The sequence below is a fragment of the Bos grunniens genome, chromosome 11, assembly GCF_055505025.1.
Source record: "Bos grunniens cultivar Pamir isolate PY7600 chromosome 11, Bosgru_T2T1.0, whole genome shotgun sequence".
NCBI classification, from domain to species: domain Eukaryota; kingdom Metazoa; phylum Chordata; class Mammalia; order Artiodactyla; family Bovidae; genus Bos; species Bos grunniens.
The window spans coordinates 2151354-2220365 of record NC_141175.1 but is presented as its reverse complement, the minus strand read 5'-3'; the positions used below and the strand labels follow the sequence as shown (position 1 = coordinate 2220365).

At 59.4% G+C, this 69012-nt stretch overlaps 1 protein-coding gene and 1 long non-coding RNA gene across 3 annotated transcripts; one reads left to right on the top strand and one right to left on the bottom strand.

Annotated features, from left to right (window-relative positions):
- Nucleotides 1-9166: 9166 nt before the first annotated feature.
- Nucleotides 9167-47784, top strand: OLFM1 (olfactomedin 1). 2 transcript variants are annotated; one of them, XM_086324145.1, is made up of 6 exons: nucleotides 9167-9610; nucleotides 23486-23635; nucleotides 28280-28435; nucleotides 30680-30899; nucleotides 38195-38301; nucleotides 46093-47784. In XM_086324145.1, the coding sequence occupies exons 1-6, from the start codon at nucleotides 9545-9547 to the stop codon at nucleotides 46765-46767; spliced, it is 1374 nt and encodes a 457-aa protein (XP_086180271.1). In that variant the 5' UTR covers nucleotides 9167-9544; the 3' UTR covers nucleotides 46768-47784. The 2 variants fall into 2 exon arrangements, with proteins under 2 accessions (XP_086180271.1, XP_086180270.1); XM_086324144.1 differs by lacking the exon at nucleotides 9167-9610 and adding an exon at nucleotides 21266-21551.
- LOC147362265 (uncharacterized) lies at nucleotides 25200-27368 on the bottom strand. Its single transcript, XR_015136062.1, has 2 exons — nucleotides 27197-27368; nucleotides 25200-26950 (listed from the first exon to the last, which is right to left on the bottom strand). It is a non-coding gene; the product is annotated as an uncharacterized LOC147362265 (long non-coding RNA).
- Nucleotides 47785-69012: the final 21228 nt, after the last annotated feature.

The following is a 69012-nucleotide window of genomic DNA, read 5'->3' as shown; positions in this document are numbered from 1 at the left end:
GTAGTCCATGCTCAGGGAAGAAATCACAGTGAGAAGTGGCAAATGCTTCATTCACACTGAACCATGTGGGAAATAGTTCTCACTGAACGATGATGAAGAGGCAGCTTACGACAGTTTATGGGCTGCAGGTAAAGCCGTGCTTTGAGGAAAACGTATGCCTTTAAAGGGCTGTAACAGAGGTGAGTTAAGACTACAGTCCGTGCCCTAGGGGTCTACCTCAGACTAAAAGAAGAGCAAAACCAACCCGGAGTAAACAAAAGGGAGAAGAGGCAAAGATAAGGAAAGAAATCAGAGAAACAAGAAGCCAGCAAGAAACAGGGGCAGTTAACACAACCAAACGCTACTCTTCAAGAAGATCAAACAACCGACAAAAGTCTAGTGAGACCGACCCCTTAAAATGAGAATAAATGCACAAGTCACCATGTCAGGATCAGAACGATGGGTGCTGCTTCAGGTCTTCAAGAGAAGAAGACAGTGAGGAGCTTTATGCTAATACATTAAATAACATTAAAACTAGAGAAAGAGTGTCGTGGGGCTTCCCTGGTGGTCCAGTGGCTAGCACTCCACACCCCCAGTCCCGGGGGCCGGGTTTGATCCCTGTCGGGGAACTAGACCCCACGCGCCCCAGCTGAGAGTTCACGCGCTGCAGTGGTGCGACGGGGCCCCACGTGCCGGCGCTGAGGGCAGGTGCAGCCAAATAAGCAAATGGAATGAGTGAATACTGCAAAAAAAGGAATGTCATGAGGGAACGTACGCTGAAAAATCCAACAACTTTGGTTAAAAGGACAAATTCCTCCAGAAATACTGCTTACCCAGATTTACACTCGATCAAGGAGAAAATTTGAATATTTCTATAGTTATCTTTTAAAATTAGTTTTTTAAAATAAAAGCAAACAAACCTTCCCACCAGGAAAATTCCAGGCCAGGAACGCTTCCCTGCTGAATTCCATCAAACTTTCAAAAAGATGTAACATCAGATTTACACTAATCCTTTCAGATAACACAAGAAGAGGGAAAACTTTTCAACTTGCTTTTTGAGGCCAGTATAATTCTGAAATAAAATCAGACAACGGCATTGCGAGAAAAATAAAACTGTGAACCAGTATTTCTCATGATTGTGGACAGGAAAGTCCTTAACAAAATATAAGCACCCTCGGGAAATCTAGCAACATTTGAAAAGGACAATGCATTACAATTAAGTAGGGTTTATCTCAAAATACAAGAATGGTTTAGCACTCAAAAATCAATCAATGTAATTTACCATATTAACAGAATAAAGAACAACACCCACAGGATCATTGTAATAGATACAGGAAAAAAGCATTTGACAAAATAAAGATCCAATCATAACAAAACTCTCAGGGACCTCAGATAGAGCAACACAGGGTGGGTACGTGAAATCTACGCCCACGTCCTGCTCAGAGGTGGTGGAGGTTTCCCCATACGCTGGGAATGAGGCGGGGATTCCTGCTCTCAGGGCCCCACTGCACCATTTCCTGGAGGGTCTAGTTATTGGAGATGGAAACAGCGACGTAAGCGCCTGCAGACCGGAAAAGAAGCGGCCCAGTCTCTCCCTGGGGCTGAGACAGTTGCTTGCCCTGTCCGCACAGGAGCACGGACGCGCGACCCTCACCCTGGGGCTCAGGGGGTCGCCCTGTCCCACTTCTCCAAGCTGTGCCCTCCGGGCAAGCCCCAGGAAAAGGCGATGCTGGTGCCGGGGATCCGTCACTCAGGACACAGACGGCCCCGGAAGCCCTGATGAGCCGCGCGCCGGGGCCAGCACCTGGCAAGCCCCGAAAGCACCCCCGTTCCATCTCAGTTCCCACCACGACTTCTGGCAGCCCTGCTTTCTTACGAGAAACAAAGGCTTTTGGAAGTGGTCCCAGAGGTCAAGGCGTTAGCTGCCCGCTTGGCCTCCACGCATCACCATGGCCAGAAGTCCCCTGGGAAGACCTTCCCTAGACAGCAGTCGGGCGCTGAGCTTCAGACGGTCTCAGTTTGGTATCATTGCTGACAAAGTGCTGGTGGGAGAGCCCACGGAAGCGGAGGTGCCTTGTTTCGTTTCGCCGTTTCTCTAAATCACGAGCTTCGCCGGCCTGCTTGCTTCCTTTGCTGTCTTTGTTCTCAAATTGCACCCGGGGGAGCCAGACAATCAGGTGAAGCTGCAGATTCGAGAGTGTGTCTGAGAGTGTCTCTGCAGACACGGACGCGGGGCAGCCAGGCAGCGGGGGCAAACTCTGGATCCTGAGGGTCCTGGCTTTGAGGCAGTGATCCCCCGTTTCCTGCCTCAGTCTCCCCACGTGTGAAACGAGGCCACAGCAGCAGACAAAAACAGCGAGTTGCCCCAGTCTGGCCTGTGCTCACTGCTTGGCAAGCAGCAGCTCTTGGGCCTCCTTGTGTCCCGATGGCTCCTGGACGCAAGGGTGGAGTTGGGAAGGACATTGACAGTGTTTGGAGGGAGTGTAGGAAGGTGCTGACCGGATCCCAGCAGGGCAGTGTGGGGGACAAGAGGGTCAGGAGGCCGAGCCGCGCCGGGAAGCTCTGCAGGCACCTGGGGCCGCGCTGGGCGTCTGCAGACTCAGTTTCCTCCCACTGAAAAGGTGGAAGGAGCGCGGCTTAAACGTCAGTTCAGCTCAGTTCAGTCGCTCAGTCGTGTCCAACTCTTTTCGACCCCATGGACTGCAGCACACCAGGCCTCCCTGTCCATCACCAATTACTGGAGTTTACTCAAACTCATGCCCATTGAGTTGGTGATCACATCCATCTCATCCTCTGTCGTCCCCTTCTCCTCCTGCCTTCAATCTTTCCCAGCATCAGGGTCTTTTCCAGTGAGTCAGGTCTTCGCATCACGTGGCCAAAGTATTAGAGCATCAGCTTCAACATCAGTTCAGTTCAGTTCCATTCAGTCGCTCAGTCATCTCGGAATCTTTGTGACCCCATGAATCGCAGCACGCTAGGCCTCCCTGTCTATCACCAACTCCCAGAGTTCACTCAAACTCATGTCCATCGACTCAGTGATGCAATCCAACCATCTCATCCTCTGTCGTCCCCTTCTCCTCCTGCCTTCAATCTTTCCCAGCATCAGGGTCTTTTCAAATGAGTCAGCTCTTCGCATCAAGTGCCCAAAGTACTGGAGTTTCAGCTTCAGCATCAGTCCTTCCAGTGAATATTCAGGACTGATCTCCTTTAGGATGGACTGGTTGGATCTCCTTGCAGTCCAAAGGACTCTCAAGAGTCTTCTCCAACACCACAGTTCAAAAGCATCAATTCTTCGGCGCTCAGCTTTCTTCACAGTCCAACTCTCACATCCATACATGACCACTGGAAAAACCATAGCCTTGACTAGATGGACCTTTGTTGGCAAAGTAATGCCTCTGCTTTTTAATATGCTGTCTAGGTTGGTCATAACTTTCCTTCCAAGGAGTAAGCGTCTTTTAATTTCATGGCTGCAGTCACCATCTGCAGTGATTTTGGAGCCCGAAAAAATAAAGTCTGACACTGTTTCCACTGTCTCCCCATCAGCATCACTCCTTCCAATGAATATTCAGGACAGATAAGGATACAGTGAAAACGCACTTCAATGCACGCGGCCCCAGGACAGTGAAGCACAGCGGCTTTAACAACTGCACTGCCCCCGGCTCTTCTCTGACCAGGAGGAAAGCTGGGCGCTGGGTGGGCTACCAGGGGGGAACCCCTCCACGGGAGCCAGGCAGGCCCGGGCTAGGGGCCTGGCAGGACAGTCAGGTGAGGAGCAGGGGCGCTGAGCTGGACCCAACCCCACAGCAGCAGCAGCGCGCCCTGGCCTCGGGGAGGGGACCGCCCATCTGGCTTCACCCCGGTTCCCTCTGCTTGTCCCAGCAGCCCTGTCTCCTCTGCCCATTGGACCCCGGGGCAGCCCACCCCAGCCTCCGACTCAGCGCCCCCCACACCCAGCATCTCCTCCCAGGCCTCTCACCCAGAGCCCCAAGCCAGCTTCTAAACCACCCTTGGCTCCCCAGCCCCACACCCAGCGGTCAGCAGGTCCTGTCCATCCACGCGTCCATCCATGCCTTACGCGTCCCCTTCAGCCAAGCCCAATCATCGGCAGGCGATCCTTTAGCCAGCCCAGGGCAACAGCCTCGGGGGTCCCACTTTGACCCCCGCCCACCTCCCTCCTCCACAGGGAGGCAGAGCTCTCCAAATGCACCCAGACCCGGTCACCTCCCGGCCCCCAAGCCTGGCCGCCCCGTCAGAACAGACTCTAAAAGCATCTCCGCGGCGGGCACGGTCCTGCCAGCTCCCGCCCCTGCGGTCCATCTCCAGCCCCTGCTCCCTCTGTCCGCACCCGATGTCTCTCCCCTCCCCCAAAGCCACCACCGGATGCTGTCTCCCACCCCACGGGCTCCTCAGGGGGCTTGCCTGGCCGCCTCCCTCCCAAAGGCCCTCCCCAGAGCATCCTGGCCCTTACCCCCACAGTACCCACCACAGGCAACATTTACCCAGCTCTTCATTCGCTTGTTTTCTGTCCCTGCTCTAGGCTGCATAAGACATCCACGCCCTAACCATCCCTGCCAACGTTACTTCATACGGAAAAGGTGTTTTGGAACTGGGATCAAGGTAAGGATCTTGCCGCGGGGAGACATTCTGGACTATCCAGGTGGCCCGTGATGCAGTGTGTCCCTGAAGGAGGGACCCAGGGGAGATTCGCAGCCACAGAGGGGAAGGGGAGGTGAAGACAGAGCAGAGAGAGTGAGGATGCGGGCCTCGGAGACGATGCGGCTACAAGCCAAGGAGCTCAGGCCACCAACAACCAGCAACTGAAAGCCAGGAAGGACCCTGGAGCCCCCGGGGGCGAGGCCGGCATTGCTCCTGGCAAGTTAGTCTGAGCGGCAGGAACGGGGCGCGGCTGCTGCTCCCAGGAACAGGGGAGACTGTGGGCTGGGACGTTCGGGGCCCCCAGAGCTGTGTCAGGGCCACTCTCACTAAGCAGCCGGGGAGCTGTCAGGCTGGGAGCCGGCTTCCAGTCCGGGGTTCAAGGAGGAGTCTGAGGGCATCACAGACGTGTGGTTGTTGCCATGGCCTGGAGCAAGCACCCGGCAGAGACCTTCGGGAGGCAGGAAGATGGGGAGGACCACAGAGGGCCCGGTGAGGGCCATGGGGAGTGGGCGGCAGGTCCAGAGGGAGGGTGGGATCCGGGGGGCGGAGCACCAACCACTCTGGGGTGCCGCTGACATCTCCACATGAGATGAAAGCCCTCGTTAAGCAGCTGGGTTTGGCGCCCTGAGCTGGGGGCCAGGAGAGACCAGGACACAGGGAGTGAAGAGCCTGTTTCTGTGAAGGGGACTGAGAGGGGGGCGATGCGGGAGGGAAGAAAGGGAAAGGGCGCCCTCAGTAAGTGGGAGCACATGGCCGCCCTTCGGTGCCCGTGGGAATGGCAGGTGAAGGGCGGGGCTGGAAGCAGACCATCCCCCGGACAGAGCAAGCCTCACCCCGGACGTGGACCTCCAGGTGGGAGCCCCACGCACAGTGAAGTCTGTGTGAGGAGGGGACCACGCTGGTGAGAGCAGGTGGGAGAGTCTGAGCTGGAGAGGGGCTGAGGCGGGACCCCTGGGAGTGCCAGGCACCCTTGGGGGGAGGTCACGAATTCACGAGAACTGTCCGAATAGTCCCAGGAGCCGTCCTGGAGCAGGCAGGATGGGGACAGGCAGGAGGCTGAGGGCCGAGAGTGGCTCCAAGGATGGTTCCCAGAAGCCCAGCTGGGCAGAGGGGAGGGGAGGCAGGGGCGGGGGGCATAGCCGGGGCTGCAGCCAAGGGAGTGGGGGTCTTAGTGCCACTGGCTCCTGGATGGTCAGCGGCAGAGTGACCGTCACCTCCCACAAGGCCTGGGGCTTCCTGAGGAGCCATATAAGCCCCGGCACAGCTGGGCACACCGCAGGGATGAGAAAGGGGTCATCTGCGTGCTCCCCACTTCCACCCTGACACTGCCTCGCATCCAGGACCGGCTACCTCTCCTGCCCAGACGACTTCCCAATATTAGAAGCCAGCCACCCGGTCCAAGGGCTAACCAGTGAGTGCCCGCTGGTGTCTGAAGCCAGAGACCAGCCCTGTCTGAACAGGCCTGTCACACAGTAGGTCTCGGTCAACACCTGCCATCCGTGAGGGTCAGTTCAACAAGGACAGTGGGCACCCAGGGAGGCTGAGAAGGGAGGGTGGAGGTCTGGGTTGGGGGGACGAAGGGGCAGCAGACAGCCCACAGCTCTGAGCACGGAGGCTGGACAGCTTGCGTGGGCTGGGCCCCACCTGCTAGGAAATTTGCAGGGAGGAGGGGGGAGAGGCAGTGCCGTTGCCTAGGCAACCACTCTGTCACCTTCTAAGGAGCCTGGCAGAGGGAGGAGGAGGCCTGTCTTAAAGGAGCGCGAGCCCCATCGATGTGGCGGCGTCCTGAGGAGTCTCGGCGGGAAGTCAGTTCCTTCTGAGCTCAGGCCCGAGTTCCATCAGGATGAACGGCAGGAGAGGGGGTGCCTGGGACCTGCTGCACCAGCTGAAGGGGCTCAGGGCTGGCACAAGCGGGCAAGAGGCTGCTCCGACTGCCAGACACACAGACAGAGCCCCCAGCCTGACTCTACCTGCAGCCGCTGCTCTGGGGGCTTCACGGGCTGCCAGGCGGGAAAGTCGCTGGGTGAGAAGACTGGAGTCTAAGCTGGTCAGCAGAGCTGTGGCCACCTTTCAGCCCAGCTTTGGCCAACCCCAAAGCCGTGGTCGGGAGCAGAGAACTGAGGAAGGGCTGCTGGGGGCGCCGGGGTGGGCACTGGACGAGAACAAGCCCCGACTGTAAGGGGACTCGGTTTGCAGGAGGGAATAAGAATATGATAAACCCTGACGATGCAAACCAAGCCCTGAAATGCAGAGATGCTTCCTTCCTCCGTATCACAGGGTTCTTCCAGGAGATCCTAGCTCGTGCCGTGAAGATAAACGAGCTTTTACTTAGCAACATTTCAGTTTGATTTCGTCTTCCCAGCCTGTCAGGTTCAAGGACAAGCTAGGATTTCCAAGTTGCAAAGCGCGTGGGGGTGACATCAGCTCTGCTCATCTGCCCTCTGCCTTCGGTCTGTGGGCCTGGCACGTCCTGGGTACTTCCTGAGGCCACGGCTCTCTCACTGTTAGCAGCTGGCGTAGGGGCCGCCTCATTGCTGCCCCTGCAGAACGCGTGGGCACGGAAGGGTGACCCCCATGGCCAGAAGTCAGATTTGGTTTTAGGGGACAAGACCCAACACTTGTTCCCAGTACTTCCTCCGCACGCACAGGAACGTCTGCATCACCCCCACCTGGCCCCAGCCCCGCGCGTCCTGGGCCCCAGGCTTCTGTCTCTCCTGCTATGTTCTTCTTTCTGTGTTAGCTTTTCAAGCAATAAAAATAATGAGTCTGTGTAACTCTTTAAAACAACTTTCTTAAGATATAATTCACAAACCACACAATTCACCCACTTAGAGTATACAATCCGATGGTTTTGGTATATCACAGGATCATTTTACCTGTAAAAACTGAATATAGTAAAATATATATTTCCACTGCAGTATTCTTGCTTAGAGAATTCCACGGACAGAGGACCCTGGTGGGCTACAGTCCATGGAGTCACAAAGAGTCAGACATAAGTGAAGCAACTTTGCGTGCACGGATGCCTTGATCTCCAACGTCACCTTGCAGACAAAGGTCCGTCTAGTCAAAGCTATGGTTTTTCCAGGAGTCAGGGACGATGTGCGAGTTGGGCCATAAAGAGGGCTGAGCACCAAAGAATGGATACTTTCAAACTGTGGTGCTGGAGAAGACTCTTAAAGAGTCCTGTGGACTGCAAGATCAAACCAGTCGATCCTAAAGGAAATCAATGCTGAATATTCATTGGAAGGACTGATGCTAAAGCTGAAGCTCCAATACTTTGGCCACCTGATGTGAAGAGTCAACTCATTGGAGAAGACCCTGACGCTGGGAAAGATTCAAGGTGGGAGGAGAAGGGGGTGGCAGAGAATAAGATGTTAGATAGCATCACTGACTCAATGGGCATGAGTTTGAGCCAACTCAAGAGATAGCGAAGGACAGGGAAGCCTAGTGCGTTGCAGTGCATGGGGTCACAAGGAGATGGACACGACTGAGCGACTGAGAAACAACAGTCTTGCTCCCGGATCTCCCGCTCTGGGGATCCCGTGTGAGTTACGCCCCCAGGCTCCAGCTTCCCCACCTGTGATGTAAGAGGCCCGGACTGCTCCACCCCTTGGCGCTCTGCATTCTATGATTAACGGCTGGTAGATATTTCCTTCACAGAGTTTACTTTCCAAAGACTAAACACTGAGAAAGAGATAAGAGGGAGGTTTCTTAATACCTATTACCAGTGTAGCTTCTCAGAAAACAGCGGTGCTTAGGGACGTCTCGCCTCAAATGGGGCATATGATGGAGACTGTGGGGTCTAAGACTTGGGTCTGGGCTGGGAGTGCATGGGAAAGGAGAGCGTGGGGCTGACACAGAGAGGGGCAAGGAAGAAAGCGCATCTCCTCCCAGCTGGAGGGTGAGTCCACGCCTCTGGGTAGGACAGCGGGCCTGCTCCGGGGTCTGGAGGCCCACCGAGCTCTCCTAGGCTCCTGGTTCAGCGAAGGCATCCTGGGGAGGCAGAGTCGGGTCTGTTTCCATCTGAGCACACGTGCACACACCCAGTGGGGACGCACACGCCTGTGCACGCCCGCCCCCATGTATGCATATGATCCAGGAACACAAGGACAGACCCTCAGCCAAGAGGCCCACGTGGGGCAGAAGCCCCTGTGGGCGCCATCTGCTCCCTCTTTGATCTCTTGCTAGGCACCCCGGAAGGACAGGAAGGAGACCTGCGAGGAGTACGGGACCCATCTCGAGCTCTGAGTCCATCCCCCTCCCGGCTCAGAGCCTCAGTTTATCTCACCGAGGAGTGGCCTCCAAGGACACCTCCGGGAGATGGCCAGCCTTTCCATCCTCGGCCTGCGCCCCTCCCTGCTCTGCGTCCACTCTTTGAGTCCAGGGGGGCCCGGATCCCAGAGGCCAGGGGCCTAGAGCCACGCCGCTGGGCCAGCCAGGGTGGAGTTTTCCCTTCCAGTTAAATTTCTCCCGCCTGCTTGATGTCACATCCTGTCCCGGCTTCCCCGCCGCCGCCCTCCCCACCCCCGCGCGTGAGCGTGGCGCGCGGGTCCCCCTGCGCCTCCCCACCCCCGCCCCTTCCCCGCAAACTTTTGGCACCCGGGCCGCCCAGCCGCGCGCCCGAGCTCTGCGGGCGCGGGGCCGTCAGGAGGAGGGGCCGAGGAGGGGCGGAGGGGCGGCCCGCCCCGCCCGGCGACCGCGGAGCCGCTCGACGCGCCGGAGATGCAGAGCGGAGGCTCCGCGCAGCAGACCCCGCGCGCCGCCTGCTCCGGGTGCTGAAGGCGCGGGGACACGGCCGGGCGCCGCCGCGGAGCCCGCAGACAGGGAACGCGTCCGCGTCCACGCAGCCGCCGGCCGCCGAGCACCCAGGGCTCCCCGCACGCCAGGACGTCGGAGGCGGCCTCGAGACATGCAACCGGCCCGGAAGCTCCTCAGCCTCCTGTTCCTCGTCCTGATGGGCACCGAACTCACCCAAGTACGTGCATCCAACGCCATTTTCCTCCCTGCGTGCGAGGCGCCCGCCCGGCCCGGGGCCCGGCAAAGTCGGGGAGCCGCTCCGCACAGCCCGGCGCCCCCCTGGCCCGGGCGCGGCCGCGGGATTGGGGAGGGGACCAGCTGCACCCGGCGTGCAGGAAGGGGTGCAGGCTGGCCCCAGACTGCTGCTGTGTCCCCCAGGACCCTCGGCCCTGACCCCTTCCTCCTGGGCGCCCTGGCTGCCCACTCCCTGCTGAGAAGTTCAAAGGGCAGTGGAGGGGGCCGTTTGGCAGCTATTGTCATCCGGGAGGAAGACCGAGCAGGCGGTCTGAGCTCGGGGAGCTCGGAGGTGGATGTGACCCAACTCCCGCCCCTGCATCCCTGCCTCTGGCTACAGTTGCTGCCCTTGGGGCTCCCGAGCTGGCGGTGGGCATGGTGCCGGGGAGACCAGACCAGGGAGGACAAGCCGCCGTGTCTGAGGCTGGGGTGCATTGTGGGCTCCATGTGGAGGTTTGAGTGGGGGAGGTTGTGGCCACATGCGCGGCATGAAGTGAGTGGCAAGCGTGTGTGAGGACCGCTGGGCATTTTAAGTGGACTGACCATCCCTGAACAATGTATGAATAGAGAGCCTGTCTCTGGCTGGCATTCTCCATTTTCAAATGCATCTGAGAGCTGGCGGGTCTGGGGCGCCGGGCAGGGTGTCACTTTGGCAGCTGGCGGGTCTGGGGTGCCGGGCTGGGTGTCACTTTGGCACCGGGGTGTTGGCAAGAGGCTGCCAGCTTCAGGAGCCAGGCCGCTCAGAGTGACATTAAAATGCCCTTTCCACGGTGCCACTGTGCCACGGTCTGAGCCGGGAGATGCTCTTTGCAGCTGCGAGTCCGGGAGGTTGGGGGGGTGCTGCCAGGAGCTTGGCCCCAGGCACCAGCTGCCCCCAACCCTCCTCTCTTCCCTCCTGCCTCTGCGCCTCCCTCCCTCCCAGAATAAAAGAGGAAACAAAGGAGAGAAGAGAGGGTGAGAGGTGGATCACAGGAGAGAAGGCTCTGGAATAAGCGGCCCTTGTTTTCGCCGGGAAGCACTTGCCGGCTCCCTGGCTCTGTGGGAAGTGCATGCGGCCCCAGCCCCAGCCCCAGCCCCAGCCGCGGGAGACCCTGCTGGTGCCCCGCAGGCAATCAGCCGTGCCCCCTGGAGAGGGTCCACCCGGTCTCCGGGTGAGTTTTCTTGGCTGCAGGGATGGCCTGGCCGAGGGGCAGACTCGGGCTCTGTGGGTGGACACTGTATGAGTGCACGTGCCCACGCTCACACACGCTCCCACTCCACACACACGAGCACACACGGCAGAAAGGAGCCAGGAAGCATGTACCTAATTTAGACATCTCGGGGAGGAGACGGCTGGTCTGGGTGCCCTGGAAGTGACCACCCTCGGGCCCTTCAAGCCCTACTGGCCTCCTCACCTCCAGGCTCCCTGAGTCTCCATTCCCAGCCCTCCTCCAAAGGTTCACTTATCAGTCTTTTTAAAGATCCCCTGTTCTTGGAAGAAACTTTTGGTCTAGCTTGGGTTGGAAGCTTTGTCTGGGTGGCGAGAGCCCTCACCCGTCCACGCTGTCAGTAATGGACATCCGAGTGTGGCCAGCCCCTGCACACACTCCTGCAGCCACACCATCCCTTCAGGACCCTGGTCAGCTCCCTGAGGCCTCCAGGCCAGGAAGGGAAATGATGTTGTTTTCTTTGGAAGCTTCCTGTTTGCGGAGCGGAGCTGTAGGATCCCTCAAGGGAATGCCTCCCTCAGCACAGCCGACGGGCAGGGCCCTACCCTCCCGGCTGCCTCTGAGTCTGTGCTGTGAGAATCTTCCGTCAGAAGCCTAGTATCCCTAATGGTAATGGGATTTTAGAGCCGAGGCCCAACTGGCAGAGATCACTCTAACTGGTCCACGTCTGTGAAGCTGTCAGACGGTGGCTGGCTTGGCCACCCGCTCCAGAGACCCCGGCTGCCCTGGTCCCACCCAGGTGGGCTTCTTTGGGGTCAGGCCAGGCGCCTCTCTCCTTCGTCAGACCTCTAAGGCAGGGACTGGGTTTGGGGGTAGGTGTGGTACACGGCTGCTGTGAGTCTGAGAGCTCCTTGGAGACACCCCTACCCAAGACCCTTGCTTCTTGATCCCAAAGGGATCCGACTCTGGGAAGCCACACTGCCTGGCGTCAGGAACGATGGTCCCTGCACGTGTGATGGGTGATCACCTCTGGGCTTCGGGACAAGGAGGGCAGGGCAGTGGTGACCGGCCTGGGTGGGCTCCGTCTCCCCCCGCCCTCTTCCTCTCCCGCTTCAAATAAGCTGCCCCCACGGCCGCACCCTCCATCTCAGGGGCCTTTCGAAGAATGTGGACACGAGGTTCCAGGGCCGCTGTGTTTATGGATTAGGGCCTGTCCGAATGGGAACAAGTCAGAACCACGTGGGTGTCACCTGCACTTCACGGACGCTGCTTGAAGGATTCAGGCAGACGGGCGGGGGCGGGTGGAGCGCACATGGCCGGGCCATCTGTTCTCCCAACAGCGCGCTTACGATGAGCCACTCAGTCGAACACCAGCTAGTGATCGATGGCCTACTACGCGCCAGGCTCGTGGGCCCAGATGAACTCTGTCCCCAGACGGAAAGACGCTTGACTGGGTCTCGTGCTGTAGTTTTTAGGACGAGGCTGGCGTTTGCAGCTCCTTGAGAAGCACCACCAGAGCTTCCCAGCAGAATGCAGAACTGGATCTGCATCTTGGCGGAGGCACCCTGCCCACCCCAGCCCAGCTCACCTTCCCTTGCAAGAAGCACATGGCCCCCCCGTGTGGCATGGCCCAGAAGAGGAGGGCAGCTCTTGACAGTGACCCTGGGCTGAGCTGCCCCTCCCCTCGCAGCCCCACCAGCCACTCTCTGGTGATCTTGAGAAGGGCTCTGAGCTTCAGCCTGAACGTCCACCCTTTTAAAAGAAGAGCATGAAACCTGGTGAGGCTCGAAGATGCCTCCCTTGCTAACCCCGCTCCGGTCCTGTCCTCCTTTCCTGCTTGTGCAGCTCTCTGATACCAGCTGGTCAGGCTTGACACTGGCACGCCTGGGCGGGCGATGCTGAGTCCAGGCCTGGCCGTCTGGCACACGGGCCACGGTGCTTAGTGGGGGACTGAGACACTGCCAAGCCGGCTTGTTCGAGAGGCCCGAGGACGCTGGGGTCGGAGTGGAGGGAGCTGAGCGTGCTTTGGAGAAGGGATACCATTTGCACCTGCTGAGCCCGGGCAGGGAGATGGGGAGGCACAGGTGGGCGAGGGGCGCTGCACACAGAGGCCACAGCACGCAGACGGGCCCAGAGCCTCGGCGTTCAGCAAAGGAGCGTTGAAGGATTAGCTTTATCTCTGGGGTGAAGTGGATCCCTTTTCATTAGTCCCCAGGCCGGGCGTGGCCTTTCAGAATGACAGGCCCTGACCCCTTGGGGTGGGGGTTCCAGCTGTGAAAGGCGCACGCGGCACCTCGTAGCGCCAGCCGTCCCCAGGCCCTCAGGGGCCCCCAGGCTTTACAGAGTGACTGGTGACGCTTGTCCGGAGCCTGGGGAGCTGCGTGCAGGTCTCAGCATCCAAAAAGAGGCGTGAGTGGTCCCCGGGGCGGGGTGGGGGATGGGTCCTGTGAGCCGGCAGGCAGGCGTCACAGCGGGGCCGACGTGGAGCTGACCACTGAGGGCCCTCTCTCTTCAAACCTGTTCTCTCCTCCTCATATCCAGCCAGACTGAAGACCCCAACCCACTGCCCTGAACAAACCGAACAAGAATAAAGCTGTCCATTCAGACAGAAGCATGATTTCTGTCACCTGCTTGAGTCGGAGCCGGGGCTCAGCGATCCCACTGACGTCCTGTCCACCTGCCCCAGGCCCTCACTCCCCAGCTCTTTGGTCCACTTGTGCTGGGGTTAGTGGTCCAGGGGGTGGGGGGTTCAGGACAGCTGGGCTCAGAATGCGTGCAGTTGACTTCGTCTCTGCAGCGAGCTTGGCCACTGCCTCGGGGGCTGCCCAGAGGCTGCCCAGGAGGTGCCCTCGTCTCTGGGCAGAAAGGCCCTGGGACACCCTCTGTGACACCCGGGGGCGGGGCTGTAAATCCCCGTCGTGAGGCAGCTGCTTCCTCTCTGAAAGCAGTGTGTCCCTCGTCCCACCGACTCCAGCCTTCCCCAGTGGAAAGAAAGGTGATGTTCTGCCTTGGGTTGTATTTATCACCAGAGTTATCGGGCCCTGTAATCAGTATTAACACTGGGTGTAAAGTCATACAAAACTAATTACTGGCTAAACCGAATTAGATGCAGGCCGCTGAGGGCGGGGCAGTGGGGACAGAAGCTGTTCTCGGCTCTGGGGGCGCCCCGCAGACGCTTCACCCCCAGGGCAGCAGCCTGAGGTCCCTCCCAGGGCGGCTCAGATAAGGGAATAGAAACTGCACCAGAGAGATGCACCGTCTTCATTTTTTCAGATGATTACATGTCAGAAACTTGGCCGGGAGCTGAAGGCACTAGGGGGGAACCAATTGTGAGGGTTAATGTCCCCGCGTGTCGCTGAGCGCCGGCCCCTCCCCACCGCGGGGCCTAAGCCTCAGCGCCCTGGGCTACTGTCCGCAGTCTCCAGATGAGGAGGCCGAGGGGCGGGTCGCGGGCGGTGAGTCACCTGCCCAGTGGCCCAGCGCGTAGGTGACAGACCCTGGATGCGGCCCAAGTCTGCCGGACACCCGAGTTCATGTTCTTGTTACGACAGAGAGAGAAACACAAGAGCAGGGAAATGGCATCGCTGAGAACCAGCAAGGAGGGGCACTGTCAGGCCAGCTCCCGTGGCCTTTGGAGAGGGTTTGAAAGCCGGGTCTCTAACTGTGTGGCCCAGCGCTCAGCCCGCTCTGAACCTGGAGCTTTGTGAACCAGGGCCCGCGGGGGTCAGCTGCTTCCCGCCCCTGAGCTGGAGAGAGCCAGCAAGCCCTTCATCCCGGGAGGGGAGGGCGCCTTCGAGGGAGCACTGGTCATCACCTCAGCTCTCTCCCGCCTAAAGGGAGGCTTCACGCAGGGAGCCGTGCACTGCCTGACTCTGTGAGCGTCTGCGCAGGGACTGAGCTCCAGGGAGTAAGAAACAGGATACGGCCCTTCTTAGCGTGTGTCCCCTCTGAACCTCCGAACCGGCCCCAACACCCGGTCACACTGTTTGTTACATTTGGTATGATTTGTAATTTGGGGGGAAGACAGCACTTCCCTGAGGGCTCAGCTGGTAAAGAATCCGCCTGCAATGCGGGAGACCTGGGTTCGATCCCTCGGTTGGGAAGATCCCCTTGAGAAGGGAAAGGCTACCCACTCCAGTATTCTGGCCTGGAGAACTCCATGGACTGTGTGGTCCATGGGATTGCAAAGAGTCAGATGCGACTGAGCGACCTTCACTTTTCACTTTCACAGCACAGCCGCAGGAAGGGGGCTCCTCCTTGCCCACAGGTCCCCCCTTCTCCTGCACCCAGTTAAACCCCAGGACAAACGCCAGCTGGCAGTGTGCAATGGAGACGTTTAGAAGACGTGGGCTCCCCGTCTCCTTGCCCAGGTCTCAGCAGTGGGGGCTTGGCCTGCGTGTTCCTGACGTTCAGGCCACGGCATTTAAAAGCAGACCGTCAGTAAGAGGGGGTGAGTAAGAAGCGTCTCCACCAAGGAGTCCAGGGCAGAGGAGGGAAGGTGCCGAAGCCCCAGGCTCTGTCTCGGGGGCACGCTCACCTTGGAGATGCTCGTCTAGGGTGTTCAGTCCACGCAGCATAGTGAGCACACCCTCCGGGAGCTTAAACCCCCCAGCCCCGGTGTCCCCAGGCGCACCCAGCCCTCACGGGGGCTCTGGAGAGAAGGTCACCCCCACTGGCTTCACATGATGCTTTGAGGGACTGAAGGTCAAAGAAAGAACAGAGGTGTGTCCATAAATATTATAGACGACTTTACTCTTCCCTCCGTGAGCTGGTTATAAATCTGACAGCACAGTGGGACCCTGAGAAAGGGTTGTGAACCCTTCTGCTTGGTGATGGGTGGGCGTGCGCCCCGCCCCGCCCCGCCCTGGGCAGCCCCTGAACCTTGCCAGGCGACTCTGCACGGCCGGAGCCAGTGGCGCGTGGCCCCTGGGGAGAGGGCACTGGCTGAGTCCCCCTGTAATCAGCTCGAGGGATTTCTCAGGCCAACTCCACCCGTCAGCAGAGGGGCTACGGTTTCTGAAGCCAAGCCCAGGCTCCACAGGCAGGGGCTGTGGTTGGGCTGAGACGCTGGTGAGGGGTGCAGAGCGGGGCGTGTGCTCCCGGGAGAGGCCGTGCGCGGAAGCTTCTGGAATCCACCTGCAGGGAGTCCTCTGCTCCGAGCGAGTGTTACATCCTGGGGTGTTTCCTGCGTTCCCAGGCGGACCCCAGAGTTGCCTCTTAGACGTCCTCACAACGACATCACTCTAATTCACGCCAGGGTCAGTTACTTACTCAGAAGAAGCCAGGCTGCCCTCAGCTAGGTGTGACAGGGCCCTGCCTGGGAAGGGGGACCCGGAGTTGTCTGCGGCCCCAGAGCCTAGCCCCGACCCCGGCACCCTCTGAGCCCCCCGTCTCTCACAGGCCTCTCCCGGGACCTGGCCCCACTTCTGCTGCGGGGCCTCAGACAAGGTGGGGCCGTGGCTTCCATCCCCGTCTGGGCCGACGGCCTGAGGCGATGGGTCTGTAAGGAGCGTGGGACTTTCCTGAGCGGGAGCAGAGGTTGTGGGCAGCCCAGGGTGGGCCTGGGGCGGCTGGCTCTGCGGGCAGCCAGGGCAGCCGACAGCCCTGCTCGCCCTCGCGGAGGTGGCCCCCGCTTGGGGTCTAAAAGCTGTGTGTCCTGACAGTAGAGCGGGAACGCGGGCTTGAGCAGGCAGCAGAGGAAGGACGGTCCATGGTGGTCCCCCACGGTGGTCCCTCGCGGCTGCTGGGAGGGTGGCCTCCTCCAGCAGCGGAAGGCCAGGTCCTGCCGCCCCCAGAGCTCCCAGGAGAGCAGGAGGAAGGCAGGGTGGACAGAGCAGAGAGGCTCCGCGCCCCTGCTGTCCCCTGCCTCCCCTCCCCTTCTCTCTCTCTCTCCCCCTCCTTCTCTGCGCCCCCACCCCCAGCCACAAGCAAATAGCTGATGGAAATACGGATGTTCTTAAATAGCAGAAAGGCCTCCACACTGTCCTCTGGGGTCTGCCTTGGAGCACGGGAGGCTGGCCCCGGGCCCTGTAAGTCCTCGTGAGCCCCATGGGCCTGTTTCCTGTCCGTGGAAGGGAGGTGATCAGAGGCGCCTGCCCGACACGCTCCCTCACCCCGCGGCCATTGGGGGGACTCTGTCTGCAACCTGGACCCTGCCTGCCGAATGCCCCTTATAAGGAGGACAGGCTTGGAGGCAGGAGGGCGCGTTCAGTGTTATGTAACGCCGGTCCCCACCTGCAGAGCCGGGAGGCCCGGGGATCCTTGTTTCCCATCTGCCGGTGCCTTTGCACGGAGCCCACCAAGGTCAAGGCTGGGACGGGCTGGCGTGAGGACAGATGACCCAGCCTGCAGGCCCCGCAGGGGCCGGGGAGCGGGCAGAGCTCCCCGCACTCCCTCGGGCTTAGCTGCCCGGAGCCCAGCCGGGCTCTGGCAGGAACAGCGGGGCGTCGTGCCCGTGGAATGGCACACTTGGCAGGTATCTGTGGCCACAAAGACACGGTACTCCTGCACCTCGAGGGGTGTCACGTGGCTCGGGCCACGGTCTGAATGCTTGTGTCCCCCGCCCCCCACCACCCACCAAATCGCATATGTTGAGATACTCACCCCCAGAAGTGATGGCACAAGGAGATGGGGACTTCAGGAGTTGCTCTGCCCTCCTGAATGGGATCGGCCCCTCCTGACAAAGCTCGAGAGCCCCTCACCCCTCCCGCCACGTGAGGACGCGGGGAGGCGGCCCGCACTGGACCGTGACCACGTGGCGCTTTGATTTCGGACATCCGGCTCCAGAACTGTAAGCAGGAAATGTCCGCTGTTCATCAGCCACCCAGCTGGTGGTCTCAGACGGCCCCAAACACCGTGACATCTGAGGGGCGGAGGCGGACCGTGTCTTTGAGCCTGACCCTGGGAGAGGGGCTCCTCATGTGACCTTGGGCAGGTCTTGTCATCTTTCTAAGCCCCAAACGCCTCCTCTGTAAAGCTGAGCTGCCTTGGCACCATCCCGAGGGCAACTGTAAGGATTCTGTGAGTCACTTGCTTCGTGTAAGGGTGTCTGGGGTGCGGTACCCGCTCCTTAGTCCAAAGACGGCTGTTCAGGGCTGCAAATGTAAGTGAGCCCTGGCTCCAAGGAGAGCCGTGTAGGAAGAACACTCGGCTTTGGCCAGTGCCACGGAGCCTTTAATCCGTATGCCTCCATCCTTCAACAAGCCTCAGTGTGCTTTTGGAAGTGCTGTGTAGCTTCTAAATCAAATTACACTTGCCGAGGCTTCTCACGTGACCCTTTCCAAATGCATTAAAAGCGGTCGTCTCTCCTCCTGAATCACAGATCCCGGACACTGGAGAGGAGCTGGGTGGGGGATTAGAAGGGAGTGACCTGCCCTGACCCTCCCAGTGGTGAGAGCCACATGGTGTCGGTTACAGAAGCACAGGTGCGGCTCTGAGCAGCAGTACAGGGTCCCCTCGGGGGAGCCAGCTGCGTCCACAGCCTCTGGGAGGGGAGGCGGGAGCAGTGCGTCTGTCCGATTCTGTATAGCGAGCTGACCGGTGATGAGATGGTGGCCAGGACTTAAGGGCGTCCAGTGGGTGTGAGTCAGCTTTCCTCCCGTCCCTCTCAGTGCTCTGAGCTCCGGGGGGTCCGCTGAGTTCCCAGGGAGCTGTAGGAATTCCAGGGTGCGGCCCCATTTGACAGCAGGTGTGAGTGACCCAGCGCTTTTTAAAGGACTCTTGTCAGCCATGCTTATGGGGATGCCATGGACGCCTCAGGCTCCCCTTCAGGACTGCAGGCTTAGGAGAAACATGATAAGGGGGTTTCGGGTCTCCCGGCTGGCCCTAATTGCCTGCCCTCTGGTGCATCTGGGAGAGCCCCGGGCCGGGGGAGCGGGGCGGGCTGGCCCCTCAACCCTGGGGGCGTCTAATACCAGCAGGACTTGGCTCCATTGGAGCAAATGACCTGGATTTCATTTCCTCCACTGAACAGCCCAGCCAGGCTGACTCTCTTCTAATTTAGAGTACCCATTGTAAATCCCCTGGGACATTACTGCCACAAAATCAGATCAGAAGTTCTTCAAGATCAGAAGAGGGTTTTTTTTTCTTTTTCATTTTCTATGTCTGCACGTTTGGCGCTCACCTTCCTAGAACAGCTCTGGGTGTTGGGAGTTGTTTCCACATCCAGCAGCACTTCCTCCGTATTCGTGTGTCTGTACCAACGGCATCTCTTGTGGGTGGTCTTTAGCTAAAAGCAGCTCTTAGGAGACGCGGTGGGGTGTCTGGGGGCGTCAAATCCCAGCTCATCCCACGCCCATGTGTCAGTTGCCCCACTGAGGGTCCCCTCCGAGCACTGGGTCTTCTGCAAAGCGGGCGTGACGAGGGTGGGCACCCTCCTGGCTGCCACGTCTGCTCTTGCGCTGACTCACTGAAGCCTCATACACCCTGCTAATATGCCCTTTACAGATGGGGAAACTGAGTTATGGGAGGGCTAATTACCTTGGCTGAGGTCACACAACCAGTCAGGGGCAGAGAACCCAGGCTGCCCACACCTAGGGTGTCTGGCTGCAGAATCTGAACACGGAGCAACCCTCTGAGCTGCCTGTCTTGGTCGGTTGGCCGGTTGGGAGGTTTTTGTTCCTGCACGGTGCTGGGAGTCTGCTCCGCCGCGCTGGTGGTGTTTCTGAGCTGGGGGTTACAGCGGCTGCACCGCGCGTCCCGGCTCTGATCCGGGGTCATGCACACAGGAGGTGATAAGAGCCTGCTGCTTCCCGACAGCTCGCGTCAGGGTTTTGCAGACACCAGCCTCGGGTGGGATCTGCAGGGTCCCAACAAAGCGGGGGTGCGTGTCCTTCTGCAGCGGGAAGAGGGGTGTGAATGATTTGGGTCGACACAGCTCTTGGCCCTAAATCGGTGTTGAACGTTCACTGAATGAGAAAGGAGGCGGGTGTGGGGGACGGCGCCCCCTCACCTGGCCGCTGCGCTGGCGGCCTGGACGCCCGCAGAGCCTGCAGTACCCGCCGCCACTGGGAGATGGCGCCCTTCCCCAACTCTTGAAATTCTCTGCCTGCCACCCGAAGGCTGCCTCAGATCCTGGCTTTAAGCAGAAAAACAAGCCCAAGGCGCCCTTTTGGCTCATGGGTCTCGCACCCGCGCCCAGGCCAGGGCCGTCCTGGCTGTTAGAGTCCTCTGTCCCTGGGAGCAGAGAGTGGAGCCCGGGAAGGCAGTGTCCCTCCCCGGTGGCCCGGGAAGCCAGCCCCTTCCCGCCTCTGTCCGCCCTTCTGGCCCGCCCGGAAGGGAGATCGATTTCCACGCAGACAGTGGTGTGGGGCGCTGTCCTCCCCACACGGCAGGGAGGCTTAGCTGGGGGCCCGGAGGGGCACCTTTCTTCTCCGTCAGAAGCTGCCTGCAAACTCTAAAGCTCTGTTAAGATGTATGACCCAGTCACGCTTGTGCTTCAGAGGGGACTTCACATGTCCTGGCATGGATGTTGCCAAGGGCTGGGGAGTTGTGCCAGCCTGCCGTGCCCCTCTGCCCCTCTGCCTGGGCACCAGCTGCCCCCACCCCACAACCCCAAGGAGGAGCCAGTGAGGAAACGCGCCCCTGGCCCACCACCTGGACCACACTCACCCCGGGTGGGGCCGCGTAGGCAACCCCGCTCGGAGGCCTGAGCCCCCAACCCACGCCCAGCTCCTGCCCTGCCGCCGCATGCCCACACCCCTCACAGGCTGACCCGGGAGCCCGCACTGGGCAGTGCCAGGGCTGCCAGCAAAGGCCTGCGGGGTGCCAGCTGCCCTGGACTCCCAGAGGGGCCTCTCTGCTCCCCTTGGCCCTCTCCGCCAGCACCGGGGCTGGAGACCCCCACCAGGAGCTGCGTTTGGAGCCAAGAGTTCGGCTGTCTGGGTTTCTGCTGGGCTTCGAGGGGCTGCGGGGCTGGAGGGGGCCTGGAGCCACCACCTAGCAGGTCCCCAGCAGCCGGGCTAAGAGAGACCTGGCTGGGTGGGTCGGCGGGTGGGGTCTCAGAGCGGTGCCCGGGCCTAGCTGGCCGGCGGCCTTGAGGATGGAAAAGCGGAGGCCCGCCCAACCCGTGCGCCGAGGCCGCCGTGTTTGAGGACGGATTTTGATGACTTGGGGGCGGTGGTCTGTCTTTCCTCGCGGTCGACGGGGCTCTGCAGACCTCGCTGCCAGCAGCCAGGGGGCGGCGGGGAGCCGGAGTGGAGAGGAAAAATCCACCCATTTCCTGGGCAGATTGCGTCGGCCGCCGCCCGGCCGTGTCCCCGCCTCCTGGCCGCGGCCCCCGCGCGCAGCTCGCGCGGCACTCAGAGCCGGAGCCGGAGCCGGAGCCGGCGGCCCTTCCCGGCGGCGGGCGGGCGGCAGCGGACGGCGGGCAGCGGCGAGGCGGCCACTCTCCCGGGCGCCCGGAGCGGCGCGGCTATGGCCTGGGCGCGCGGGGTGACGGCGGCGGCGGCGGGCGGGCGGCGGCGGGCGGAGGGGGCGCGGGGACACGGCCGGGCGCCCCTGCCCGCCGCGGTGCCCGCCGCCTGAAGGCTGCCCGGGGCGCGGAGCCGGCGCCAGCGGGGCGCGGGCGCAGGAGGCGTTCCCGGCGCGATGTCGGTGCCGCTGCTCAAGATCGGGGTTGTGCTCAGCACCATGGCCATGATCACCAACTGGATGTCCCAGACGCTGCCCTCGCTGGTGGGCCTCAACACCACCAAGCTCTCGGCGGCCAGCGGCGGGACGCTCGATCGCAGCACCGGCGTAAGTGCGCCCGCCGCCCGCCCTGCCGGGCCTCCTCCCAGCTCCCTCCCGCTCCCGAGCCCCGGGCGAGCGGGCGCCGCGCGGGGAGCAGGGCGCAGGGGCAAGGGCACGCGCGGGGCCCGCGCGGCTCCTGCGCGCCGCGGTAGCGACCCTGCTCCCCGCGCCCGCAGCCTCGGCCACTCCGCCGGTCGCGGGCCCTTCTTGTGTGGCGCTTCCCGCCTCGGTCCGGTCCCCTCGCGGGGGCCTCCCGGGAACCTGCCGGGGACTCGAAAGGCTAGGAGTCCACACTCAACTAATATGCCCTTGTTGACAAGGTTTGGAAACTGAGGCAGGGGTCTTGAGGACTTGTCCAAGGTCACTCAGCAACTCAGTGGGAGACGCGGTGGCCCCCGTCCGGCCGGGTCCAGTCTGGGCTCGGAGCTGAGCCCGCCCCACTTGGCAAAAGCCGGACTGGACCGGCGGAGTGGGGCCCGGGCGGCCGGGCGGCCGGGCTAGGAGCTCCAGCCCTCGGAGTCCCGAGGCGCCTTTCTCCCCAGCGCAGGCAGAGGTCCCCGGGTCCCCTCGGCGGAGGGTGCAAAGGGGCCGGTCGGGGCCCGGGGGTGGGGGGTGCGCAGCCGCGGGACTCGCGCTTCGCCCTCCGCGCCCCCTCCCGCCCTGCCTCCCCAGGCGCTTCTCGTCCCTTCTCGGTGCCCTGGGGGAGGGGACGAGCGGCGGGCCGCCCCTGGGCTCGGCGGACTCAGGCGGCGGCGGGAGCGGGCGGGCGGAGGACGGGGCGCGCCCCAGGCCGGCTCCCCCTCCGGAAAGGAGAGCTGAAGGACACGCGCCCCTCTCGCGCTCCGATCCCTCGGCTGTGAAGGGCGCCGGGCTGTAAGGGGTCTCCCGGTGACCGCTTCTGCCACCGGCACCCGTTCACCTCACCTGCCCTTCTGAGGACTGCGTGCAGCCGCCTCCTTGCTGATGACTTTGTTCCTGCCCCGGGGTCCTGTGCCCCTGGGGCTGGAAATGAATGAAATGCAATGTTTGTACCCTGGACTCCGTCCACCCAACTTCTTCCCATCCCCACGCTAAAAATAGAAGGGAGGTGACCTGCGGCCACCCGGCAGGCTGCAAGACCTGTGCTCAGGGGGAGTTTTCAGACGGTAGTGTCCACCCCGGGTACCTGGCGGTCGGGACCACCTGAGCTGGGCTGCAAGGTGATACCAGCCATGTCTGCGTGTCAGCAGCCGTGTGCAGCTCAGGTGTGGTGAGGGTGCTGGGCACGCCTAGGGCTGAGGCTGGGTGTGACCCCTGCACAGCGTGTCACCAGCAACTTGGCGACATCTGCCAAATGGCTCGTGGGCGGCAGCCTGTGTTGGGTGGAAGCCCAGCGTCCCCTCAGGGGCCTTCACTAGGCAGGCGGTGGACACGGCCGGGGCCTGGGGTCATCCCAGCTCCGGGCTAACAGGCAGCTGGATCCTGGCTGTTCCTCCCCAGCTTCGGGGAGCAGCGGAGCGCGACTGCACCAGCCACCCCTGCTGGCCTTACGGGAGGAGATCTTATTTCTGAATTATGTGCGGCTGTGACTCAACCAGCCGCTTGCTTCCCTGCCTCGCTCCTCACCCAGCTCACAGCCTCTGCTCACCCCTCCCTTCCACCGAACCTGTCAGCTGGGTCAGATGCCAAAACTCTAACCATCCCCTAAGTTTAAAAATCCCTTGAATTAAAAAATATGTTTGAAAGAGCCATGCCTATTAGACTCCCTTCCAGCCCTGGGATCCTGATGGGAGAGCGTCTGGGTTCCTCCCCCATGTGCCCCCCACCCCGCGGTCAGCAGCTGTCTTTGGACTGCTTTTTTTCTGCCCTTTCCTGGGGGCTGGGCGTGGATGGTCATGCCCGGTGCGATGTTCCATGGTCTCACTTTCTCTCCCTCCCTCTCCCTCGCCCCCTGCCCCCAGGTGCTGCCCACCAACCCTGAGGAGAGCTGGCAGGTGTACAGCTCTGCCCAGGACAGTGAGGGCAGGTGTATCTGCACAGTGGTCGCCCCCCAGCAGACCATGTGCTCACGGGATGCCCGCACGAAACAGCTGAGGCAGCTACTGGAGAAGGTGAGTCTTGGGGGCGCGTGGCTCTGTGTGTGTCTGTGTGTGTGTGCCCCCAAGCTGGCAGCAAGGCGTGGCAAGCCTGCAGAGTGCCTCCCAGCTCCGAGGCCTGGCTCTCCCCCAGCATGGCCCGCTGGGAATATTGGTGAATGGATGAAATGGAGGGAGGGAGGGACGGAGGAGACTCCCCCGGGCTGCCTGGAGTGGGGGGAGCATCTCTGCCCGGAGCCACGTGTGCGGAGCGAGGGGGCGTGCGGGCCTCTCTCCCACACCACTGTCTCGGGCTCACGACCACAGCCTGGGGTCCAGAGGGCCAGAGCTTTCCCCGAGCCACACCTGGAGTGCTCCCGTGCCCCCGGGAGCAGGGCCGCGGTGGGGGCTTTTCCCTGCTTCTGGGTGGTTGGACTGAGTGATGGCCAGGAGGTGATCGCTCCTGTGGATGCCTTCCTGCTGCAAAAGTGGATTAAGTCATCACCTTCGTGACCCCCCGGGGAGCAGCACGTGTGGGTTTAATCTGCTCTTTCAGTTGCGCCTGACAAGAGCCGGTGAAGCTGCTTGAGGGTTTCACCCCATTTCAAGGCGTGGAATCTGGGTCCAGGGTGGCGGGCTGACTATCCCAAGGTTGGCAGCCGGCGGGCAGGGGCACCAGCTCTGAGCCCAGCCAGCACCCCCTGCCTCCCACGGAGGCCGGTGCCCCAGATCACGGCCATCCCGCCTCCCGGGACAGTCCACACGGGAGCCTGGGGTCTCAGAACCTGAGCGCCAGGTTTCCCGGGAGCTCCTGGGAGCGGGGGCAGAGGGCAGCCCTTCTGCTCCATCTCCACCCTCCCCAGGGAGACGGCATGCGGCACCTCAGGACCCCTCGCTCACCACACGCACACAGCACACACATACATATGTGTACAACTGCACACAAATACACATAGACACCACATGGAAATGCACACACTCATAAACGCACTCATATACACACACCCCACACACATACACACAAACACACATACACACAGTCACATGCACACCTCACAAGGACACACACCTTACACACATCACACGTAAACACACGCACATGCACCGCACAGACACACACGTATACATACGTCATACACACATCACATGCGAGTGCTCACTTATACACACATACGCCACATGCCTCAGGAAAGCCGTGACTCCTCCATCAGCCGAGCAGCACAGGCTGTGGAGGAGGGGCGCGGGGGCCTGCCCTGGAGGGCGTGGGGGACTGCCCTGGAGGGCGCTGGGCCTGCCCTGGGGGCAGGCCCTCCTTGGGGGGACTGGAGGCCCAGCAGCCCACCCAGTCTGTCCAGTTCAGCGCAGGCCCAGCACATCTGCAGCCCCTCACACAGGTTCCGGCAAAGCAGGCCCTCTCTGGAAATCAGGAGGGCAGGGTGGGGGTTTCCTGGAGCTCTGCCCTCTGGAAGGGGCTGGGGAGGGGCCTCGGCGCCCCGCCCAGGGCAGGAGGATGGCCCTCGAGGACCCCATGCACTTTGCTCCACCATCTTCAGCCACGCCAGGAAATCACTGTAAAAGAATTAAAGAAAAATGCGTGTAACAGGTTTCACACACATTTATTACCAGCAAACTAGACCAGAGCCTAATTGGGCCTTTAATTATTCATGATTGTGGAGGAGGGAGTGGAGCTCGGAGGGGCCTCGGGGGCTGGCGGGCGGCCCCTCGAGCCCTGCTAGGAACCCTGGCCTCGGAGGCACCTTCCTGCCCGCATCCGCCCAGCACAACTGCTGAAAAATTTAGAGCCCGATTTTACACCCTGGCGGGCACTGTGCTCTGAAGCAGAAGCCATCCTCGGTGTGGGGGGGCCTGCCACCCTCCTCCTCTTTCTTTCTGAGCATCTGTTCTCTCCCTGGGGCTGGGGTCCTGTTAAAACCCACCCCAGGAGCTTCCAAAAGGGGAGCCTTGCTGCTGCTTTGCTGAGGCCTGCAGTCTCAGAGGAGCCTGGCCCCAGTGTCCCCTGATCGCAGCCCCCCGCCCCCCGCATTAGAGCCTTGGGCTCTGTCGTCTGTGAAGACGCTCAAGGCCCAGAATTTGAAAGCGTGGGCTCTGCAGCCGGTCCAGGCCTTGCCTGCTGGCTGTCTGCTGTGCGACAGTTGCCAAGTCACTTAACTTCTCTGAGCCTTGCTCTCCTCTGTAATGAGACTTGAACTAGAGCCTGCCTCCCAGGGTTTTGTAAAGATCAGATGAGATCCATAGCCCAGTGCCTGAAACCAAGAAACGTCCCATTAACACTAGTGGGCGGGGTCCCCTCCAGGCCCGGGGCGTCTGCCCCTCAGTTGCTGCCGCCCTGCCCGTCTCAGCACCTGTGGCCACCTTAGGCAGGGCGGGGAAGGGGTGCCCTGTGCCGTTGGCAGCTGTGCGAACTTCAGCTCCTCAGCTGGCTTCTGGGGGCACATCCTACAAGGAGGAGGATGCTTGTGCTCGGCGGAGGGCCTCCAGGCTGCAGGTCTGAGACCCAGGGGCCTGACTGCCATCTGGGGCTTGATTATCTGCTCTGATTGGAGGGAAAGGGAGGCGCTCGCCCAGCCTGGGAAGGACTGGCGGAGGGTGGGGGGGCTCTATAGGGCAGATGAGTAGCTTGGCATCTTTAAAATGTGTTTCCTAAATTTAAAATTTGATTTTAAACCATTTAAATTCATTAAAACAGGACTTCCCTGTAGCTCAAATGGTAAAGAATCTGCCTGTGATGCAGGAGACCCAGGTTCGATCCCTGGGTTGGGAAGTTCCTCTGGAGAAGGGAATGGCAATCCACTCCAGTATTCTTGCCTGGGGAATTCCATGGACAGAGGAGCCTGGCAGGCTACAGTCCGTGGGGTCGCAAAGAGTCAGACATGACTGACCGACTAACACACACAAAAATTCATTAACAGCATCCTTCTCTGGCATTTGAACAGCCGGGAGGGCTGCGTGTGGACCCCTGAGAAGACCAGGCTGAAGCCAGCGAGGGCCCAGCCATTTCTGTGCAGCAGAGTCTAGTCAGCAGCCTTGTGGGTTCTGCTGTGGCTTCAGGAGTCCACCCAGGAGAGGGAGGGGGAAAAGGGGTCTTGACTGCAGCTGCCGTTTCTGTTCCTTCCTCCCACTATGGCTGTGCCTCAGGGGCCAGACCGTGTGTGGGTAACAGGTGTGAACGAGGCCCTTCCACCTCCCTCCTGGTGGTTGAGACAGGGATGTGGGTAGCTGCTGTGCAGGCCTGGTGCCAGCAAGGCGACGGTGTTTCCAAGTGGTGTGTGGCCACTTCTGGCTTGGCACATCAAGGAAGCCTCCCTGGAGGAGGTGGCATTTGGGCTGGGCCTGGAAGGATAAAGGAAATACAAATTTTCTCAGAAGTCCACAGTTACCTAAAGAGACAGAACAAACCATTGGAGCAGGGGGAGATGGGGGACAGGAAGACCTGAGGTAATAGAGCAAATATATTTGAGTTTCCCCTGAAGCATCCAAAGAGAAAGGGTCAGAGGGAGTCATAGTCACCTACATGCTGTATATTATAAACCTGAAATTTTAAACCGAATTCATGTGTATTACTGTCTAGTAACAAACCATAGAACCCGGGCATTCTTCAGCACCAAGTTGAGCAGCATCAGTTTTTCCTACTGAGAAGCCTCTTGGTCTTTTATTTGGTGGGGGGACTGCAGTATCATCTCTTCTTTTACTGACCAGGCAAAGCTGAGCCTCACACCCAAAACAATTTTGTTCCAAAAAGGGAGGGTATCTGCAAATTCAGGAAAAAAAAGAAAATCAGAAATAAAGATTTGCGATTATGGAGTTATCTTCCCGCTAGTGATTGGATTCAATTCTGAGGAGGTGACCCAGACAGCCACTGTGCACCTCTTTCCTCCTCCCCACCACCCTGAATGCCTGGGCACAGAAGGGCAAGCCCGTTTCCTGAAAATAGAATGCACTGGCAGGTAGCTGCTCTAAAACTGTTTTTCTTTTGAGCTCTCTGGAACCCTGTTGAATATTAAAGTTTCATCTTGAGACTAGACTCAATTCAGATCTGCCTGTAAAGATGTAGAACAGCAATTCTTCATTTGCTGAGTGATTGATTCCTGACTGTGTTCTGAACGTGCATGTTTGCAGAGCAGTCATCTGCCTGTGATACTGTGGGGTGTGATGGACGGCGTGTGAGATGCGGAAGCAGGGAGCCCGTCCCCTGCTCCCCGAGCACCGCTCTGTGCCCTCAGCCCTCTCAGCGAGACACCCGGCGAGGTTTAGGGGAGGGAGCTGTGCCCGGAGGTAGAGGAGCCCCGCCACGCCGTTCATGTTTCTTGGCGTTTGTGCGTGATGCAATTCATCCCTCAGAATAGACGGAATCGCCTGTCCCCCCCCGAAGGAAAAGGCCACCCAAAGCCATAAGCCTGGAGCTTTGACCAACAGGGAGCCAGAGGTCCCTGCAGCCTGGTTGTAAGAACACATCCTGGAAGATGGCAGAGGAAACGTTGACCAGACTGTTTGCTCTGTTCAAGGGTTCTTGCTCATAACAGCCCGACACTGGTGATAAACTAGTAAGTCACGCACAGGCCGCCTCTGGCTCCCGGTGCTGTCTCTGTTAGGAGGCAAACACAATCTCCGGGCACCTGCCGCTCGCTCCTTCCCTGAACCTGCTTGTTGCCTTTTTGACAGGTGCAGAACATGTCGCAGTCCATAGAGGTCCTGGACCGGCGGACCCAGAGGGACTTGCAGTACGTGGAGAAGATGGAGAACCAGATGAAAGGGCTGGAGTCCAAGTTCAGACAGGTGGAGGAGAGCCACAAGCAGCACCTGGCCAGGCAGTTCAAGGTACGTGTGTGGCTCCTGCGCCTCCCCTCCCCCCTCCTTCCCCTCCCCCCTTCTCCTCCCTCTTCCACCCCTCCCCCTCCCCATTCCTCCCCTCCCCCATCTCTCCCCTCCCCCTTCTCCCCCTTCCGTCTCTCCCCTCCCCCATTCCTCCCCTCCCCCCTTCTCTCCCCCTTCCATCTCTCCCCTCCCCCCTTCCATCTCTCCCCTCCCCCATCTCTCCCTCCCCCGTCTCTCCCCTCCCTCCATCTCTCCCTCCCCCGTCTCTCCCCTCCCTCCATCTCTCCCCTCCCTCCATCTCTCCCCTCCCCCATCTCTACCCTCCCGCCTTTTCTCCCCTCCCCTTCTCCTTCCCCCACTCCCCTCCTCTGAGACTGTGATTCCCGCTCCTGCTCCCACTTTCCCTCCAGAATAGCAGTTTGAAGCCAGGGAGGAGCCCAGCAAGGATTGCTCTTTTTCTTGCCAATGGCAGCCTTCCTTGGAAGTAGAGAGGCCACCTGCCCTTGCCCTGGTTTGGCGGAAATTCACCTTGAAAGGGGCAGAGTTGAGATGTGGTTTTCACACCTATTAGCTTCCCAGGCCAGGACCCCAGGCCCCAGCTTCTCCAGCCAAGTCACAGATTAGCTGGGAAGGGACGTGATTGGTCCTTCCCGACCCACAGCTGCTGCAGGTGAATCACATTAGCCAAGGATTAGCTTAATTGATTAGAGCCATTTCTGAGCAGGGATTGCTCAGGGCAGTTCTTCACATCTGACCTAATTTAGCGGCAACCAGGCTCACTGTAGATGTGCAGGAAGGCAGAGAGACACCAGCATCTTTCTCACCTCCCGGTTAGTCTTTGTTTTCTCCACATAACTCCACTGTTAAAGCCAGAGTTGGTTTGACCTAAAATTATATATACATATGTACAAATATGTATATATACACCTAGAGTTTACTCAGCTTCAAAATCATTAAATTGACAAATGATATGCACCTTAATTAAGGCATACATGCATGTTAATTAGAAACCAAGCCCAGATGTAAATGAACGGGTCAAATTACACAGCCCCGCTGGACTGCAAACTGCTGATGCTCTGGGTCTTCCGGCCTTTTTATGCTAATGTTTTCCTTTGATGCTCTCCCTGTGTGCAGCAAGAACTAATTCTCTTGTAAAAGCCATACATTATATAGACGAAATGGCAAGCTAATGAAGTTATAAATCTATATGATAAATGAAATAATAGCAGCTTTATCCTGTTGAGGCGAAATGAGCCAGTCTCTCTTGCTGGACTCAGGTGGACCTGTCCTTGCTTCTGACATGTCACCATGAATTATCTCAGAAAGAAATTTTGACCTGCCTGACCCAAAAGAGCTTGTGTCTCTCCTCATAAGGCCAGCACTCTCTTCCCGGGGGTAGACTCAGATTCCTCTAGGGATGTCTTCAGCATCCATGGGCTGGCTCCTCTTTGCAAGCGTGCTCTCCTGGTTCCCAGATACTGAATCCTATGGCTCTGGCGGGGAGACAGGCTGCCCTTGCTTCTGACCACACTTCAATTGCCTTGAACACTTGCGGCAGCAATTGCTGTGAGGGTACTTACATGACTGTGAAAGCAGTTTGTCTGGACTGACTCTAGCCTTGAAGCGTGATTTTTTTTTAAGTAAGGGTGAAAATATTTGTCTGTTAATGGCTATCTGTTTCAGGCAGGCTAGTAAGCTAGTTCTTCAACAGTTTTCATTTTCTTGCTTGCAGGGCTAACTTAAAAGAGTTTTTTCAATGCTGCAGACTGAAGAAGCAGTCCACTCCCATGTAACCATGACAGAGGGCCAGAGAGCTTTTTTGCACCCTGCATTTTTACTATTATTTCCCGTTACTTAGCACCATGCCCCTAAGGAACCTTGAACACAACCAGGATCTCTTTTGCATGTGACTGTAGATGCATTTCATGAATAGTTTGAACCCTTGTCAATGCATTTTTTGAAAAAACAAAAACAAACAAAAAAAGAGATACTTTGTGTATGTGACTTAAAGCATGTAACCTTAAGATGTTGCATTCTAAACTGACAATAAAGACCTTTCCCAAATATGTTGGTGTTCTGAAGACTGTTTAATATACTCTTCTAACTCCTGTGGACCAGAATAAATCAAACTATAAAGAAAGCGGGAGTGTGGACATTTTCCCTCACCTAGGGAGAAGCCAGGCCAAGGCAGGGTGTTAGAAGTTTTTGCACGCATCGCACTGAACCCAGCTTATTTTAACCTTGCAGGCGATAAAAGCGAAAATGGATGAACTTAGGCCTTTGATACCTGTGTTGGAGGAGTACAAGGCCGATGCCAAATTGGTATTGCAGTTTAAGGAGGAGGTCCAGAATCTGACGGCAGTGCTTAACGAGCTGCAAGAGGAAATTGGCGCCTATGACTACGATGAACTGCAGAGCAGAGTGTCCAATCTTGAAGAAAGGCTCCGTGCGTGCATGCAAAAACTAGGTAGGCCCAGAACCCTGCGGGCGGGCGCTGCACCGCCCACCTGCCGCTGGCGCACTCAGGCTCAGGCAGTGGTGCTGAACTGGACAGCGCCCGCCCGGCTTCCCGAGCGACGGCTGGACTAGGGCTCCTGGGTAGGGTTGCCGCACCGCCCACCTGCCGCTGGCGCACTCAGGCTCAAGCAGTGGTGCTGAACTACACAGCGCCCGCCCGGCTTTCCCGAGCGACGGCTGGACTAGGGCTCCTGGGTAGGGTTGCCGCACCGCCCACCTGCCGCTGGCGCACTCAGGCTCAAGCAGTGGTGCTGAACTACACAGCGCCCGCCTGGCTTCCTGAGCGACGGCTGGACTAGGGCTCCTGGGTAGGGTTGCCTGGACAGGTAGCTGAGGAGTGTAGGCCGCGCCCGCCCTAGGGCCTTGTCCAATCCCGTGCAGAGGCCACCTCACAGACCCCACTGAGTTGCACATCTGGAAAATTGGTATTAGATGTTACATAGCATCTGAAGAGTGAGTGTGTGTGTGTGTGTGTGTGCACGCGTGCGTGTGCGCTTGTGTCCCTGTGTATTGGGTGGCTTTTTAAGACACGAGTTTCATAGAGCTGGAAGCACATCTCATCCCCTCCAGCTTTCAGGAGAGGGCTGACAAAGCTCCCTGAGAAACCAAACCATGTGGAAAATTCCATCACGTCAAGGCGGAAGGCTTGCCATTCATAACAAGCAAGGGAGTCCCTCTAGCAACTGGAGGGGGCGGGGCTGGGAGCCAGTGGCCCCTGGGCTCCTTCCGAGTCTTGTTTGTGGTGGATAACCCATCACCTTATCAACTTTCTGGTTAATTTAGCAAATCTTAACATGTCCACGTCGGAGTCCATTCTGAAATAGCACATTTTAAATCCCAGTTCTATTTTTAGGTTTTCTTAGGAAAGATCGGCTGGCCCTTCTCACTCACTGTTTCCTAACGCAAAGGTTGTTCATTTTCTTATTGTTTACTTTTTAGAGTAATTTAGCATAATTCTTGGAGAAGGCAATGGCAACCCACTCCAGTGTTCTTGCCTGGAGCATCCCAGGGACAGGGGAGCCTGGTGGGCTGCCGTCTATGGGGTCGCAGAGAGTCGGACACGACTGAAGCGACTTAGCAGCAGCAGCAGCGTGATTCTGCTTTATGCACAAGTTTCCTTTAGGTTTTATCTGGTGTTTTCACTTGATTCTCTTTTCATCCCCTACCCCCTACACACTGCAAATGCCTTATTTTAAGCTTAAAACATCCCAAAAGAACAAGTACTTTAAAAAACAAACCCCAGTGCTATTAGGTCGGAGACAGAAAACGTTCAAAGGGCAAGGAGACAGAGTCAACCTTTTGTTTGAACAGGTTCCCACGTCTGGGTTATTTTTAAGGCTGTTCTAGGTGCCCTCGTAAAGTCCCCCAGGCCCAGCGAGGGCGGTGAGCGATGCTGGAGCCTTAGGAGGAATCTGCTGTGGTGTGTACACTCGTCTGCGTCATGTGAGGGATTGTGTGCTACCGTTTTTCACATGTGGTGCCTGATGCCCAAGTCCTGGTGTGTCCGGGGCTGGGTGGCCTGGGACAGTTTCAGGATGGGTCTGGGCTGGACAGTCTGCACCCGCCCTTCCCATATCAGCGTCCAGGAGTCAGCAGGAATGTTTGAAGTGTTGCTGGGTGTCGGGCTTATCAGTGGTTAAGGGCTGTGTGATGACTTCTGGTGGACAGTGTCTTTGGTTCCTACCTATAAAGGCACTCCGCTCCCATCCCGCTCTCCAGACCCTCCAAACGCTCCCCCGAGGGCTCTCTTGTTACTCATTTCTGCACAGCACTGTTTTTATTCCCTGGTAGACAGACCATGTAGACCAGGGAGAAACCAAGATTAAACCTCCACATTTTCTGATGAACGGATCAAGCAGTAAGGTGGAAATTCAGAGAGAGAAGTGAGCGCTGATGAGACTCTAGGAGCCTTTCCAGGAGAAGGCTGCCTGTCCCAGGCGGGCGGCCTTCCCCTCCAAACTCGGCCTATTTTTAGAAGCCGGCTGAATTCATTTTTCAGGCTAGCAATCTTGGGGCTTTCACGTGGCTGCCCTCGGGCCGCTGAAATGGCCCTCTTGGGAGTGAGGAGAGAGGACAAAGAGGCCCCGGGAGCCCTGCTCTCCACCACGGAGTGCGGCCGCTTCTGTGCTTAATTCCTTCTTCAGAAAGACCTTGACCCGGAGATGGACCTGCTGAGCCAGTGGCAGTGGGGGCGGGGGTGGGGATCTGCCTCTAACCAGCGCTTGGCAGGCGATTCAGGGAAGCAGCAACCGAGGACCCCGCCTGTTGGCGTCCTGAGGCAGGAAGTGCCACTCAGTGGCTGCGAGGCTCAACCAGGCACTGACCACTTCTGGTTTCAACCTCCTCTCCATCTGTACAACAAAAGCAGGGGAGTCCCTGTGCCCTGGGGTCACTGTGTCAGTTCACGTCACAGGTTGTGCCGCGAGCCCGGCATGGAGGAGGTGGCGGGAGCACTCACAGGCAGGTGAGGAGGTCGCAAGGGACAGACAACGAGACAGATGACAGGCAGCGAGGCAGGCGGAGGGCAGACCACAGACCACAGGTTCTGCTGCCACCTCGGCCACACCCTAGGCTTTCACTCAAGCTCGGCAACTTAAAGCCCAGCTACTACCCGTGGCTGCTTCATTTAGTCTTTGTTTTAGGTACAAGTAGGTACCCTCTTAGCAGGCTGTCTGCCTTGCTGGGAGCCGGCCTAGGAGCATAGCACAAGGAAGCCAGCCGCCCACCAGTGCCGTCTTGGGCGGGCAGGACTCCTGGAGACACAGCGTCTCAGGGGCCAGCAGTTCTTCCCCAGCCCCTGCCCACCCCACGCCCCGCCCCCCTCCACCTCGCCCTTTGTCCCGGGTCTCATTCTGCCTGCAGGCCCCTTGCTCTAGTGAAGAGCATCTCGGTGACCCTCCTGCTGTGAGACTGGGGACGAGGGTCCCCCTTCGATTTCCCCAAAGTCCTCTTAATTAGGTGTCTCCTTTTCACATCCACGTTGCTGACAATTCCTGAGCCCAGAACATGCACAGGGGAGGAAAAAAAACAAACCAGAGCTGCTGGTTCCATCGGTTTCTGTTTCCATTTTTAAATCGTTCTCTCAGTGGGACTGTGTGTTTTTCCTAATGGCCCAGCCAGAACTTGAATCTGAAACTCTGATTTCAGGAACTGGACCCTGGGCTCGGCGTCTCTCAGGAGTCCTTTGGCTCCCAGGCAGGGGAGGCAGGACTGCCCGGCAGCCCCGCCCCCGAGCTTTCACTGCATGCCCCCTCCCGCCACCCCGGCCCCTGCAGTCAGCAGCCTCAGGGGCTAAACCAGCTGCAGAGATCCATCGCAGAGCCACTCGTCCACATGTCCCGTTAGCACCAGAATTTTCCTGTCTGTAAGATAAGAGGTGCGTGTATGTGCACTCAGTCATGTACAACTGTTTGTGACCCCTTAGACTGTAGCCCGCCAGGCTCCTCTGTCCGTGGGGATTCTCCAGGCAAGAGTACTGGAGTGGGTGCCATGCCCTTCTCCAGGGGATCTTCCTGACCCAGAGATGGAACCTGAGTTTCTTACATCTCCTGCATTGGCAGGCGGGCTCTTCACCACCAGCACCACCTGGGAATCCCAAAATAAGACAGGAACTAGCTAATTTTAGGGCTCCCCCAAGTCAGACCATCCGTCCTGGACCTCCAGTGCTCAAGGCCTCTGAGTCAAAAGTCAAGGAGGCAGGGAAGGAGGGCCCTTACCTCCTCCCCAGGGGCCTGGACGGAGCCACGGACAGTGGATAAATGAGCACACGAGGATTTACATTGAGCTTTGAGAGGGGACTTCAGGGTGTCTCACTGTGCAGGGAGGCGGCCCCGCCCAGGTGGTCTGTCTGCAGGGACCTGTCTGTCTGAGGGCCCAGCATGGCCAGCTCCACTCTTCCCAGTCTGGACGGGATAAAAGCTGGGACCGGGGGAGACAGACCCAGTGGGCAGTCTGGGGACCTGTCCGCCTGCCTCTCGGCCATCAGCCCCTCAGTCTCGCCTCTGGCCCGACTCCTGGGTGGGCACGGCGCCCTGGGCCTGCTCAGGCGCCCATCAGAGACCGTGCGCATATTCAGAAGTGACCTCCTTCTAGGAAGAGTGGGCGCCCGAGGGTTTCAGCAGAGGGGCTGCTGGGGACAGGCACCCCCCTCCCCCAGACCATCCTGGCTCTCAGGGGCCCCAGCTGGGGGTGCTGTGCCCCCTGCACCAGCCTCCTCTGAGACGCACCTGCTGCCCCTCCCTGGCTTCCCAGGCCTGTCCCCTTCCCAACCCCCCACCCCCTGCCCGAAGCCCGAGCGCTCCTGACAGGTGAGGGACACTTCGGTGAACTGAATGTGCCAAGGCTCGGCCTCACGGCTCTGCCGTGGGGCTTTTTTAGATCCTGTCAGTTCCCCAGGTCTTGGCAGAACCAGTCTGGACAGAGAACCAAAAATAACTCTGTGACTCAAGCAGGGCCGGCGGCCTGCAGCCCCGGAGGAGAGCAGAGCCAGCCTGTAACCAGGAGCTGGGCAAGCGGGGCCCCCTAGGCAGTGGGGCCCTGCTCCGCCCGTCCACCTCCTTGACTATAAGGCTCCCTCACAGGGGCCGGGGGAGACCTTGCCTAGGGCGGAGCGGGGCTTGCGCTGCCACGGACGCCCTCACCGCCGGCTCCCCCTCTCCGCAGCCACGGGGGCCGGACCGGCGGGACCGCCCAGGGCAGCCCCTCCTGGACTCAGCCGCCGTCTCAGTGTGAGCCTGTGGCCACGGCAGTCCTTGGCACGTGACTCGTGACAGGCATCCTCCTAGGAGCTCCCGCTGGTTCCTGGGCTCATCCCACGCCTGCCTCTGAGGAGGGTGTCCTCCTGACAGATAAGGAGGGTGCACTCGGAAGCGGCCTACCTTTATGCCCGTCCACCCGTCCCTCTGCCGGGTCAGTGGCAAAGCAGGGGAGGTGGGGGGCTCTGGCAGGCGCACAGTTATCCCTCTCAGCTCCTGAGAGGCGAGTCATTCATTCATTCATTCATTCATTTTGGACAGCTCCAGGCTGAGCCTTGCGGGGGACGGGCATCCCGGGGTGTCCTGTCGGGCTGGTGAAACCCAGACATCCAGGTCTACGCCCCAGGGTGTGCAGGCCCCACCTGGGTCGGGAGGCAGGGTGGGTACGGTCCAGAAGGAGGCAGGCCCTGCAGCAGCATCAGTGTAGGTGACCACAGAAGAAGAGGGGGTGGTCTGGCTGTCCTGCTGGGGGCTCAGCCCAGGCATAGTCGCGGGGGAGCGGAGACCTGGGCCAGCAACGAGTCGTGCTGGGTGTCCACCCGCCGTGCTCGCCCTCCGAGTGTGTGGTAGAGGATGGCTGTCCGTCCCCTTCGGGGGAGTCTGTCCCCTTCCGGGGAGCGCGTCCCAGGCTGGGTGTGGCCGGTGAAGGTGGGGCAGAGCATTGGTGAGAGGGACATCTCGCTGGGAGGCGTGCTGTAATGAGTGCCAGCGGGCATCCCCCCGGGGCAGAACCGTGGTGCCCTGGGGTCGGTCATGGTGCCTTGAGACTTCTTCCAGGGGCCGATGGGACCACCGTCCCAGCTCAGCAGTGGGGAGGACTCCAGACCTTTGGGGCTCTCAGGGAAGACCACGCTCGCTCTCGAGACTTCCAAGGACCCACTTACTTTCTCCTCACTTCTGGGCGCCGTAGACGCGGGCTAACCTGGATGTAACATCCATCTGTACTCCGCTGATGGGGGTGTGGACAGGGCTGGGCCGACTTGCTCTCTGCAGTGACCCCAGCCTGTCTGCAGACTCGCCTCCCTGCCGCACCAGTGAGGGCCGGGGCCCTGAGAGGACAGTATTTAAAAAGGAAAATTCGGAATTACTCCTGAAAGGGGAACAGGCAAAATAGATCCTGGGAAGGGATGGACAAGTAAAAATAGTTGAGTTCCTTTCTCAAATCTGGGCCAGAGGCAGCAGCCCGGGGAGTGGGGCCGCGTGACTTGACGGAATTTGGGGGTAGAGCCGCGTTTCTTCTGCTTGCAGTCGGCCCCTGATCCCTGCCACAGCCTCTGCAGCGCCCGGATGCAAGCTGTCAGGACAACACCAAGACGGGGTGTTGGTGGCGGGGGGGCCATCTCTCCAGTCTTGTTCAGTGATGTTTATGGCTGTACTCACCCAGCTTTATTTTAGGGAGAAAGTGGGAGGCGCCCCAGACACTGCAGCAATGGGCGTGGGCCTCTCCCTGGGACCAGCTCCCGAAGCTGGGCCCGCCTCGCCTGGTGGGACGACCCCCAGCTAAACCACAGTCCCCCGGGTTAAGTCACAGGCGATCGGAAAACGCGCGGGTGTTCTCTGAGCTTGGCAGACCAACCTATGCGTCTGCTAATACGGCGGCAGTGTAGCAGAGTGGGCAGAGCCAGGGACACACGCAGGCCGGGCCTGGAGGAAAGGGAGGCCATTGCAAATGGCAACGACCCCACAGGCAGCGCCTGCCGCTGCCTGCGCCCAGGGGCCACTGGGCTTTGGTGGCTCAGGAGCCTTCTGTCCTTGTGAGGCCAGCTGAGTTCACTTTTTCCTGAAGACTTCAGGGCCATGTGCACAGGTTGGCATCCAGGTGGCAGGAGGGGTATTTCTGCTGGACACCTGGGAGTGCGGGCTTTCAGCTCAGCCTTGCCCGAGCTTCAGGGTGACCCCGAGGACATCCCAGCCAGTCGGTCAGCCTCCAGCCTCCATCTGTGTGACGGGAAGGCGCCCAGGGCACACCCAGGGCGCTGTCTCCCCCATGTGTCATGGCAATGCCTTCACACTCCAGCCCCCTGGCCCCGGACGCCTCTTCCAGGCAGTAAGGAGCCGTAGCCCTGCGGGGAAGCTCACAGGCCCTCCAGCAGGAAGGAGCAGCCTTCTCCTGGTCTGGTTCTGACTGTCCGGCCCTTTCACTTGGCACCCAGGCTTGGGTAGACTTTCTCCAACAGCCTTAGGAGGTGCAGGTGCTGCTGCCCCCACTTCCCAGAGGAGAAGACGGCGCCTGAGCAAGGCCAACCCCCACCCCAGAGATGTAGTTCTGGCATCCCACCCCTGCCTGAGGCCTGGAGGGCTGCACTTGCCTCTCCCCACCCGCCCTGGCCTCGGGTGCTCTCTGCCTTAGGGAGGGGATGGCCTCTTTGCCCTTTGGGGCTGAGGTTGTCCTGGGAAGAGCAGGGCAGGCAAACCTGGTCGCAGCCGAGGGCGGGGTGGCGTGGGCGTTGGGCGAGGCACTCACCGTCCCGCACTGGGCCCTCTCTTCCAGCCTGTGGCAAGCTGACCGGCATAAGTGACCCTGTGACCATCAAGACCTCCGGCTCCAGGTTTGGTTCCTGGATGACTGACCCCCTGGCCCCAGAAGGTGATAACAGGGTAAGTGACTCCTCCATCGGGCCTGGGTCTGTGGAATCTGTGGATGAGCCCCCTTAGGAAGGGGGCAGGGGTTCCGGGGGCTTGAGGGAGCCGCCCGGGTCCCTTGCTAAGGTCCCAGTGCTAACCCCGAGTCAAAGACTGCAGGGCGGGTCCTATGTGAGGATGACCGTGGCCGGGACGGCGTGGGACGGGGAGGCCTGCGACCCCCTCCGCAGGCGCGGCTCTGCCCCTGGGAGCCAAGGGGGCCCTCTGGGCTGAAACCTCCCACACTCCCAGCCCTGCCCCCACGCTCCTTGAGAAGAGAGTGGTCAGGCCTTCTTGTTTTAATGACTCCTCATTTGTGTTTCATTTGCCATTCCTTTCATGGCTGATAGAAACTCATGTTCTCCTTTGATTTAGGGAAAAAGCCGTGCTCTTTTTTTCCTAGACTCTTCCCCCTGGGTAAAAACCTCATAAAAGGAAAGAGGCGAGCAAGCGCCACATCTGTCTTGATGGGGATGCGGGGGTGTGGGGGGTGGGGGGAGGGCAGCCGAGTTCTGTGGTTGGCGTCCCTTCGGGGTGTGGGGAGCAGAAGGGTGGCTGGGAGGGTGGCGCCAGCCGGCTCAGCCCGGATGGCGACCCTAACCGCAGCGTGTGGGAGCCTTCCACCGAAGGGAGCTCCCGCACGCCCAGGGCTCTGGTTCTCAGGGCAGGGGAGGCGCTGTGGCTTCCCTGTCCTTTGGTGGTCCACCAGCCTGACCGCTGACACCCAGAGTGAACCGGCCATCAGCCCGGGGCCTTTCTTATCTAGCCCCTTGCCTAAAAGACGTTTAGAAAAGAAGCACTTAAAAAAAACCTCAAGTCTCCGCAGGCAGACTGAGAAAGGTTAGAAATGTGAGCTCCTGAGCCTGGTCTGGAGGATTTTTAAAGGGAAGGAATCTTGAGACTTGGTCTTTGTACCTCCCCGGCCCCGGCCCCTTTGGACGCTCTACCTCCCCGGCCCCTCCTCCTTTAGACGCTCTACCTCTCTGGCCCCGCCCCCTTTACTTGCTCTACCTCCCCGGCCCCGCCCCTTTAGACGCTCTACCTCCCCGGCCCCGCCCCTTTAGACGCTCTACCTCCCCGGCCCCTCCCCCTATAGACGCTCTACCTCCCCGGCCCCTCCCCCTTTACTCGCTCTACCTCCCCGGCCCCGCCCCTTTAGACGCTCTACCTCCCCGGCCCCGCCCCTTTAGACGCTCTACCTCCCCGGCCCCTCCCCCTTTAGACGCTCTACCTCCCCGGCCCCTCCCCCTTTAGACGCGCTACCTCCCCGGCCCCGCCCCTTTAGACGCTCTACCTCCCCGGCCCCGCCCCCTTCACTCGCTCTACCTCCCCGGCCCCGCCCCTTTAGACGCTCTACCTCCCCGGCCCAGCTCCTTTCGATTCTGTACAACCCCGCCCCCTTTAGAGGGCGTGATGGCTTCTGTTTCAGTCAAGAATCTGCACGGTGCCTCTGGCACAGTCCTCCTTCTGGGGGAGACGCCTGAGGGACCGTTTCCCGCTTCCTAGTGGCCTGTGCATCTTCTTTATTCAACAACCTCTACCTTCCCCACCACCTCCCCAGCAGCCCCTTCCCACACCTCATCCTTGGGGGCAAAGGCGCGGGGCTCTGGGGGGTAGGGCCGTCTACAGGCTGCAAACCTGGGAAACGACCGAGTCGGGGATTCTGGGGGTGATGTTCGTTTTCATTTTATTTTCTGAGTCGTGACAGGGAGCTGGTGCTTGGATGTTTTCTAACAGCTTAATTGGCCAATGAATTACCAGTTAATTACCAGGAAACGATTTAATTGGCCGAATGTTACCCTATTCTTCAATTTCATCCTCTTCCCCTCCCCCGCCTCCCCGAAAATGCCACTTTGGTTCTGAATTCGGTTAGGAGTGTGCTCTTGTCACAGATGTGCGTGGAAATATCAGTAATGCCGACATGAAAATAGGTGATGGCGGCAGACCCCGGGAGCAGGTCCCATGTGCCAGGGGCCGACAGAGCACATCGTGTGCACATGTTGGAATAGCGAGAGGAAGCAGTGCTTCCCGGACGGAGCGACAGCTGTGCCCAGCCCTCAGCTGCGCTCCCGTGCCTGGCCTCGCTGAGTCCCGCATCTGCCCTCCAGCCAGATATCATCTGTCTCCCCTTTGCTGATGGCAAAACCAGAGCCAGAAGCCTCACATGAGTTGCCCAAGGTCTCAGAAAAGGCTGGTTAGTGGTTTTATCAACCATTTATTAACCTCTGAGGTTCAGGCTGTCTCCCAACTCACCCTCCTCTCCAAGGCCCTGTCCCCACCTCCTGCTGGGTCACACACACCCTGTGACCCAGCAGACTTGTTGGGATCCGCGAGCCAGAACCAATGACCTTGGTGCTGCAGAGGACGATGAACCCCAGGCTGGAGGATTCCACCCCAACTGACACCACAGATGTGCCTCTTGGTCCCCAGGTCAATGTCAGTTTTATTTTTTGTGGTGGTGTTCAGTCGCTCAGTTGTGTCGGACTCTTTCGACCCCATGGACCACAGCATGCCAGGCTCCTCTGTCCTCCAGTGTCTCCCGGAGTTTGTTCAAATTCATGTCCATTGAGTCAGTGATGCCATCCAACCATCTCATCCTCTGTCGTCCCCTTTTCCTCCTGCCTTCAATCTTTCCCTGCAATCAAGATCTTTTTCCATGAGTGGGCTCTTTTTGTAGTGAGCACTTGTCAAATTATCTTGTCTCAGGTAGCGAGTACACAGGCTTCTAGAAGCCCCCTTATCGTGAAGACATCAGTTCTCAAAGCCATCAATGTGGTGAGGGAGGCTTTTGGAAATTAGATATCTCTTTTCTGCTTGATGAGTTTGATTACCCTCCAGGAAGGGGGGCCCTGGTGATGGACGGAGGGCAAGCAGGAAGGTGGGAAGAGGCCTTGGTGGGAGCCGGCTCCTTAGGGAGGGGACCAGCTCCTGGCAGGGCGCCCTGGGGCCCTCCATGACGCTGGGCAGTTGGCAGCCCTGCCTCAAGCTGTAAGCTCAGCACAGCCGCCAGCGCACAGCAACACGTCCCCAGGTCTGGCCATTGATCCGGAGGACACCGTTGTGTTTTGATCTTTTCCTTCTCTGTCTGATTTTGATCACACACATACACACACACAAACACACACACAGGAGACCAATAACTCACTCCAAAAAAATAAATCAGTGTCAGCTTCAGTGCAGGAGGCCACAGGGGTGAGATAAGAGAGACTGTGGCTAACAGTGGGGTGGGGAATTGCCTTGGGACCCCTGTCCAGGGGCCCTCGAGGGGGCTTTCCTGCCCCCTGCCTTTGTGCTGAGCTGTTAGAAGCACGTTAGCTCATTTACTAAGTGCCAGTCGGGTGCTGGGCTCCCGTGGTCCTCACCCAGCCCAGAAGCAGCCATTTTCTCAGCAGTGACCGGCCCATATACTTCTTTTTATTTTTTCAACTATGGTCACAGCCAGTAAGTTTCATGACCTTTTATTTTTTGTGGTTCTAAATGTAAAGAAAAATGCAAGCGGGTTAGTATCGTCCTATAAACTTTTCATGTGATCTCTTGCCTTCCATCTGAATACTACCTTTATACATTTTAAGAATATATTTAAGTTATCAATTAGTCAATTTATTAATCACAATCAGTGAAACTGAAAGAAAATAGACATCATTCTTGATCTCAAAATATTTAAAATTAAGATATGGAAACAAAACAATTACTTGAATAGTTAATGTTATAGAAATAATTCAAAACAGTTTAAAATGTCAAAAGATATTGTGCTTATCATTAATTACCAAAACAATTATACACCAACCAGTCTGATGGGAATTAAGTATCAAAACTAAAAGAGTTGTTGTTGTTCAGTCACTAAGTCATGTCCGACTCTTTGTGACCCCATGGACTACAGCATGCCGGGCTTCCCTGTCCTTCACTATCTTCTGGAGTTTGCTCAAATTCATGTCCATTGAATCGGTGATGCCATCCAACCATCTCATGCTCTGTCACCCCCTTCTCCCGCCTTCGATCTTTCCCAGCATCAGAGTCCGCTCTTCGCATCAGGTGGCCAGAGTATTGGAGCTTCTCTTTCAGCATCAGTCCTCCCAATGGATATTCAGTGTTGATTTCCTTTAGGATGGACTGCTTGGATCTCCTTGCAGAACCAAGGGACTCTCAAGAGTCTTCTCTAGCACTACAGTTCAAAAGCATCAATTCTTCAACGTTCAGCTTTCTTTATGGCCCAACTCTCACGTCCATACATGACTACTAGAAAAGCCATAGCTTTGATTAGATGGACCTTCCTAGACAAAGTGATGTCTCTGCTTTTTAACGTGCTGTCTAGATTGGTCATAGCTTTCCTTCCGAGGAGTAAGCATCTTTTAAGTGGGCTGGTTGCCACCTCCACTCTAGGTGTGGCATCTCTGCTCTAGGCGTGGTGTTTACCGAGGAAGAATCCGCAGGTTGCTTTGTTTTTTCTGGAGAGAAGACCCTCGTGGATGGGGGCGCTTCTGGAGGGGCACGCTGGCCTCAGACTCAATGAGGGGGCCCCTCACTCCTCAGTGAGGGGGCTCCTCCTCCCACTCGCCCGGGACCTCCCTTCTGTCTGCAGTGCCGCCCTGGGTGCCCCTTGCCTGGGGTCGCCCTGGCTGCTTACCCCTGTGTGCCCTCAGCTCTCGCCTCCTCGCCCGGGCCCCACCATCCTTCCTGCAGGACAACACGCACAGGGGGCTTCCGCCTGTGTGGAGCATGGCCCTGAGGTCACCAGCGCCCGGAGAACCAGAGGCTCTCAGCCCCCAGGTCCGCCCGAGCCATCCTGCTGGGTGGTGGTGGTTCACCCTGCGGGCGCTGTGGTCACACCCGGGAGCGAGCTGCTGGGAGGTTGCTGTCTCCCCCCACCGGAGCCTGCAAACGGAACCTGATTTGTGGGGTCACGTGGGCATTTCAGAGGGCGGCCTCGGGGGTCTGGGAGGAGGTGGCCCAGCGAAGGCGGGCAGCGAGTGCGGTGGACTGACCTCTGACCCTGGGTGAGACCCTTCCCTCTGGGCCTCTCCAAACTGGGCGTTTGGAAGGGGTGGTCTCAGGGACCCTGCAAATGTTAGAATCCCCTGGAGGCTGTAACCAGCCCACACCCGGCTCCACCCACAAGGTCTGTGTGGTTGTTCCAGGTGTGAAAGCTCCCAGGGGCCACAGCCAGGTGCAGGACACTGGTTCCAGGCCTCAGCGGTTCTGGGCAGCATCCCGGAGGGGACGGGACAGGCGGGGATGCGGGACGGGCGGGGGGACGCAGGACAGGCAGGGATGCAGGACAGGCGGGGATGTGGGACGGGCGGGGGGACGCAGGACAGGCGGGGATGCAGGACAGGTGGGGATGCAGGACGGGCCGGGGGACGCAGGACAGGCAGGGATGCAGGACGTGCAGGGATGCGGGACGGGCGGGGGGACACAGGACAGGCAGGGATGCAGGACGTGCAGGGATGAGGGATGGGTGGGGATGCAGGACAGGCGGGGATGCAGGACAGGCCGGGGGACGCGGGACGGGCGGGGGGACGCAGGACGGGCAGAGGAGGACAAGGCATCTGAGGTGAGACCGCAGTGAACGCAGAGGACTGGAGTGGGGCACCTGCTGCCATCAGGGCCTTTGGGGGCCGTGATGAGCTTCTCTTTCCACACAGAGGGGCTCACAGTGGCTTCAGACCATCAGGCCGAGAGCTAGCTGGCAAGCATCTGGCGCCTGTGCTAACTCTCCCTCCCGCCCTCAGCTGCATCTGCCCAGTCCTGGGCCCTGTGTCCAGAGGGCCAGCTGATTGGAGGAAAGGGCCTTTCAGTCAGTTCAGTCCTCAGTCATGTCTGACTCTTTGTGACCCCGTGGACTGCAACACGCCAGGCCTCCCTGTCCACCACCAACTCCCAGAGTTTACTCAGACTCGTATCCATTGAGTCGGTGATGCCATCCAACCATCTCATCCTCTGTCGTCCCCTTCTCCTCCTGCCCTCAGTCTTTCCCAGCATTAGGGTCTTTTCAAACGAGTCAGTTCTTCGCATCAGGTGGCCAAAGTACTGGAGTTTCAGCTTCAGCATCAGTCCTTCCAATGAATATTCAGGACTGATCTCCTTTAAGATGGACCAGTTGGATCTCCTTGCAGTCCAAGGGACTCTCAAGAGTCTTCTCCAACACCACAGTTCAAAAGCATCAATTCTTTGGCACTCAGCTTTCTTTATAGTTTAAAAGTCCTTAAAACTTGGATGCTGACTTCACCCAGCTCTGCCCACAGGACAGAGGTCCAGGGACGCATGAACCCAATCAGGTCCCACACCACTCATGGGGGCAGCAGAGAAGGGAGCATCTTCAAAGAGCTGTGAAGGGGGGCTAGGAGAAGGTGCAGAGGGGGCTGTCACTGGAGCTCAGTCTTGAGAGAAGCAGTGAGCTCCCCATCTGAGAGGCAACCAAGAGGAGGTGCGGTGTGAGAGGAGCGCCCACCTGTCATCTGTGCAATTCTGGCGCCCTCTCAGACCCCCACCCAGCCCCGCGTGCCCTCTAACCCACAGCACTGAGGGCTGCTCCTACAGACCAAAGACAATGAACAGCCTCAGAGGAGACCCAGCTCTGTGTGTATTTGAATCTTGATAAAAACAGAAAGCACATCTGTCTCTAAGCGTTGAATGGGTGTCTCAGGAGCAAGGGTGTGTTTTTTTGTTGTTTTTTTAAATTTTTAACGCATGTGTAAAACCACGTCTGAAAGCTCCCCCATCCTTAATCTCTGCTGCAGCCAGCAGAGCCCTTGACGGATAAAGCAGCTGTCTTATTGCCAGACAGATGCACCGGGAATGGCATTAGCCTGGCAGATTTTCCTCTGACTAACTGCATTGCTTTCTAATTTGCTCCCAGATTGGTTGAAAATGACTAAAGCGTTTTGTACAAAGTCTAGACATTTTTCGAGTCAACTGGCGTTTAAGCAATCATGGGAGAGCTCTTCCTCTGTAACCCCTAACTTGGGCCTCGTTGGGGTGCTGTCGTGGTTGGATTGCGTTCAGAGCCCAGGGAAGCCCAGATTCCTCAGGGAGAGGCACTTGCCTGGGACTGGGCGTGACTATACGCACAGCATCCCTTCTGCCAAATTAATGACGTCCCCCCACCGGGCCGGTGAGTCAGTCCGGCCCGCTGTGAGGGCCGGCACGGAAGGAGAGGCCTGACGCACGTGCCCCCAGGGTGCCCAGCGTCGCCCTTCCTGGTGACCTTGAGAGTGGTCAGCCTCACCGACTGGCCGGTGCTGCGGGCACGCGTCCTCGTGCGGGCCCAGGCGGCTGTGCCCTCGGCCCAGCATCCTGTGGAGGGCGATGTCCTGCGCTGATGGGGGCCAGCCTTCCCAGAGGAGGCAGACCACCTGCTGTGCACCCTTGCCCGGGAGAGCAGGGAGCAGGCAGATGGCCCGCTAACCCACAGCCTGGGGGCACCCAGATGGACGCTCTCGGGGGCCTGTAGTGGGTTCTGCCACCACCCACCTAATAGGAACAGCAGAGGATGCCTGCCGGCCATGCACACAGCCAGGCTGTGGGTCCCACATCCATACTCACAGTGTCCTTCCCCAGACTGGACGCTCCTTCCCTATGGGGAGGCGGCCCCTGCGAAAGGACCCCGTGGGTGTGGAGGAGGGACGTGACCTCGTTTAGTCTGCTCTCTCTCTTCCAACTCCCGCCCTGGGCGCCGAGTCGCCAGAGCCCCAGTCTGGGAGGCGGTGCCTTCCCGGGGTGGGGGGACCCCCTCCTTCAGCACCACTGACGGGTCCGCTGTCCCCGCAGGTCTGGTACATGGATGGCTACCACAACAACCGCTTCGTCCGCGAGTACAAATCCATGCTGGACTTCATGACCACGGACAACTTCACGTCCCACCGCCTCCCACACCCCTGGTCCGGCACAGGGCAGGTGGTGTACAACGGCTCCATCTACTTCAACAAGTTCCAGAGTCACATCGTCATCCGGTTCGACCTGAAGACGGAGACCATCCTCAAGACGCGCAGCCTGGACTACGCCGGCTACAACAACATGTACCACTACGCCTGGGGCGGCCACTCGGACATCGACCTCATGGTGGACGAGAACGGGCTGTGGGCCGTCTACGCCACCAACCAGAACGCCGGCAACATCGTCATCAGCAGGCTGGACCCGGTGTCCCTGCAGGTCCTGCAGACCTGGAACACCAGCTACCCAAAGCGCAGCGCCGGCGAGGCCTTCATCATCTGCGGGACGCTCTACGTCACCAACGGCTACTCGGGCGGCACCAAGGTTCACTACGCCTACCAGACCAACGCCTCCACCTACGAGTACATCGACATCCCCTTCCAGAACAAGTACTCGCACATCTCCATGCTGGACTACAACCCCAAGGACCGCGCGCTGTACGCCTGGAACAACGGCCACCAGATCCTCTACAACGTCACCCTCTTCCACGTCATCCGGTCTGACGAGCTGTAGTGCCCGCCCCGGCCCCCGGGGGGCCAGGCTCCGCATCCTCACCCGCCTGGAAACTCCTGTGGAACAGCTGCCAGGGTAACGTGGGTGAGATGAACAAGGCTCGTTTTGAAAACTCATCAGCAGTGTGGACTCTGCGTCTCGGGGGTGGGGAGGGGCTGGGGAGGCGTTGCCCCCACATTTCTCCAGCTCCAGCCGGAGGGCGCCCGATGTGGGAAGAAGCCCCCATATTGACGGCTGGAACCACAGCCCCAGGGCTCCCCGGTTGCCCCACCCGGTCCCCCTTTCTGGTCAATATACTCAAGACATAAGGCGATGACTGTTGGCCAGCTCTCACCGAGAACAACCTACTGTTAGGATAGCATGGACTTGTCCGTAGATTGTGGTCAGCCTGATGGACGTGAGTGTCGTGTCTCATTGAAGCGCCCCCCACCCCCGTCCGGGCTGTGCTCGGCGACAGCGGGGCAACGTAGGCTCGTGTAGCTGCATCTCATCACCACCGCCGTCCTCAGCCGTGTGTCGTGTCTTAGATGAACCGTGCTGAGACTCCGAGAAGCCCGTGGACCCACGCCTAGTGCCCCAGAGCGGCGGCCGGCGCGCGTGGACCCCCGCTGTCCGGACCCCGAACCCCGTAGCCCCATCGTGCAGTGTCCGTCTGTTGCTCCCTTGAGGTGGTGACGTATCTCTTTAGCTGATGCCATGAATGTTGTAAATGCAGTGCCGTAGTTTGGATTAATAAGTGGATGGTTTTTTGTTTCTCAAAAGAAAAAAAAAACACACATCAGTGTTCTCCCTAGTAGAGATGATCGAGGTTGATAATCATTAAAGGAAATACCCTCTTCTCGTTAAATTATCTTAAATAGTGTAACCACGGAGAAGGGCTCCTCTCGGGAAACTCTGGTTTCCAAAGGGAAAGAAATGCTCCTGTGGGCAGCAGTGTGCGGAAAGTACATTTTTTAAGTAAAAAAGAGGGAAACTTTGTACCATCCGATTAAGGAACAATAAAAATATTAGGAGATGTGTTTGCTTCATTTGTCATTTCGGAAGGGTTTTGAGGCCGGGTTCCAGTACGAGTGTCCCTCTCGGGGGAGGAGGTCAGGGCGTGGCTGGGACACAAGGCCCACGGGATCTCTCGGCATCTGGCCCCCGCTAGAGGTCGGAATTCAAGAATCGCCCTGGAGGTCCCTGCCCCTGACCCCTGTCTCAGTCCAAGGACAGCCCCACTGGGAGTCCCACCCACTCCATCCAGACAGGCTCTTCCAAGCCGCCACTAGAAGGAACTTGGGACAGACACCCACTTCCAATGTGGCGGGGGGCGTCTGCAAAGACCCTGCCGAGAAGTGGGCAAAGGTGAAGCCAGGCCCTCTCTGGCCAGTTAGCTTGCTAGGAGGATGGGGGGTCCAGGAGACGAGTGGCCAGCCCCACCTGCACTCCCCTGAGACAGAGACCCTCACGCCTCAGGGGAGCCCAGGTCACGTGGCCAGGCCTGTAGCTGCCAGGTCGGGCCCCGTTTCTGAGGGGACCCTGAGGTCTGCACAGGACAGGGGCGTTCTGCAGTGCCCTGGGGATTCGCGTGGCCAGAGGAGGCACGTGCTGCCTGCGTGCCGAGCCGCTTCAGGCGTGTCTGACTCTGCAACCCCACAGACTGTAGCTCCTCCATCCCTGGGATGCTCCAGGCAAAAACACTGGAGGGGGTTGCCATGCCCTCCTCCAGGGGATCTTCCGACCCAGGGATGGAACCCAGGTCTCTTACATCTCCTGCACTGGCAGGCCACCTGAACGGTCCACAGAAGACATGGGTCAAAGGAACTCCCTTTCACAAGATGGAGTTCAGGGCGGCCTTCGCACTAGAGGTCAAGGTAGGGGTGGCCTTCCATCCTGGCCCCCGCCCTCTGCTCTGCTCGAAGCCGTGGCCTCCTTGGCAGGGTGGACGGCAGGCCAGTGGTGTGGGCCTGGGGAAGAGCCAGTGCCCCCCGCAAGCTGGGCCCAGCTGGCACCGCACCCGAGCCAGAGAGCGGAGGAGCTGACGTGCCCTCGGAGTTGGCACGAGGGTGTCCAAGAATGGCCAGCTCTGTCTGCAAGGCCCCTCAGAGTCTGGAGCCGCCAAGATGAGCCGGGGAGCCGGTTGGGCGAGGAGGCCACAGGGGTGTGGGGCCAGTTCCTGCCGGTCACAGCAATGCCCTTGGGCTCCGGTCCGTGGTCGGGAGAATGTGGGATGAGACGGAGGGCAGAGGCACACTGCTCGACCCCTGAGCCCGCTGGTGAGGGACACGCCGAGGAGGACAGGCATGACCCCTGGCCAGGGCTCACCTGCTGGCGGGGTCTCCTGGGCATTTCCCTGGATCACGGTCAGCACCCCGGTGAGAAATCGGGTGGGCCCTGGACCATGGGGAGGGGAGAGACAGAGTCAGAGGACCCAGGAAAAGTGCAGGGTGGGGGTGCTGGCCAGCAGGGCAGCCTGGGGGAGGGGTGGAGCCTCGAACGGTCCAGGGCCGCTTCACCCTCCCCGCCCCGGCACCAGGTCTCCGCGCACACCGGGCCCTCAGCTCCCGACCACACACTGCACTGTGGGTGGACAGGCCTCCTCCTCCTGGCTCAGGCCCCCTCTGACCCCAGCACCCCCAGCCTCCCCCTCTGCCACCCGTGAGACCCACGCAGCAGGCCACCTCCAGGCTAACCTCAACACCCTCGCCTGTGCCCCCCACATCCATCCTCGCCTCCCCAGCTCAGGGTTCCGCCTTCCAGAAGCTTCTCACTCCCCATCCCCAGACGGGGTATTGCTTCTCCTGTGTTCCTTTAAGTCCTTCCTTCGTCCCGTACTCCGGGCTGCGCTTCCTTCCGGCATCTGAGTCCCTTACGCCCAACACATTCTGTGAGGTTTGCCGTTGTTCAGTTGTGAAGTCGCATCTGACTCCGCACAGCCCCATGGACTGCAGCACGCCCGGCCTCCCTGTCTGTCACGATCTCCTGGAGCTTACTCAAACTCATGTCCATTGAGTTGGTGATGCCATCGAACCATCCCATCATCTGTCGTCCCCTTCTCCTCCCGCCTTCAATCTTTCCCAACATCAGGGTCTTTTCCAGTGAGTCAGCTCTTCGCATCTGGTGGCCAAAGTATTGGAGCTTCAGCTTCAGCATCAGTCCTTCCAATGAATATTCAGGACTGATCTCCTTTAGGATGGACTGGTTGGATCTCCTTGCAGTCCAAGGGACTCTCAAGAGTCTTCTCCAGCGCCACAGTTCGAAAGCATCAATTCTTGAGCGCACAGCCTTCTTTATGGTCCAACTCTCACATTCGTACATGATACTGGAGAAACCATAGCTTTGACTACACAGACCTTTGCTGGCAAAGTAATGTCTCTGCCTTTTTTAATATGCTGTCTAGTTTTGTCATATCTTTTCTTCCAAGGAGCAAGCGTCTTTTAATTTTGCGGCTGCAGTCTGTCTGCATTGATTTTGGAGCCCAAGAAAATGAAATCTGATGTTTGTGAGATTTGGGCGTTTTTATTCATCAAGCCCAAGACAAAATAATCCAAAAAATCCTTTCTTGCTTTCTTGTTGCTGTGACTGGGTTTCCTTCATCAGATGCCCTGACCCCTGACGAGGTGGGGCGGGTAGGAGATGCCTAAGCTGAATTACAGCCTCATTAGCTGGACGTCCTCCGCCACCGCAGGACGAGCTGCAATTAAATCGTTTAGAAGTGGGAGGCCCTTCTCCATTCATGCTCCAAAGTCACCTCTGGGGGAGCCGTGCAGAGTCCTCTGCCAGAGAGCCTGGGGCTGGCTCGTCGTAGAAAAATCCCAGCTTCAGTGAGACAGCCTAAGAGGCCACCGACTTTATTCCTTGGCGGGAATCTGCGCGGGGACAATCAGACCAGGATTGTTAGGTGATTACAGCTGCAATTACGGGCCGATCTCATCCTAATTTCTCCTAATGACGCAGGAGACAACAAATCTACAAATGCGTGCTCTGAGTCACCAGGAGACACTGACGACCTGATGGCTTCAGAATGGATTTGCTGTCTCCCTCTGAGTATTTGCCGGGAAAAATATTCCTCCAGGATATTAAATACGCAAGAAAAATGGTTTCATCCAGAGAGCAAATAAAACAACCGGCTTGCCACTAAATCTCCCGGGTTCCAATAACTGAATATATTGGCCAACGGCAGAACATCTGTAGATGAATTTTCTTTATTAAAAGCTTGGCCCGGAATCAAAACCCTGCAGTTCCGCAGGAGGGACCGGAGGCCAGAGCGTGAGACGCCCAGGCCTGGGTGTGGCTGGAGGGGCCTGGAACATTCCTGGTCTCCGCAGAGTCCTTCCTGAAGGAGGCCTGTGATGGCTGACCCCACACAGCTGCCTGTGGAATTCACCTCTGGCTCCCAGAGTTACGATGCCCGTGCAGTTTCTGGGAGGCGAGCGATGAGGGTGGCCGAGCTCTCACAAGAGACCAGGAAGGAGGCATCTCATGGTTTTGGTGGGGGAAGCTCGGGGTCTCCAGACAGAGGCCAAGCTCCACCCGGGAGAAGGGAAAAGAAGGTGAAGATGCTTCAGGTAGCTGAACATGCCGGGGTTAGCGGGTAGTGATTGTCTTTCATTGGAACATCTAACCTAATCCTGTTTCCGGATTGTAAGTGGTAAAGGTCGGGCCCCGACACCGCTCAGAAGCGGATTTTGACGCTGGCTTCCCCGCACCTCTTGACCTCTGTCCACTAAAAAGACGCACAATGTGGGAGTGGCAAGCTCAGGTTTACTGGGGGCAACGTGGGGGCTGCAGACCAGGGAGCAGGCGCTCGGAGAGCTCGGAGACGGCTCCGCAGAGGCCGTGGGGGAGGCCAACAGATGAGGCTTGGGTGCCGAGGGGAGTTCAACACAGTCGAGCGCTTATTTTACAAAAGCTTTTCTGTTCGTCACGAGGAGCTGGTGTCACCAGGAAGGGATTTAGTCCTTCTCTAGATATGAGTAGATGCGAGGATTGGTGTCACGAAATCAGTTCCTGAAAACATCCAGCCATCTCCAGAGCTGTTCCGCCAGTGTCCCTGGGGCACAGAGCGCCCCCGCCGCCCTGAACTCCCTTCAGGCAGGTGCCGAAGGTCAGCGGCCGCAGCGGCGCAGGCAGATGGCAAAGGCCCCGTCGTCCAGTCGCTCACGATGCTCCCGGCAAGGGCCAGTGTACGGTGGACACCTCACGCCAGGTATAGGAGAGATGCCAGGTACATCCTCAGATACAAAGTCACTCAGGACTGAGCTTCTGACCCACGAAGGGCACCCGCAGCCACAGCACAGCCCAGGCCAACATGGGACACGTCAGAAGACCTGGGGGTCCCTGGAGAAGGTGGGCGGTGGTTGGGTCACCGCTGGGCCGGGCCGGTGGGCAGCGAGCGGTTTCTCCGGGCTCGAGGGAAATGGACCACGCCGTCCCCCCACCCACCCCATGGCAGGCCCAAGAGGCTGGAATGGGAGGGAGGGGGCTGGGGTCCAGTCCTCATCCAAAACCTGTGCGGGTGTGGCCTGAGGCCACACGACACCTTTCCCTGAGAGAAGCATGATCTGGGGGCTGCCGGCCCGGGAGGAGCGAGGCCAAGTCCCTGGCCCAGGAGCTCGAATCGGCATGATTCGTCTGAGGCCCTGTGTCAGCAGGCCCAGGCCGAGCAGCACCTTCCAGGTGTTAAGGAGGTGGTCCGCTCACCGGCAGGTGAGCTGTCCCTTCCTCGGTGGCCCAGGTCTGCGGTACTGAGGAGTGGCTCTCATGGGAACCATCACCGTTTGATTTCCTCTGGGTGTATTGTTTCTAAAAGGGTCTCCTGTAAGCAGGGCTTGGCTTCAATAAATCTACCGTTAGAGATTATGTTCACAGGCTGTAAGAACGAGATATAGAGTCCTTTGAGCCCAACAGCGAATAGAGGCCAGTGCTGGTGCGCAAGCCCGCTTGTGTACGACTCTCATCTCGCTGTCGTCACACACTTCTGCCTGGAGGTGACGTTAGGGACGTGGACTCTTTGTCGTCACTGCCGCGGGTATCCCATCATGCACACGCCGTGAGGTGTGTGTCTCAGCAGCCCACGGTGGGTGTGTGGGTTGTTTCTCAGAGTCTGTTCTTAAGAACCATCCACTGCAAATGACCTTGTGTAAAATCACATCCCGTATCGTGCTGTGTCTTTGGAATAAAGGATCTGAGGGCAGACGCTTCTGTTATTCTGCCCAATGTTGGTGAATTCCCTTCCCCGGAGGCCGCGCCCTTTGCCTTCCTCCAAGCAAAGCACGAGAGTGCAGGTTTCCCCGTGGGGTGCTTGGGAAACCTTCCGGAGACTTTCAGCCTGGGAGGTAAGACGTGGTGTCTCCGAGCACTTTGAACTTTCGCTTCTCTTATGAAGAGTCAGGGTGGCATCTTTCACTTGTCTCAAGGCCACTGGCAACATTGACCTGGGGGTCCAGGGGCCAAGACTCCATGCGCTCAGTGCAGGGGGCCGGGCTCCATCCCTGGTCGGGGAACTGGATCCCACATGCCGCAACTAAGACCCGGCACGGCCGAATAAATAAATATTTTTTTTCTATGTGTCTGGGAACTCTCAGTTCATGTCTTTTGCCCACGTTTTTCTGCTCAGCTGCTGAGAGTTTTCTCCTACACGAATGTTGGGCACTCCTATCTGTGCGGGAAGCCGGCCTCTGTGTCTCAAGGGGTTGCAAATGCCGTGTGGTCTGCCAGCCTTGATTTGGGTTCTGGTGGGCTTTTTGTAAATGGAGTTGGAATTATCACTTTTCCTTCTGAAGCCTTTGTCTCTGAGTCACAGTAAGGCCATTGTAACGAATGGACTCACCTTCCTCTGCTGCGGGAACCTTCAGGGTTTATGTGAAGGCAGGTCCAGTTTTGCAAAAATGAAGTCAAAGTGTTCAATCACTCAGGTGTGTCTGACTCTTTGCCACCCCACAGACCATAACCCACCGGGCTTCTCTGTCCATGGGATTCTCCAGGCAAGAACACTGCAGTGGGCAGCCATTCTCTGCTCCAGGAGTTCTTCGAAACCCAGGGATTTCACCTGGGTCTCTTGCATTGCAGGCAAATTCTTTAGCATCTGAGCCACCAGGGAAGACCCGGTGGCTCCATGGTTTGTCGTTGTTCAGTCACTAAGTCGTGTCCCACTCTTTGCGAGTGGACAGCAGCATGCCACGCTGCTCTGTCCTCCACCAGGTCAGCTTGCTCAAATTCATGTCCATTGAATCAGTGATGCCATGCAACCACCTCATCCTTTGCCACCCCTTCTCCTCCCGCCTTCAATCTTTCCCAGCATCAGGGTCTTTTCCAATGAGTGGGCTCTTTGCATCAGGTGGCTCAAGTATTGGAGCTTCAGCATCAGTCCTTCCGATGAATATTCAGGGTTTATTTCCTTTAGCATGGACTGCTTTGATTTGCTTGCAGTCAAAGTGACTCTCAAGAGTCTTCCCCAGCACCACAGTTCAAAAGCATCAATTCTTCAGCGCTCCTTTCTTTATGATCCAACTCTCACATCCATACTTTTACCATCTTCCAAAAGCCTTCCCAGCTGTCCCAACACAAGTTATTAAATGGCCCAACATCCCCCCCCACCCCCAGCTGAACCCTAGGCTGAGGGCCCTGTGTACTTAGGCCCCATTTCTTGGCTTTTCTCTTTCTGTGTTTGATCCTGTCACTGAAAATTCGACTATTTACATAAATTTCCATAAATTTGCCTATAGGTGAATATTCATGGGCTCGATGCCATGGACACTCATTCCCTTGCCTTTTATAGCGCTTTTCCAAAGGTTTGTGTACAAGGACGTCTAATCTCCACGTTTGCGAAGGCTCGCCCCAGGGACCATCATCCAATCTGAGCGGGATTTTTTGCCTTCACTGATTTTGTCAGATCAGCAAAGATTAAAGCGGTTCGGGGAGGCTGCGTCTCTGTGAAGCTCTTCTTTGTTGTTCTAAACAGCACATCTCTATCTGGAGACGCTGCCGGGCCTTGGACACAAGGTGAGGCCCAGCCCTGCGGAGGGTCCCTGGGGAGCCCTTGCCCCACGTGGCGCCTCTGCTCAGCCGTCTGGCTGCCCACCCCGGGGGGCTGATCAGAGGTGGAAACTGGGGCGCCAGATCCCGCCTTCTGCTCTCCCTGCCCTCGCTGGCCATCAGCACACATGGCCTGTCCTCCAGCTGGTGAGTCACTAGACACTTATTCATCACACAGCAGGCAGCGGAAGGTGCCAGAACAGTGCGCCCGCAAGGATCCGGGCTTGCCCCACAGCCCAGCCCCGGGGGCCAGTGAGTCAGTGCAGAGGGCACCCAGCAAGGCAGCGGAGGGAGGCGGGGCCCCGGCCAAGGAAGGCGGAGGCTGGCATCATCTCTGCTGTTCCTCGCTAGGGTAGGCTGGAGCGGGCTGCGGGACCTTTCCTCGGTGTGCCCTGCATCCCGCTGCCTCCCACCTGCACGCACCTGAATGCACCTGCACGCACTGGCTAATTCCAAGCAGTCTCAGAGCAGCTGCAGGTCAGCAGGCCAGCCTGCGAGCCCCCTTGGTGGTTCCTTCAAGGTTTCATCTCCACTTTGGTGACTCAGATGGTAAAGAATCTGCCTGCAATGCAGGAGACCCAAGTTCAATCCCTGGGTTGGGAAAACCCCCTAGAGAAGGGCATGGCAACCCACTCCAGTATTCTTGCCTGGAGAATCCCCTGGACAGAGGAGCCTGGAGGGCGACAGTCTGGGGTCGCAAAGACTCAGACACGACTGAGCGACTTCACTTTCACTGCTGCTTTCCTGTTACTGCTTCCACGGGAGACAGCACCCCACCCGCCCTGGCCCAGGCCTCCCAGCCCAGAGGGAGGGCACAGCTGGGCGGTGACGTCACAGGACCCGGGCTGCAGTCCCGGGAGGGGGAGTGGGGTGTGGAGGGAGCACCTCCCGACTCCCCAGCCGGCGGCCCCATGTCTGTGACGCTCCGCTGAGGCTGGCGGGAGCACTGGGCTTCACATGAGAAGACCAGGGGCTCCCGCCATGAGGCAAAGAGCCTACAACCATCTCAACCCTGCCCCCCTCTGCAGGAAAACTACATCCTCATCAGATGGCCCCTCAGCCCTTTGCTCCTCCTGGAAGGCATCGAGCTCAGTGAACTCAGACCCGTGAACACCTGGACAGGTGAGCGCGGCTCAGTGGCTGACCTGCGAGGGCATCGGGCCCCGGGCTCCTGCCGAACAGAGAGCCATATCTGGTGAGGTCAGTGGGATCGCACGCATTCTCTGCTAACGGACCCGAGTCCCCAGGATTGCTGGGGGGATGTAAGCTGCCCCCTTTCCCCGAGCTGGTTCTTATTTCCCCAGTCCAGCCCCGGGGAGAGAGGGCCGTGATAGCAGAGGTGGCTTCAGCAGCGACTCCGAAAAAAACAGTGACTTCCTTACCTGCCTTTTCCTTCCTGGTGGGGGCTGGAAAATAAGGTCGCCGAGATGAGGTCATTAGGCGCGTTCCTCTCTGTTTCATTTTTGCTTACGGAGCCTCAGGCTATTCCTGGAGGACCTCCCTGCCCCCCCAGCCTCCCCCATCCCCAGCACCTTCTCCCATCAGCGGCCCTCGAGGACCTCCTGAGCAGCATGGCCTTTGCCAGCAGCAGCCCCAGCCTACCACCCGGCTGCCCCAGGACCAGGGACCGGGAAGGTGCCCACCCTCCCGCTGCGTCACCACCCAGTCCGGCTCCCGGGTCGCACCACTGCCTCCTGCAAACAGCCGGACAGGCCCTCCTCTCGGGGCTCGTCTCACCTACAGGGGCGCCGGGTTGCCACTGTGTTGGCAGCGGCAGGCCCTGATAGAGAAGATGTTGGGACACTCAGAGGAGCTGACGGCCTCAGGAAGAGCCGAGAAAGGAGATGTTCCTTTCAAGCCTTCCTGCAGCTCAGCGGCTCCAGGCCGGGCCTGCAAATCAAGGAACTTCAGACGTGATGCCCAGAGGAGAAGCTGCTTGGGTGCTAGGTCCCAGGAGGCCGTCTGTCCGTCGGCACCAGCTAGTCCCAGAAGGCTGCCGTGAGCGCCGTGGGTGATGATCCCTTAATTCGGTTGCCACCGGAGCTCCATGCAAATGCCCAGCCTTCAAGGCATTCTGGGTCAAGCAGAGGTGAGACGGAGGCAGCTCCGGAAGGTGTCAGGAGGCCCTGGATCTTGGACACTGGGCCCATGGCAATGCAACAACAGGCAGGCTCAAGTAGACTCTTCCAGCCCTCGGTGGTTCTACAAATGCAGGCCTGAAGTCACCTGAAAGGGGGCTTGCTGGGTGAGAACCGTCCCACTCTTACCCCAGCTGCCCCCGCGCTTCCACCGGCACAGGCTCTCACAGGAGCCATGTGCACAAAGGAACCAAACGGTCACGGAAACCACACCGAGGGAGAAGCCGGGGACAGCGAACAGGCGGTAGATGCTGGAGGTCGTGCGGTCCACTCAAATCCCTGCTCCAGCGCAGGGGTGGCCACACCCCTGGCCCCACAGGACCCACCCTTGGGTCACCCGGAGGGACCTCTGAGCCCCCAGGCCTGGGGAGGCAGGCAGGGCCCCGGACGTGGAGGCTGGGGCTGGGGCTGGGACCACGCAGTGGGGGTGCCGGGACCAGGGGGCAGGGCGCTGGGGCAGCTGGCCCGGCCACCTCTCCTCGGAGCCCAAGGTGCAGGGCTCCGGGCCGGCCCTTGAGTTCGTGACCTGAGCTGGGCATCACCGCAGTCCCCGTGGCCCACGTTGGGCGGCTCAGGCGGGAGCAGCCAGGGCAGCTCCTGCAGGTGGAGTGGTGTGCAGACCCCGCTCTGTGCTTATGGCTCAGCCGTCCGGACCGCAGACCATGGACCGAGCACAGGTTCCAGCAGACACTGCCTGCGGCGGTCTGCAGGCAGCCGTCTCCTGGGCACCTGGCTGAAGCCTCACGCCCTCCCGCTGACTGTCCCCTCCACCTGGACACTGGCCCTGATGTTCGCCCAGCCAAGGGCTTCTCCACCTGCAGGCCAGCCGCTGCTGGAGTGTATGTCAGACGCCAGCTGTGGTGTCTGTCTGTCCTGCCTCCACAGATGAGAGTGTGGGGATATCCCCCTGCATGCGTCCTCAGGGCCGAGCTCTGGGGCTGCACACAGTAGATGCTGAGTAATTGATCTGTGTGCTCCGAGTACATGTGAGTGTCTGGGAGAGGACAGTGTTGCTCACCTCAGCAACAGGCTTCCCAAACCAAGTCAAGATCTGGGCGGAGTCATTCCTCCACTCCAACGGAGCCAATCCTTCCAGACCTCCAGGGGGTGTGCCCTGAGTGCTGAACTCCTGGGAAAGAGAAGGGTGCACCGCTCTTGGGGCATGCCCATCCGGTTGAGCAGGGGATCGCGGACCAGGGGATGTCCATCCGGTGATAATTCTTTGAGACTCTCAGACAGGGGTCTCTGTGCATCCACTTTCTGCTTCTCAGATCTCCAAGCTGGGCTCCAACACAGAGAGATATAGACGGACCCAGGACGCCCCCACGAGAAGGAAGAGATGGACCCAGGACGCCCTGAGTTCCTCCAGGGGCTGAGGAGGCGTGTCACGTCCCCTCCAGTCCTGCTCAGTCAATAAACGCTCAGAGCCCCAGGGACCTCGAGAGGAGGCGGGGGCTCCATCCCACCCTCCACCTCCCCTCAACCTCCACCCGCTGCAGCCGTCCAGCAGTCAGAGCCAGAAGCAGTTTGGAGGGTGTGAATTATTCGGAGCCACGGAATGAAACAAAGAACCAACCCAGGCTACATGTACAGATAGAGAAGCAGAAAATAGACCCTGATTTGGAAGGATTCTGAAGGTTGATTACCAAGTTAATGGTAACTTGTCATTTAGTCGCTCAGTCGTGTCCAACTCTCTTTTGACCCCACGGTTTGTAGTCGGCCAGGCTCCTCTGTCCATGGGATTCTCCAGGTAAGAATACTGGAGTGGGTCGCCATTTCCTTCTCCGGGGGACCTTCCCAACCCAGGAGTCAAACCCATGTCTCCTGCATTGGCGGCAGATTCTCTACTGCTGAGCCACCAGGGAAGCCCTAGCGGTGAGCTAGGGGAACACTATTTGATTAGAAGCAACCGGTTGTCTGGAAAACAAGTCTCCTAAGCTGTTTCCTCAGGTCCAGCCCACCCTGCCCTGCGGGCTGGCGCCCACCTCTCAGGCCCCCGTTTGGCCACACACTCCAGGAGGACAAAGGCCCTTCGGACACTCACACCACCCGATCTCCGAGCCTCGCTTCAGGGCCAGCATGTCACAGGTGCCCAGATCAGCTTGGAATGGATCCTGTTGGATTTCTGGTTTGCTCTCCTGAGCCCCCCACACACATACCCACCCTGACCCCAGACTGTGTCTCCGACCCCTCCCCCACACACCCACGCGGCCCAGTCCTGACCTCACCCGCCTGCCTCTGGACAAATCACCCCGGCAGCGGGACAGAGGCCTTGGAACACGTGATCCCCGTCACTGCACAGCCACCCCGACCCACCACTCGTTCCAGCTCAGCTGCTATGGCTCCTGTTTGCCCCAAGACGGGGCACCGCCTGTGGGAACCGACAGCAGAGCTGTGGGGCAGGCATTGAAGCCCCGGGCAGGTGGAGGCACGGCTATGCCTGGGACCCAGAGAGGAGGGTCGGGTCACCCCAGCCCGGGCAGGCTCACTGGGCCCAGTCCAGGCCGTGGCTCTCTCAGCCTCACTCCCTTTCTGAGCTCCAAGATGGCAGGCCCTCCCAATCTGACGTCCGGGGCTCCATCCGTGGGCACCGGCTTTGTGCACCCAGGGCTGTGGCCGGCCGGCCCTGGTTCAAGCCTTCACTGCAGGATCGTGGAGACCAGGGAGGGTTCCAGTGGGGGAAAGGGTCGCATCAGGTGTGCAGAAGGGAACCGAGGCCCAGAACTAGGACGGGGAGAGGACAGAGGGGTGTGGACCTGAAGGACGCAGCTAAGAAACACAGCTGACAGGTCCAGGGACTCAGGCAGGGGCCGGGCTGGCTGCCTCCGGTCTCAGGACCCTCCTCCCTTCTGAGTGTAGAAGGACTCTTAAGGCTTCAGCCTTCAGAGGTGGAGCCACGGGGGGCGGGGGGCGGGGCGGGGGGTGCGGCTCTGCGAGGGGTTCAGGGTGTGGGTGTCAGCTGGTGTCAGAGGAGCTTTCCCAGGGCTGGGCTTCCCGGCACTGGCGGCAAGCAGAGGTGGGGTGTCAGGGAGACGCGGGTAAAGGCAGTGACCTCGGCCTCCCTCCCAGCCCCCGAGGGTGTTAATCTGAGTCTCCGGCAGCCTCACCGCTCAGTTTGTTAAGGGGAAACCTGCAGGCTGCGGTGCCCGTCTGGGTGGCGCTGGCTCCTCGGCACTGGGCCTCCTCCGAGAGGCACGGCCGCACCCTGGGACCATCTGCTGTGTACAGGGCCAGACCGTTTTTCCACAACATCAGCAGCACGGCTCCCCGCGCCCCCCCCCCGCCCTCGGCTTCCGGCGGCCAGAGCGCACACCCCCGAGATGACCTTTCAGCCTGGTCTCAAAGTCAGCGGAATCGGATCGTATCGACTGAGGTGCTGGGCTTGTCGATTTTGGACGCGGGAAGAAGTACGCACTTTGCTGTTGCTCCTTCAGTCATAAAATGGATTGCGCGTATAAAGGGCGACATAAAACGCTGGCCACGGCGAGCTCTGCGAACCGCTGACTTTATAAATCAGGGAGATGAGCTGCCCTGGGGCCTGGTCTCCTTTCGGGATGTAAATGGTTGAGCTCTAAATGGGGAGGGAAATCGGCCCAGATGTCCCCGAGGCTGCCAGAGGGCAGAGCCTGGGGAGGGGAGGTGGGTTTTCCAAAGGGCACCTGCCTATGTGGGGTCTTTAAAAGACAGAGGAAACAGCCCCCTGTGGCTGAGCCCCGGGGACCGGTAAACACTGGCGTTTCAAGCTTCGAGGAAGCCACCCACCTCCTGGACGATTATTTCCAGGAAAGGGACCCCTCGTGTGAAGCAGCTGAGCCTCCGATCCGAGGACAGACCAATGTGTGTTTGTGCTCAGGGTCTGACTCTACGCAACCCCATGGACTGTAGCCCACCCGGCTCCTCTGTCCATGGGATTCCCTTTCCTCCTCCAGAGCATCTTCCCCACCTATGGACTGTATTGATCTTTCTGACACTTTCGAGGAAGGGCAGTGGCCTACGGGCCCAGGTTTCCCCGCCTTCTCTCCCTTCCTAGGGAGCCATGATCACCGTCCCTCCCTTCCCGAGCCTCAGGGTCTTCTCAGGAGGGGAAGGCGCGCCCACGCCCTGTGGCTGACCCTACCCTTGCTCAGTCCTAGGCCCCAGCCCCGGTGCGGGGGATGCTGGGAGAAGCAGGAAACAGGGGTGATGGGGACCAGTCCTGGCCACAGCTGCTGAAATAAAATTGGATCTGGGACCACACTTGGGAGACGCTGCTCTGGCTTCAGAAAGCCTCTGAGCCTCTGTCTGCACCACCACGGTGGAGAGGCCCACCCGGGCTGGCAGGGCCATGAGGGTCGGACCCCAACCCCAGCCAGAGCCAAGCTCGGCCACCGTGTGCATGCGTGTGTGTATGCTAAGGGAAGTCCATCTCATGCACATCACAAACCCCCACGGATGGCTTTAGCAGACCACCCACCTCCACCCTTCATCCCTAAAGGAGGGGCCGAGAGTCACTGGCTCCAACACAGCACTCACACGCGGGGTAAGCGGTCAAAGGTGGCCCCTCCAGAGAGGACTCGGGCTTTCTTAAGGACACCAGGCAGCTGGCCTGGGGCAGAGCATCGGCAGGCAGAGTGCAACTTCCTCGGACCCTGGCTGTGGGCCTCCCTCGGCCAGCACCCTCCACCCCGAGCCAGGTGCCTCCGTGCCCCACCGGGTGCAGGCGAGCGCACTGACGCACTCCAGGTTCCCATCCGAGGGTGTCCCCCACCAAGGGCTGGACCTCCAGCGGGCAGGGACTGGGCCACACTGGGTCCTCAAGAAGGCGGGTCCAGGGCCCACGGGGCGAGGCTGTGAAGCAGGCAGCCTCAGACCACCACCCTGGTTTCCACCGCAGAGAACGGAAGGTCAGAGGCTCCTGAAATCCCAACAAAAGGAGGTCCAGCGGGAGCCAGGACCGGGGGTGCCCCCCACCCGCCTGGCGGACAAGCTGGGGAGGGTCTCTCCCCAGGGCCCCATAGCAGGACCACAGGTCAGCAGACTCCAGCTGTTTCTCCAGGAACCCAGACCAGGGAAAGGAGGAAGCAGCTGGAGAGGGCCCAGAGCCCAGGCCTGGAAGGAGCAGGAAGCCGCGCCCTGCTTGGAGGCCACAGCCCCCAGGAAGAGCCGAAAGCCAAGCGGAGAGGCCTGGTGGGGCGATGGGCCCGGGTCCCGCTCCAGGGGGAAAAGCACCCCCTGCCTTGCTCACCTCCGCCTGGCGGTGCTGACGCCGCCGTCGGCAGCCTGTCCCCCATCTCCAAGCATCTGGCCTTATTATCTGGCTGCTTAACGATGGCAGGAGAAGCGGGGACTCATCTCCATGTTAACACGTAATTTATTCCACATCCATAATTAGGTTCTGCAGCCGGTAATGAAGGAGCCCCGCGCCTCCAGCTTATCGGTGCTGGTGGTCGGCCTCATTAGGCCCTAATGAGGATCAGGCCCCACCGAGCCTCTGCCAGGGGGTTGTTCAGGCCCAGGGGCGCTTTCCCAGGCCGAGCTGGAGCTGGGGTGACGGGGATCAGGTGGTGACTCTCTGGGGGACAGAATGACAGCCCTCCCCCCACAGAGACCCATGTGCTGACGCCCAGGGCCTGTGACTAGGGAATCCACATATGAAAAAGACTCTGCAGACAGAGCTGAGGGGAGGGTTTTGAGATGACGGAGGTGATACTGGATGATGCTCGTGGGCCCAGTGCCATCGCCAGGGTTCCTGCTGAAGTGGGGAGGGGGTCAGGGTGGAGAGAAGGCGTGAGGTCAGAGGCCAGGGTTCCTGCTGAAGTGGGGAGGGGGTCAGGGTGGAGAGGAGGCGCGAGGTCAGAGGCCAGGGTTCCTGCTGAAGTGGGGAGGGGGTCAGGGTGGAGAGGAGGCGCGAGGTCAGAGGCCAGGGTTCCTGCTGAAGTGGGGAGGGGGTCAGGGTGGAGAGGAGGCGCGAGGTCAGAGGCCAGGGTTCCTGCTGAAGTGGGGAGGAGGTCAGGGTGGAGAGGAGGCGCGAGGTCAGAGGCCAAGATCGAGGAAGGAACATGCTACCAGCCCAGAGATGGAGAAAGGGCCGGAGCCGAGGACCGCAGGCACCTCCAGAGCTGGGGGCTTGAGCAGCGGACTGTCCCTGAGAGCCTCCTGGATTTAGGGCTCATGCGTCCTGTGACTGAAGCGCTGAGTTTGCACGGATTGTTATGGCAGCTCCGGCAAGCTCGTGCAGCCCCCTTCGGCCCGTCCCCGCTGCCCACGCAGGTCCAGGGGCTGTTGCAGAGAGAGATGGATTGTGAGGGGTGGAGGAGGGAAGGGGGGCTCTGTCCAGAGACACAGAAACCCCCGGCTAGGACACTGCCTCTGACTGCTCCCCAGGAAGGGACGCCCAGGCTGTGCCTGCCAGAGCCGCAGCTGCTCCCACACCTGGTGGGGAGCAGGCGCTTCCAGAGAGAAAGGGTGAGCCCTGGGGAGGGCGAGGGAGGCAGGCAAGGAGGGGCCCCTGGGGATCTGGGTGCTGGGGGCCCCTGTCCTCCTAGAAGACCCTGTGCTGCGTCACCCCGGGACGCCAAACTGAGGAGCGCCACGCGAGGACCCCTCCCCACGGGCCCCAGAGCCCCTCCCCACTGGGTCCCAGCACCCCAGCGGGCAGCTGGTTTCCTCCATGCCCCCCTGCTAACGTCCGCAAGGGCTGGAGCCACGGCCACCCTTCCACGGCGGTGTCCCCCGACCCCAGGACAGGCCTGGCACAGACAGAGAAATGGGTGTTTGTGGGGGTGGAGATGGGGGCAGGGTTGAGGGAAGAAGAGACAACGGAAAGGGAAAGAGGTTGGGGGAGGGACAGCGCGCTGGCCCCCCAGCCCACGCGGCTGCATAGAAGCTGGCCCTTGACGCCCCACCGGCCCCCAAGGAGCCCCAGGAAAGCTCCAACGGCCTTTCAGTCCTGAGACTTCGAGGACGGATCGGCAGAGCTGACGGCCTTGTTCTTGAACTCCAGCAACTGCTGGGGCTTGAGCTCCTGAGGGGGAAGGAGCCTTGGGCATCTGCGGGCCCCACCCCAGCTCAGAGCCGGCCAGCAGACAGGTCGGACCCACCCGTGCGGGACCAGGAAGCCAGAAACCCTGGAAATCACCCACTAATCCCTGTTCTGACCCTGTGGTCTAATTTCCCGCAGGACTGGGCTAAAAGACACCTGGGGGTTAGCGACAAATTTAGACCGCGTGCGAAAGTGCTGAGTCACGCTTGCCTGTTTGGAAAACAGAGAGAGCTAATTAAGTTACTGCCAGGGAGGAAGAGGCCCCGCAGAGGAGTGGAAAAAACCCGCCATAACCGGCAGCGAGCGGCTCCCTGAGGACCATGAATCAGCCCGGGCAGTGTGACCCCCACGGCCCGCCCCACCCCACCCCAGGCCTGGCCGAGCTCTCTGAAGGGGGCTGGGATCACAGGGCAGCCCCTCGAAATACAGACTGTGAGGCCCCCGGGCAGGGAAGAGCCCGACCCCCTCCCCCAGGGGAAGAGGAAGAAGGAGGAGAAAACTCAGAGGGCCTGGCGAGTCCTGGGGGCCCGGGGGGGACAGAACTAGGATTTCCAGCACCGTCCCTCCTCCTGCAGCCTCCCCGTCCTCCGTCTACAGCCCATGTAGGGAGCGTGTCTGAGCCAGGAATCTGCTCCCTTCAGGGGGCACGCTTGGACAAGTCTGACCCTCAGAGCTTTCAGTCTGGCCTAGACATGGTCTGGCGGGCAGGGGGCAGCCGGCTGAGCCACACCATGGTGGTGCGTTGGCAGACACTGGTGTTCAGCGAAGGAAGGGAATTCACGGGTAGGCCAGGTGGCAGGAGGAGGCAGGGATGGTTAGAGCCCAGATCTGAGCAAAGGAGACGGGGGCGACTTTGAGTGGCTCCCTCAGCAAATTCTTGCAGGCACTCGTCTGGGACAGACTGCTAGGGACCTGAGCCCAGAAGGAGCCGAGCCCCTCTGCCTGGAACAGACATGTGGCAGACGGGGTGAGACGGTGACGCCGGGTGGGGCCCCTCCTCCCAGAGCCCCGTCCTGTGGGGTACCTGGAGCAGACGCGCGGCAGATGGGATGAGACAGTGACGCTGGGTCTCTGCTCCCTCGATCCATCCAGAGCCCCGCCTCCAGCCCAGATCCCTCGGGTCCTGTCTACCAGGCCTCCTCAGGATGAGAGAAGATGCCCTCTACTACGTCCCAGGGGGAGGGCCTGACAAGCCACAGCATCAGGGGACCTGAGAACCCCTCTGTGCCTGGAAAGTGGTCCCCGCACAGCCCGGCTAGCAGGGACGGATATCAGGAGGGGTGCACTTCATATAATCCCTGAGGGGTACACTGGAGCCTGGGCCCCAGGATTCTGCCCAGACCTTGTGCTTGGGGCTCCCCTGGTCCTGCCAGCGATGGGGCTCAGGCAGAAAGACACCCCCAGCTCAAAGACCCTCTCCTTCGGCTTGGGGGGATCATCACAGGACTTCTGCAGACTTCACAGACAGGTGCAGATGACCAGCATGGAATCCCCTCCTGAGGACTGGTGCATTTGCAGAAAGGAGGCAGGAGGGACCCCCAGCCCCTGCTGCCTGCCCCTGACCACCTCCCAGCCTCAGCCCCTCACAATCTCCTCCCCACGCTCCAGCCATTCTCACCCCTGATGTCATGCTCTGACTGCTGGGCCTTTGTTCTGGCAACTACAGGGAAAGTCTCTCCATTAGGACTATGCTTGGGCAACCCAGGGATGGTTTGGCAGCTTGGCTACAAGGACCCAGACCTTTCCAGCGTGCAGTCTGCCTTCCCTAGGGTGTGGCCTTTGTCTTCATGGCCCAAGATGACAGCCTGAGCTCAAGCCATCACATCTCTATTCCAGTCAACAGGATGGAGGATGGGACAAAGGCGTCACAAAGAAAGGAGTCACAGGGTACTTAGCAAACTGCCCCTTAGGAACTGTTCCTAGAGGTGACATAGGACACGTTCGTTTGTCCCAAGGGTGGTTACTTAGTCACAGGACTATCTGTCACGTGAGGGAGCTGGGAAGTGTTTTCTCCACTGAAGACTGGGGTGCTTGGTCTGCCAGGCTTTGCCGTCAAGGCTCCTGCAGGCAGAGGAGGATGCAGCCTGTAGGGACGTGGCCTGAAGTGGCCAGACCCTGTCCAGTAGCGCTTTGAAGTCTCACTATCTCAAGATGACAGGGTACTGTAAATTCTGTTCTGTAATAGATCTGTGTCTGTTGTGTTAGTAAAGCAATGTTCCCACCCCTTCCCTGCAGATCCCCAAGTGAAATGGACTTTGTGGGATGATAAACAGTGCTCACTGCTCACACAGGCCCAGCAGCGTGGGACCAGGCCCCAGTCTGACGAGTGCAGCCTGGGTCACTGGCAAGGGCCCCTCTGGCTCCGAGGCAATGAGGGGACTGAAAGGTGGGGCAGCAAGGACAAAATGCAGTATGTGCGTGTGTGCCTGTGTGCGCGTGTGTGCATGCTCGTGCGTGTGTGTGTGTGTGTGTGTGTGTGCGAGTATGTGTGTGCACGCATGTGTGTACATGCATGTATGTGCGTGTGTGTGCGTGTGTGTGCACACGCCTGTGTGTATGTGTGCTGCACGTGTGTACGCGTGTGTGCACGTGCACGTGTGTGCGTGTGCGTGTGTGTATGTGTGTGTCTTCCTAGATTCTCTTAACAATGGCCATACCATGAATTTTGTATGTAAGTGTAGCATCTCATTTTGAGCTCCCCAGGTGGCACAGTTGGTAAAGAATCTGCCTTCCAATGCAGGAGACACAAGAGATGCAGGTTTGATCCCTGGGTTGGGAAGATCCCCTGGAGGAGGGTCTGGCCACCCTTTCCATTATTCTTGCTTGGAGAATCCCATGGACAGAGGAACCTGGCGGGCTACAGTCTATGGGTTGTAAAGAGTTGGACACAATTGAATACACGCATGCACACACACACACACACACATACACACACACCTCATTTTGTAGCTGAGTTTTAAGAGGAAACGGAGGACCAGAGAGCCAGGGTTTTGCTTGCTGTCCCTCTGCTGGTCCTTGGCGATGTCGAGTTTAGGTCCCAGGTCTGGAGCACAGCGTCTCATCACCAGGAGCTCTGAGGACTGTGCTATCCTGCAGATGCCCTCTCCGAGTCTGTTAAGCTGAGCTCCGCTGGGACTGGCATCCGGCCTTGACCAAGGCCCCACACCCAGAGCCCGGAATCCGGAAGGGGACGAAGGAGATGCCACAGGCGGTTACAGCTGCAAAGACCCTGTTTCCAGATGAGGTCACGTTCTGGTCCCCGGGTGAGGACGCCACATAGGGAGTTGGGGGACGTGACCCAACCCCGGCCAAGCTGCCTCCTGTCCTGGCTCCCACATCACACTCATGCCTCCTGCTCCATCCATCCCAAACCACCCTCCAGCTACCCTGTGGACACTCCCTGGCCTCCCACGAAGGTGCTCAGGGTCCATCTCGCCCCTCAGCACCCACCCCTGGTCTGGCGCAGCCTTGGGCTCCCAGAGGGCATCAGATGAAGCTCATGAATGGACTGGCATGTGCAGGGGCGTTTTTCACTCCATCAGATCCAGCCTGAGCTCCTACAAAAGCCTCTTTGGTCCAGCCAAGGGGAAGACCCTGTCTGGTGATCAAGGAATTCAGGGAGGCCCACAACTCGAGGTGGGGGTTGGTTGCCTCTGTCTCCCACTGCCAGGCAGGCCCAGCGAGCCGGCCTGGAGGCGTGCTGACAGCGGACAGCACACCCTGGACTGGGCCTCTCAGGAGCCCCCAGCCCTGCCCACCCAGAGAGCCCTGAGATGACGTGTGCTGGGTGTCTCCCTAGAAACAAACTCACTCGTGTTTCCAGAAGGCTCTCCAGCCCACATTGCCACATCAGCCCCATGGCTCCCCAAGGTCACTCACGGGGAATCTGACCTTCCTGCTACCGAGCTGGGAGGCAGCCAGCGGCAAATACATGCCTTTAGGAGGCAGCATGCTGGGGCCTCAGGGAGCAAGGGCAGATGTGAGCTGGACCCCAGGCTGATGCAACTTCCTGTCCCGGGGGAAGGGCAGTTGCCAAGGCCCCGGAGGGCTGGCAGTGTGGCTCATCCACGTCAGGTCCCCAGGTCCAAACAGGGCCCAGAGGGCAGTCCCAGAGATGCCAGGTGGGGGCCTCTGCCTCCCGCTGGCCCCCCGTGACCAGCCAGCCTGTCCCTGAGCCACAGGCTGGTCCAGAGGCCTCTGCCTTCTCTGGAACCTCCCCGGTTCCAAGCTGAGCATTACCCCCTGCCTACCTCCCCTCCTGCCACATCCCCTCCAGCTGGGGAGAGTCTGGAGGCAGACTGGCTGGGGTCTGCTGGGCGCCCACCATGAGCCGGCCAGGGCCCACTCACCGCGTCCAGCCCAGCTTTCCCCTCACTGCAGGCCCTCACCTCAGCTGCCCGCTGATGTCTGCGCTCCGCAGGGTCTCCGTCCCCAAAGACGCCCGGCCACCGCACTCGCCCCACTGCTCGGACCACCTTCCCGGGATGTGCTGGGTGGAGACTCCCCTCCCCATCGTTGATTCCAGCCAACGTGACGTGGTGTCCACTCGGCCCTCGAGCGGTCTCCAAACCGATGCGGGTCCCCCCATTCCACCTTCACTCCTGGACCTGAGCCGACGCAGCTGGGGGTCCCCCACTGCCTCCCTCTGCTCCCTGCCCTCCACCCAGGACACCAGGCTGCACCCGCCCCCACCTGCCTTGCACACCCGATGCACCTGGCCTGGCCCTGCCCGGCGCCCCAGTGCCCCTCGGCCCTGCCTGGCACCCTCCTGCCCGCCAGCTTTGTCCATCAGAGCGCCCTCCTGGGGGCGGTGGAGGGGGACTCCTCCTCCTGGAACGACCCCCCTTCCCCTGGTGGATCTCCATCCCCGGATTCAGAGGGGCCGTCTCCTGTCATCAGATCCCAGCCTGACGTCCCCTCCTTGGAGGCCGCATGCCTCCCACCCGCCCCCCCATACACTCTGACCATCTGCTTCTCTACCAGCGGCTCCTACCGTGTTCTTTCCCGATTCTTCATCTGTTTATTCACCCCCAACTCCACGCATCGGATGGGAAGCTTTACACAGGA

Excerpts from the sequence above, each read along its gene's own strand:
- OLFM1 (XM_086324144.1), top strand. The coding sequence starts at position 21,402 with ATGTCGGTGCCGCTGCTCAAGATCGGGGTTGTGCTCAGCACCATGGCC. Across the intron at positions 21,552-23,485 it reads CGCTCGATCGCAGCACCGGC|GTGCTGCCCACCAACCCTGA; the intron begins GTAAGTGCGCCC and ends CCCTGCCCCCAG. Across the intron at positions 23,636-28,279 it reads TGAGGCAGCTACTGGAGAAG|GTGCAGAACATGTCGCAGTC; the intron begins GTGAGTCTTGGG and ends CCTTTTTGACAG.